Raw genomic sequence first — 72,089 nt, 5'->3', positions numbered from 1 at the left:
CTAGGATGGACCCAGCTAAAGGTTTGCAGAAGAGTTCCTCAGTCTATGCCAGTGGGGCAGGGTGGTGAAACTGGGCCATGAGGCACGTGGGAGCCGTCCCCGTCTCTATTTCCCATACAGCAGGAAGGGCTGAGCAGCCCGTGACTGGTTCTTGAAGTTGTGTGGCACTGTGTGGCACTGTGTGGCACTGATATCTAATTTCATGACTTTTATCCGTCCGGACTTGGGTGCTTCAGCTTATTGGGTTAGTCTGTGTTAGTCTTAGTGGGAAGTCTGTGTTAAACACAAGAGAGAACTTGCTTGTGTTGGGAGATTTCTGAGGTGATGTTCATCTGAGTACAGTCAGGCTCCAAGATGAAGCGAGGGAAAGTATCGCAGGAGGAAAGCACTGGGGTCAGAAGTGTGTGTGTGTGTGTGTGTGCGTACGTGCGTGTGTGTGTGTGTGTGTGTGTGTGTGTGACTATGCACAGGCATATTTTGTTATATCCTATATGAAGTTTTGTGTTTAAAAGTAGATGCTTGATTCTGTCATAATAAAAAAAAACCTGTATGATTCTGAGTATGTGCATGTGTTAGCACAAACATGTATGTGTGTCTGTGAGGTGTGTATGTATGGATTCCTGGAAGGTGCCATTTGTGTAGAGAATTCTAAGGGGGTGTGTTAGTATACGTGTCTATATGTGTATTTCATTTTTATTTTTCCTTGCATGTCATTTTCCTGGATTTCTGTCTTCCCTGTTTGTGGGTCTGAGAGTCTGTTACTGTCCGTGTGAATGGATGTTTTCATCGTGCGGGAAGGATGGTTTAGGTAAGGATTTGAAAGTGCACATTCAGAATTTTAGCGCATCAATACATTTTGGTGAATGTGCACATTTTAGAATGGTTAGATGTCTTTATATGTGTGGGGTGAAGGGGAATTCTATATGTTGGTGTGTATGTACATTTGTCTGTGTGTCTGTCCACAGTATGTTTTTTGAGTGTATGTTTAAAGTTAAGGTGACTATATAATTTATCATCCATATGGGGCATGTTTGAGAATTAAATGTGATTGTATTTGTGTGTGCGTGTCTGGCTGTCTGTCTGTATTTGATAATTATGCCTGGCCACCAAGGGAAATCCATGAGTGGCCCAGGCAATCCAGGATATACTGACATTTTTGTGTGTGAGAAATTATGTCTCTGAATGAATGTTTGTATTTAATTGTATGTGTGATATGGATGTCCAGAATTTATAAGAAGAACAGTAGAAATTATTAAATTATTAGGTCTTTCTGAGGTTGTAGGCTTATAACAGAGGCATGGATAGAATTAACAGGTAAGAAGAGGCAAGCCCCAAAGATAGATAGATAGATAGATAGATAGATATTTTTTTTTTCCCCCAAGCCAGATCAATGAACAGAGAAGAGAGGCCATACATATCTAGTGGTGACAAAAATGCACACGGTTAAAAAAAAAATCAGCACAGTCAGTAAGGACAAGACATGTGAACTGTATTGTGCTAGAAAGTGTCTTTCATGTACAACATCTGCTTTGCTGTGTCCTCTTTATGCCTCCTGCCTTGTTCCCCATGAGTAACTGCAGCTTGTGATGGCCAAGATAGCGGAGACCTTTTATCCTCTTACCTCGACAGTTTGGAAAAATAGCTCAGTGTGACCTCCCTCATGTAAGAGATAGAAAGCGGCTGGAGAGAGTCCACTGCTCCATTTCAGGTGATTCAGAAAAGAAATCCCAGGGATGCTCCTGGCATTCTCGCTGACTTTCAGAGCGTGCTGCCCCAGAGTCCTCGGTTTATGCGTGCACCCCCTGGGGCTGGGAATTCCACTTGCTTAGTTCTCACTGGCTCTGCGGGGTATAGTGGAGTGGTTGGAGGAGTGCTTTGCCTTCCACTTGACCACACTGGTGCAGTAGTTTCTCAGCAGCTCCTCCCCCCCCCCCACCCCCCATGCCCCTGTCATCCCTTTCCATACTCTCCTAACAGTGGAGTACCTGCTCTTGGTGCCTAATGTTAAAATAGCACCAGGAGCTTTAGGTGCGTGGTAGATTAAAGATGGCTGCAAATTCTTTGTCATCCTCCCATTGAAAGGTGGAGTTTAACTGCCTCTCTACGAATCTGGGCTGGCCTTAGTGACTTATCTGACCAAGAGAATATGTCAGAAGTGATTTCCTGCAACCTCTGAGTCTGTTTCCTAAGAGCCTTAGGACCTCTAGCTCAGCTCTCTTTCCTCTCTGGGAAACAAGTGGCAAGTCTACAAAAGGCCCAAGTCACTGGACAGACCACTCTGGTCTATCTGGTCTTTGTAGGCGTTCTGGTCAGTAGCCCAAGCTTAATGTCCATCTGACAGCTAGCCTCCCTTCCCTGTGCGGATGGCATCTCAGCCCAGATACCAGACGAGTAAGTGAAGAAGCCATTCTAGAGGTGAGTGTTCCAGTCAGTGCCACGTGGGTCAGAGACTCACCCAGCTGAGCTCTTCATGGAACCCTGACACACAAAGTATACTGGCTGACAGCACTACGCTTGGGAGTAGTTTCTGCAGCAACAATAGATGATCGGAGGATCAGTGCTAGGAGTAGCTGCCGGATATTGAGCCGGGGCTGTCTGGTCAGAGCATGTTCCTAGGAATTTGTGTACATGATTTCTTGGTATCTTCACCATGATCAGATGAGCTTAGAGATTTTATTATTCCCATTATGCGTATGAAGAAGTTGAGATCAGGAAACTGCCCTAGATCACACAGCTACTGTTTGGTGGAGAGGCATTCAGTCTAGGACTTTTTCTTAACCACCGCCCTCCTCCACACTGATGTTAATGTATAAGAAGGCGTTCCTGGTTTTGCTTGGAATTATCTTCCGGATCACCCCACTTCAACTGACAAATTTCTTCTGATCCTTCATGGCCTAGCTCTGTAATTGTAACCGTTTTGCACCCAAATCCATGTAGATTTCCCACAGCGGGTACATAGGCACTAAACTACCTTGCATTAACAGCATGAAAACAAACAAGATACTCAACTTCCCTGAGGCTCCTTTTTTCTCATGTGTAAAATTGGTTACAAGGACTTTCTTATAGGTTTGTTGTAAAGATTAAATGTTGTGAGAGAGATTAAATGTGTCATACACAGAAGAACGGGATACACACACTAAACTTTGATAACTGACCGCTATCAAAGCTGAGCTACAGCCCTAAAGGATGAGCCTGTAGTCAATCACCTCTTACGTATGTGTCTGGGTATAGAGGGTTGCATAGGGCACCTCCTCATGGAGGTCATATTTCAAGAGGACCAAAGACAAGTAAAAGAACCAATATGTTAATGAGATTGATGTCAGGATAGAGGGGGCCAAAGAGCATTAGAACCTCAGAAAGGGGTTCTTAATCTCTTCTGGATGGCATGTCATGAAAGATATCTTAGAGGCAAAACGAGCCCTCTATGATGAGAAGGAATCAGTGAGGTTAAGAGAGAGGAGAAGTAGGCATTTCAGGTAAGAATAAGCTTGAGCAAAGATTTGAAGGAATCCAAGAGGATTATGTATGGGGGACCCTTTGGGAGCTTGGTAACCTTGGATCCAGGTGAAGGTGGCTTGGGGTAGAGACTCATGAAAGATGGAGAGATCTTTGAATTCCAAACTGAAGACTTTATGCCAAGGTCAGTGGGAAGCTAGCAAGGGGTTGATTGAAGACAATGAACGCAGATGAATCAGTCTGCATTTTAGAACAGCTACCTTGGGGACCATTTTGGAAGGTGCAAGACTGGAAATAGAGAGGCTGACATTGAGGATGGGGTCATGTCCTGATAAACCCACCATAAGTTGAAAATCCCGTAAGTCAACAATGCATTTTGGTATACCTAACCTACCAAATGTCCTAGCTCAGCCTAGCCTACCTTACATGTGCTCAGAACACTTACCTTAGCTTGCAGTTGGGCAAAATCATCTAACACAGAGCCTATTTCATAAAAAGCATTGAATATCTTGTGTATTTATTCAATATTGTACTGAAAGTGAAAAACAGAACATCTCTCTGGGTACAGAATGGGTGTGAGTATAGCAGTTGTTTGCTCTTATGATTGCGTGATTGACTAGGAGCTATAGCTCGATGCCACTGCCCAGCATCATGAGAGAGTGTAACTCTCTCACTAGCCTGAGAAAAGATCAAAATTCAAAATTCAGAATATGGTTTCTACAGACTATGGATTGCTTCTGCACTATCGTACGATCTAAAAATTGTAAGTGAGAACACTGTCAGTTGGGGACTGTCTTTACTCTGAAAAAGGTGGTGGTGGTGTGATCCAGGGGCATGGCAGTGGGCATTGGAGGGATGCCAAAGCAAAGCAAAGAAGGAAGCCTGGCGAGTGATTGTTTAAGAGGGATAAAGTTGGGGAAGGAACCTGAATAGTACCCTGGTTTCTGACTTGGGTGACTTAGTTCATGGCGGGCACACAGTAATCAAACAGAAGGAAAATAATGCGGTAGGAGGAATAGTCTCTTTCCACCCCCTCGGGGCGTGACTGCTTGGTGGAGAGGACAATGGGTCCCCTGGTTCCCTCTGCAGGAGTCAAAGGCCCACAGGAGCACGGATCCAAGCAGGTCATTATAGCACATCAACGTCCATGATGAAAACGGAACTCTAATTGTGCCAGCTCCACTCTGGCATAATAAGTGTGGTTTTTAACATAATGCACTGCTGGAGTGAAGTTGTCAGAAAAGCGGGGGATGGAGGATATAATCTGTGAGACTTCAAAGAAAAGAAGATTGAAGCCATTTTATGGGGCTGGAAATGAGTCATTTGTCAGCGATGCCAACCTGCTGTCAGCCCCACAGGGAGAGATGGCTGGGCACCCTGGGGGGAGGGCTGGTGCCGGCGTCAGCCTCCAGTCACCAGAGGCCATGTGTGGGGGACGGAGTGTCATTCACATCACATCCCTGTCCTGACCTGGGTCAGAGGGAAACCAAGGTCATGTCACAACATTTAGCATCGTAACCGAGGAACCTTTTAACCTGCCTCTGTCAGGAAAAGCTGATGTGCTCAGCATTATCCAAGACAGTTCAGAGCTTGAATTTCCCAGGAGATGTGCACTTTAAAAGAACAGTGAGAGGGCAACACTTTCAGGAAAAAGAAGCAAAGAGGTAAAACTGGACTGGTGGCACCAGAAAGAAGAGGCTTGTGAGCAAGGACCTGCCCAAGGTCACTGAAAGAATACCAGGTAGATGTGCACTCTTGGTCTCTGTCCAGTCCTCAGGGCTTGGTGAGGGGCAGGGCTCTGGGAGTCCAAGCGGCCTGGAAGTCATTGCAGTGAATGAAGACCTGCTCTCAGTGCAGGAGTCCTGCCTTTGAAGCCGGTCCATTACCTCTTAGCCCCTCCCCCGCGTTATGCCATTCATCTGTCACTGGGGCTGTTAAGCTAGTGCCCCAGGCCCTCCAAGGTGCTTTTCCTATTTCCATGACTTTGTTCTAATCCACTTTCCTCCCTGCAACCTCAGTGATCACTTTAGAACTTAAACTGAATCTCCTCTGTGTTCACCGTGTCTTCCCAGGCTGGATGCTCTGGTCTCTACCACGTCTACAGTGTCCATCTCAAGCCAGACATCTTCTCCCTGGTTCTCTGCACTCCAGCTGCAAATGCCTTGTATAGTTCCTTGAACAGACAGAGGTCTGGCCTCTCTCAAGATCTTTGCACTGGCTAGTCTCTCTTCTTGGGTAATGTCTATCTATCCTTCAGTTCAGCTTAAATATAGCTTCTTCAGAGAGATACTGACTCTCAAATTAAGTCACCCCTCAAACCCAACACAGACAGGTTTTCTGTCTCATAATATTTTATTTTGGAATGTTTATGATTATTTTACAGTTGTTATTGGTTATATTCTGAGATCCCAATTTGACTCTGAATTCCAAAAGAGCAGGGGTAGTGCTTGTCTTTTTTTGCCACCACATCTACGTGCTATCTGGGACAGTGCCTAATAGAAATGTTTGACATTTCTATTTGTAGGATGAATGAATGAGTGGGTGAATGAATCAACAACTCTTCGGTAATTCTGGCCAGCCGAAAATTCTGGGACCCCATGCACCAGGCAGTATCAAGTGACTATGCAGGCAAAAAGATAAGCAAAAACTCAAGGAACCTCATCAGTCACTTTCCTGACACTTTACGCTCTGCCTCCCATCCGCACTTTCTGGGTCAGGATGATTTTGAGGAGCTGAATTTACAGAACACTTTCTGTCAGACCAGTGGTTCTCAAAATTTCCCAGAAAAGTTTATTACAACAGAGTACTAGTCCCCACCCACAGTGTTTCTGACTCAGTAGGTCTAGTGTGGGATCTGAGAGTATTTATTCCTGAAAAGTTCTCAGGTGATATTGATGCCGCTGGCCCAGGAAAAGCACTTTTTAGAAAGAGTGCATTAGCCCACAAACTCTAAGGGGCAAGGGCTCTACTTTTCACATCTACTATCATTACCTACAGATGCTGTGATACAAATATATATATTTATCATTGTATATACTCACAAAGACTCATTGAGTAAGTAAAATACACTGGGTGGTCACCTGTTTGCATCATGGGGCTCTATCCCCTGGGCCACTCCTCTCCTCTTACCCACCTCTATCCCATGTCACATGATCAACACTCCCACTGCTGCCCACTCCCAGCAACCATCTGACTTTCTCAAGGTAGCTTTTATGGTCTACCCATCCTCCCAGAGAAACACCACCTACTTCTGCATTTTTACTTTCTGTTAAGGCCTCAGTGACACTTGATAAGCCTTTCAAGTTACAATGCAACAAGTAATGTCAGACCAACTTATTACTTCGCTAAAGAGAACTTTCATTCTAGTATCTGATAGAACATTTGTATCCAAAGAACACTGATTAATGGTGGTGATCAGTCTGTGCAAACATAACCTGCAGCTTGAAATAAGCCTTCACACACACACACACACACACACACACACACACACACACACACAATTTTAAAATGGTTTATTTAGCATTTTCTAATGCTAAATCTTAAATGTTAAAATTTTTTTAAATACAGCATTACAAAGATTGTGAGGTAGGCAATGATAAGACAGCTTAATAGCAGAAATTCCTTCTTTGTACTTTAGAAACATCCACATGTATGATGTTAAATGGTATGCTAGTAATAATAGTATCTTATTCATCCTACAAGGATCTTTATTGAGAAAAGATTTAGATACGGGAGGTAGAATTACCACTTGTTTCTAAAAGAAATAAATGGAGACTTATATAGGTGTGGATAAAAGCAAAGATGTATATGTTTTTTGTCACAAAATCCTAAAATTCCAATCTTCCTTATCTCACCCCACTGACTTCATGTGAGTTAAGCTTTACTCTATGAAATGGAACCTATTACAACTTGCATTATCTGTTCTCGTACATATTAGATTGTGCCTCTTGTCTTACACTCATTAAATGAGTATTTAGTAACATTTCTGAAAAATGACTTCTGCCAGATCCAGCTAGAAGCCACTGGGGACTTAAAAGTCATTTTTTTTTTTTTTTAATGGCAAAGCATCATCATCCCTGAGCAATTTACCAGGTTGACTTAATTTTGAGTCACTTCCATGCCTTCCTGTAGCTCTACCCTAAGTCTCTAGCTGAACAGAGTTGGAAATTGATGAAATGATCTACCCGGTGTCACATATACACACAAAGTTCAATTTTAGCACTGATACTCTCATCTGCAGGCTTGGTTCTACTTGAGGAAAATCAAATATTTTCTTTCCTCTTGAGTCAGATAGGTACTTCTGACAGTAAGAAATGAGGAAGAAAACAAATGCACTGAGCACATGGTACGTATCAGGTGGTCTGTGTATGTCAGTAATGATCCTCACACCAACCCCGGGAGAGAGATACCATTATTCCTTCTAGGCAGATTAAGCAAAGTGCAGGGAAAAAGTAAAAGGTATGCCTAGGAGTAAGGTCATATATCTGAGGTCACACATTAAGCAAATGGTAGAGAAGAGATTCACAGAGAGATTCATTTGTCACTAAAGGCCATGTCCGGCGTTTGAGCAGAGTCGCCCACTCCAGTGGAACCTCTTATGGTGGCTTAACGTCAGCTTTGACAATAACAACCAAGAAACAAGAGAGAAGAGTCAGAAATAGTCTTTTATTGGTTTCACTCAAATGAGACCATGTAGTATCTTTTTTCCCCATTAAATTTCAAGGTAAGGATACTATACCACTTTTCTGAGACTTCTTTGAGAATTTTTTTTTAAATCCTCATCTCCATCTTTCTTGTATCTAACTTGGAGAATCAAATTCATTCCCTCTAACTCACACGTCCTCTGATTCTGCCCCTAGATGTAACTTTCTTCATCAATTATTCTGGAATCCTGTGCTCTTCATCCAGCACTTAACATTTTGCAGCTTCACTTATACCTGTTTGAGGTCCAGGGTTGAGGGGAGAGATGCTGAAATTCTCGATTGAATCAGTGACATAAGTGCATCCAATCTGTGATTTACTTCCCAAGATGAGCGTGTGAGAGAAAGAGAGACAGAGACAGAGAGAGATGAGAGTTGGGGGGGGGACTTAATTGGAATTTTCAACTAATTCTCTCTGGAGCTCAAACTCTCCTCTGTTAAATGGGAATAAAACTAACTACCTCCCATGCCTCACAAGGTTAATATGAGGATCCGATGAGATAATATAAGGGAGAATGTTTTTTAAAAATGCTATTGCTGGTATTACTGTTAGGACAAGAACAAAATCTGCAACACAATTTCATGGATCCATAGACTCTGCAGAAAACAAACAAACAAAAAACAAAAAGACAAACAAACAAAAACACCTGTCCTTAGGCTGAAACTCTTAGAAAGACTGCCCACAATTATAATATACACTTTACTTGTTATGCTTATTCCTAAAGTCTTAGTAAAGTCCAATTTATTTATACATCTTAGCATTTTAGAATCAGTAGAGATTTTAACAAGGGTCAGACTATTTTATATGTGGAATATAATAAGTTTTCTAGGCAGGAAAGATTTGAAAACAAAGTTACCAGTGGGGACAGGAAAAAGATAGTTTAAACTATCCAGGAAATCAGACGTTATTCAAGAGTTAGATAAAATCTATTTAGCTTGTATCCAACGGCTTGCCAAGAATACACAAATCATTCTTGTTTATATTCAGTTCTTCAATCTCCGTAAATCTGCATGTACTGAAATGGCATTTAAAAATGAACACAGTCTAAATCCCTGTTTTTCTAACATAGGGAATCTGAAAGCATCAGCAGACTAGTAGTTCTTAGTTTTCCCATCTGTACAATTAGCAAGCTGGACTAGATGGGGAAGAGAGAGACATGGCAAGGTGGCCCAACACTGTCTAACTCTTTGACCATGGCGGACATCACTAGTGGATGACAACACCTTCTTGTGGGGCCAGGAAGTAGCCTCAGGATCCATCTCTCCTTACTGATCCCTGAAGCTGCTATCAACCAATTGGAAATACGCTGTTGTAGGATTAGATGCTTTCTAAGATTTTATTTTTTAACTCTGACATTTTCAGTATATACAAATGCAATGAGTTTGTCTCACTACTAAAATTCATTTTGTTAAAAAAAAATAATCTGTTCCTATTCTCTGGAAGGTGATGACAACTTTCAGTTGGTATTTCTCATTCAGTTGTCTGTTTTCTCTGTTCCCCATTCTGTGAATGGTACCGGTGTCTCTCAGCAGGGGGTGCCAAGTAAATGAAACCGCCCAGCGGGAAACCCTGTTTGGCAATTCTAACAAGGCTTGAAGAATTGGTTTCCTCATTAGAAACAACAAAAGTTTCCTATCTGGTGAACATGCAAGTTCTGGGCATGATCTCATGGGTGCTCTACCTGAACGAAATATTGAAGCAAAAAGAATATAAATGAAAAGCAAATACTTGGTAATGATGGGATCTGTCATTCACCTTGACTACAGGAGATAAAAATTCCATTTTCTTGCAATGCATTTTCTGGATTTAACAGACTTTAGCCCTAGGAGTGGAAAGACTTCACCTTCTGCATGGGGATTACCACCTGATGAGCTCCCACCACGTTCCTAGGTCCCTCGTGTTTATCATTCCATTTAAATCACCGTAATGCTAGTTAACATGTCTTAAACTTCCCCTATGTGTCAGGGACTGTTCTAAGCACTTTACTTGAACCAACTTACTTAGTAGCTTTAAGAGCTCTATAGGGTAGGTACTACTAGCGTCTTTAAAAGAGGAAACAGGCACCTGGGTGGCTCAGTTGTTGGGTGTCTGCCTTCAGCCTGGGTCATGATCCCAGGGTTCTGGGATCGAGCCCTCCATCGGGCTCCCCACTTGGCAGAAAGCCTGCTTCTCCCTCTCCTACTCCTCCTGCTTATGTTCCCTCTCTCTCTCTCTGTCAAATAAATAAAATCTTAAAAAAAAAAATAATAAAGGGAGGCTAAGTAACTTGCCCAAAGTCATACAATAGTAAGTTGTATAGCTTGTAACTGAATCTGTAAAGTATGGCTACAGAGTCTGAGCTTGGAATATGGCATTACCACACCCAATGATGTTCCCAACAGCTGGCTGTTATGTTAAGAGAGTAGAGGAAACTTGAGCTCCTGCGGGCTCTCAGCCAGAAAGTGGCATAGCAGAGCCAGCACTTTTCTTTGGTTGTCTCATTTAGCCCTTGATATCACTCCACCATGTAGATGCTAGCATTTCCCCCATTAAGCAGATGAGGAAATAGGGGTTCTTACGGGATTGTAACTTGACTGAGATCACACAGCTAGTGAATGCTAGAGCCAGGCTTTGAACAAGGCAGCCTAACTCAAGGAGTACCTGATTTCAGTTCTAGAGGAGCTTACAATCAGCTCGAAAAGAAGGAAGAGCATACAGATGAAAAGAAGTCTCCCAGGCCTGGTGGACCAGAGACCACATGGGACAATGGGAATAGAGCTCAAGAGGCTCAGAGAAAGAACAGAGTTGAGGGGGCAGTTTCAAGAATGAGGAAGAACAGCTGACTATTTAAGAATAAGTGGAGGGGCCAAGTACCTGGGTGGCTCAGTCAGACCTTCCACCCAGGTCATGGTCTCAGGGTCCTGGGGTCAAGCCCCGCATCGAGTTCCCCGCTCAGCGGAGAGTCTGCTTCTCCCTCTCCTTCTGCTCCTCCCCGCTGTTCATGTGCTCTCCCTCCTTCCCTCTCTCTCTCTCTCAAACAAATAAATAAATAATCTTAAATAAAAAAGAGTAAGTAGAGGGTAGATTAAGGGGTTTCAAAATAAGACAATTGACAATATCTGCTGGGTGGTGCTATCATGCATAGGAGTCATAGTTGAGGGTGGGTAGTATGGAAATGGGCACCTACTAGTCCATCTAAGCGATGCTAATAAGTGATTAATAAAAGAAAGGAAAGTTGATTAAAGATCTGTTTGTTCAATAGCTGCTTAATAACTACTTCAATAAATGCAATGAAAATGTTTCTGAGCCTTACTTGAGAGCTCAGACAGAGCCTCGAATTCACTCTCCCCTAACTAACTCATTCTCCTTCCCACCTCTCTGCCTCTCTGCCTCACTTTAGTACCTCAGCGTACCCTTGGAACTACTTCCCAGCCCTTAACAGAATTCTGTTGTTTAAGCAGGGCTTTTAGAGATTGAGATCCCTAGTTTATTTTCATTCCATTTCAGCCTTTTGACTTCTTGGTAGTAAATTGCTCCTAAGTTCATTGCTGCCATGTCTCCCAACCTCATTTTGCCATAATTGGATTTATGCTTCTCCTCCGCTTTGAGAGATATATATGTATACATCCATACCCACACATAGAATGTGTACATATATAGGTTACATACACACAGTTACCGCTTGCTCACAGTTTTGGGGTCTGGGGGTTGTTGGGTTTTGTTTCCCAATCATAAACAATGTTTCTATTCTACTTCCCATCCTCTAGAGAAGACCGATAAAATTTGACTCATGAAAAAAGAGAGAGGAAAAAAAAATCCAGGAGGCGAAAGTAATATGGGGAGAAAATGAAAGAGATTTAGTGCAGCTATCAACCGACCGTTGTGCTGTCTTTAAGAGTCTGTTGAAACAACATAATAAAAGGTAATAAAGTTTGGATTTATAGCCTACCTGGCGGAAATGGCTGCCTGTTTGTATCTTGCCCACTCACAGCCCACCGTGGGTCTTTGTCATGGGGTCTTTTCCCCAGGAGGGTCATCTTCCCCACCTTGGACTTAAGAGGCATAAGGCAACCCTGAGAACATCCAAATCAGATTGACAGGTGAGTTAAACATTTTTCTGGCTTCTTTCTTGCCCTTCCTCTCCCTGAGATTTAATGACCCAGCTTTGTTTCTTTTAAAAACTGTATTTGGCTTGGTTTGCCTAGAAATACCCTCAATGATTCACTAAAATAGGTAACGGGAACTTTGAACTTGAAAATGGTTATGTCAGCTCCCAAAGGATGGAGGGTTTATTGCTTCCCTTTCAAGTTCAAATCAATTTCCATAAACTTCTAAATCAGCACTAATCAGTCTCTTGAGAGGAAAGTGGTACATATTCCCCAGGTGGTTTGGGAAAATCAAAGATCAGGAGGACAAGAAAAAGGATGATGTCTGCCCACAAGGTGCTGGGACCACATGCCAGGAGGCAAATGGAACAGAGGATGGCTCCCTGATACTTAGCTCTCTGATACTTAGCAGGTGATCAGAAGATGAAGTTCATTTGTTCATCCATCCATCCATTCATTCATTCATCCAACATTTGTCCACAAACATCATCCTACTTTGTTCCAGCCCTTACACCAATGACAGGGATACACACATGAGCAAGACCAGAGCTCTATCCCAAAGATTCCAGTCTGGAGAAAGAGATAACCCCTTAGAGGCAAAACTATAAATGCTTTGTTAAAGTCCATAATGTTGGTATATATGTTCAGGGTCCAGCAGGTTCAAAAGGGAGGTGGGGAACCAAGCTAACCCTAATTGCCTTGGAAGGTTTCAGGACAGAGCTGACCCTTGATACTTGATTCAAGTTATTTGCTTGAATGGATAAAAACATTAATAAATTGAAAGAACAGGGTGGAAAGAGGAGCCAGAAGTTATAAGTTCCAGATCTAAAGGCCATTTTCTATGAGATGTTGGGCATGTCTCTCCCAACCCTTGACTTCAGTCGACTTCAGTCTCCCCATCTATGCACTGAGATTCTTGTCTGTCTCATAAGTTCTGTTCCACCTCTGAGATCCTACATTACATCAAGCAAGGTAAAGGAATACAAATATTTTTCTAAATACGGGCTCTTGTAGCAGGCACAATATGTCCCTCCTGTCTCTCTAGAAAATAAGCCTCATTTTTCTTCACGCTGTACGTTTTGTCAATGCTTGTTTCTAACGTGGTCTAGCTGGGTGTCTGAGTCTGATTCTTTGCAGAAGAGCAGTTACAGACACCACTGTCTGTTCCCCATCCATGGTGGTAACTGAAGCCAAGAAGGAAGCTAGGAAACTCTGGGAGGAAAATGGAAATGGGGCCACTGTGAGAAGCAAGGAGGAGAGACGCCAGCAACAAAGCACTGAGCCCCTGGAACAGAGACCTCATTACTAAAGTATGAGTCACGGTAATAGTCTGAATAAATCCCCATAAAGTCAGGGCTAATGGTGTCTGCTGGAGCCCTCATCATGCCATAAACACCGAGCCACGGCTGTGCTAATTGTCAGACCCAACAAGAGGGGCTGGGGAGCATGAAATGAAGGATTAGTTCAGCGGGGTGAACCCCAGCTTCTCTGGGGACCCTGGCTCTGCCTCCTGGCTGGCTAGATAGAGCTCCTGTGTGGGAGAAGCCTCACCTCTTTCCCTTCTTCTTCTTCCTGTTTCTTCTGTTTTCTCCCTTTTCCCCCCTCCCTACTTCTCCTTTCTCCTTTTCCTTCCTTTATCCAAGCTTTTCAGCAAGTAACCTGGGGTTTGCTGGACCCGATGACTGAGCCCCCTGCCTCATCATCACCTTCAAAACACTTTTCCGATTTGATTCTCATGATAACTTTCTGATGAAAATATTTTTGAGGAAATTAAATTTCAAAACAGCTACACGATGGGCCAAGGTTACACAGCTACTAAGTAGAAGATTTGGGATTGCATCCTAAATTTGTTTGAAGTCAGGTTTCCCACACAAGATTTGGAATTGGGGTGTGGGCGTCAAGCACACCAATCATGGCTCACTGACAATGTTACAGGGTCCTGTATGCTCCCGAGATGAGGGGAAAAGGTCTAACAGCAAGCTGGTCTGCCCCCTTCCTCCCTCCCCAGCACTCATTCATTCAGCAAGCACTGAATGATCATCATATGTAGGCATCACCCTTTGTGCTGAGGGTATAGGACCAAATGGCTCTTCGCACGGAACTACATTCACACGGGGGTGATAGTCGGTAAACAAGTAACGGACTACATATATGATACAACGGGCTCTGATGCTGGTGTCAGTGGTGATGGGAATGTATCAGGGAAACAACAGGAAGTCGTGACCATTTTGGTTTTCATCACATCTTCATAAAGGTCTCTCTCTCTCTGGGCTTCAGTCTGAACTTGATTGTTGCCAGACTTTCTCAGTATAGGGTATACCATTAACCCACAAAAATCTCCTAAAATTATCATGCCAAATATCCTCTGAGCCCACTTTGGTTACTCAGAGACTCAAGAGGCTATGGTTGGAGGCAATGGGCTGTCACTGCCATCACACCCTGCCTTTCTTGGAGAATTTCAGCCTCCCTGAGTCTCCCAAATTGAGATTTTTTTGTTTTGTCTTCTTCCATTCAGCTCCGTCTTCTTTGTCTTCTTAGAGCTGGGCTGTGTCACAGGCTCAGTTGCCTGTGTAATGGGCAGTAGCATCAGGGGACCTTACCATCTGGCTCAGACTGCCAGCTTTTAGTCTCAAGAACTTTCCAACGCCTAGGGCTCCTGTTGAATGTTAGGGGAGGATAAGTATCCACGCTCCCTTGTTTGGTACAGAAGATGGCTCGAGAAAGTGAAAGGAGTGCGTGACAGCTGCCTCTGTTAACTTTAATTGTATTTTATTCTGTATCTTAGATGCCTTTTTTTTTTTTTTTAGATGACTTTTATCTCCATGTGCAAACTTCTCCCCTCCTTCTGAGTCCATAACGAATGGCATCTTCACCATGGAGACAGGCTTCTTTAATAACAATGATCTACCCTTCTTCTGAGGTCCCGTAGCAAAATCTGCCAGAGCCGTATAGGTCTGGATTCATATTCCTGCTTCCTCTATATACCAGCCATGCAACTCAAACCTTAAGTATTTGTCACAGTGATATCTGGATCCCACACCCTCTTTGGCAGTATGACCTTGCCATTTTCCCATCGCAAACTAGAGTCTAATTTCTAAATTAATGCACACTCGCCTTGTAGAGACTTAGAATAAGGCAGAAGGGACATCGCAAGAGTCTGATGCTAAGTGAGTGGGACCCAGCTGCCACCAGGGGCCTAACACATGGAAAGGACACATGTAGGTGTCTCTGATAGACAGTCCCAGCTGCACCCAACCATGGCTCACCCCAGCTCAGACATCTCTTGATGATTCCAGCCTCTAGCGATTTGAGTCTTCTCCATGGCCTCGACACCTTAGAGGAGAGGCAAGGTACCCCTGCTGTACCCTGTCCTAACGTCTGGCCCACAGAATCATGAGCAGAATAAAATGGCTTTACGTCCTGTGACTGGCGTGGTTTCTTCGGCAGCAAGAGACACCTGCAACAGTGTTTCCATTTGTAAATCAGTGAGATGGGGAGAGACTGCCAACTGTAGAATACAGTGGAAAACACAAATGAAATAATATACAAGAAGTACTGTCAATGCTGACATTTAGAGGACATTTAATAAATATAATCCCCCCACTTCCCTTTTAACTATAGCATTTTCAAATGTCCATGTGTTTTATCAGAATGTCTGCTTCTCTTCAACAGGGGTTGAATCACATTCAAATTGTAAGCTCCCATATTCCCTGTTATGTATCGTGTGTTTAAAATTTTTAAGAAAAAATGTTGACTTCACAGATGAATAAGGAAAAAGGAAGAACACTGGATGGGGAGTTAGAAAGGTTAGTTATCAGCTGTGTGAGGATTATTTTCCTTACGTGTAAAATTAAAACACTGTGGTCAGCGGAGGAACACCTGGCAATTTCAACTGTCATGGAGCTGCTGTGGGGAACAAGAGCAGATTTCCCGGACTCTCAAGTGCTTTAGTCAGGACCCTGAATAGAACACATAGGGGCGAGATAATAAAGAACTATGTAAGGGCTCAGAAATGCTCAAAGGTTGAAGACCTCTTGTGAGCCAGTGAATACCTTGGCCCTAGAGGTGTTAATGTGGAAACAGAATGTTTTCTTATGGCTCTGCTTGGAAGAAGGGAAGTGCAGGATTGGGTGGATTCTATCCCCTCTATTGCTATTTGTAATGCCACTGACTTCTTCCAGCTCCAAAGGTGCCCACATTGGCGAAGGTTTTTTGGACTTTCTAGTCCTTTCTGTAATTCCTAGGTCGGTGGGTCTGGGCTGGTTTAGATGGGGACCTGGCTGGTACAGCAGCCTAGAGTCTGGGTCACCTGGGGATATTCTGGCTTATTTATTTCAGTGATTCAGGGGAAGGGAGTAGGAGTGGAGAAGTCGGGGGAGGAATATTGATCAGGGACTGAATGTTAAGTGCACTTCCTGAGATGATTACAGGCCATGATTAATGGTCTGCAGGAGCTCACCGGGGGAGCCCTAAGTGTGGAGTACTAGAAAAACCTCTGGGAAGTGTGGGTTCAGACACTGTTCTAGGGGGGCCACAGAGACCAGACATTAGGTTTGCTCTTCTTCATAGGAGCATCTACATTTATTTGGTGATAATAGGTTAGGCTGCATTAATAGCCAATTTCCAAAGGTTTTAGAATTCATGCCACTAAAATTTAACTCTCATTTACATAAAGTCCATCCCTCTTGTGAGGGCAGTAGCTCAGCTCTCCAGGCAGCTCTGGTTTTGTGACTCTGTTTTCTCAACAGGAAGTCTCAATGTGGGAAAGGGGAGCAAGAGATTTCGGCAGGGGAAGGGGTTGCTGAAGGCACTCGCACCAGCAATTATAAGCTTTATGACCCCAAACAACAGCTCATTGGTGAGAATTATTCACATGGCTCCTCCTAACTATAAAAAAACCAGGAAGGGTGGTCCTTCCATAGATCCAGAAGGAGACAAGGACCACGTATGTGTGAGCACTAATAGTTTCTAATAAAGGAGGAGAGAGAATGAGAACGAGAGGATACCTGAAAAGTATCTGAGGGAATGGGACCAAAGAAAAGAAAGTAATCTCACTGAATTTCAGTTTCCTCAAAGAAAAATGATCACACCCGCCACACGAAGGGTATTGTGAAGAGGAAATGAGAAAATGCAGAAAATCTTAGCCCTAGTCCTCCTTCAATGACAAGACATTTAAAGAAATGGAATATTGTTTTTATAATTGGTGATTGTACTAGTATGAAGCCATAAAGTGCCTGAATTTATGGGGATGTGAAAGACTATCTGATAGGGCTTTCTCTCCAGTGCAAGAGTTTCCAGCAAAGTAGAAAATCCTAAATGCAACTACCAGAATCGGCTGGAAAGCTACAAACATGCATAGCCTAATTCAGTAGGACTGAGGCAGGAACCCCTGTCCCTGTTTTGGGGTTCTGAAAGCTTTTACACGAGGCTAAAAGAATGTACCTGATAAGAAATTGGCAGGATGACTGGACATTTTCAAAACACACAGGCTAATTGCAATAAATCTGATGCTACTTTTCGGAAACCGCATGCTAAAAATAGTCATGGTTTTCCCGGATGTGGCATTATTTTGATGTTGGTCTTTGTGACCTATCTGTTTTTGCGTCTCTGCTGTGTTCCAGTCTTTTTTTTTTTTTTTTTAAGATTTTATTTATTTATTTGACAGAGAGAGACACAGTGAGAGAGGGAACACAGGCAGGGGAGTGGGAGAGGGAGAAGCAGGCTTCCCACTCAGCAGGAAGCCTGATGCGGGACTCCATACCAGGACCTGGTGATCATGACCTGAGCTGAAGGCAGTCGACCAAGGACTGAGCCACCCAGGCACCCCCCTCCCTTTTTTTTTTTTTTAAACCTTCTTGCACCATCTATGTCTGCAGCATTCAGAGCTGTATCAGAAAAACTCATGCTGTCTTTCATTGATGCTTTAATTCTTGTATCCCTTTATTTATTCATCTGTTTATTCTTTTCTTTCTTTTCAAGAAGCCATCCAGTATTTTGGCTAGAAAACAAACATTTATCAAGCACCTGGTTTTCTCTGGGCACTGTTGGGCACCAGAGACTCTAAGAAAAAGAATTATAGTAGGGATAGAGAAAATAAGTACATAATTAGATAAAAATACATGATGGGAGTACAGGGTTGAGAATCTCAACCAGCCTGAGAACGTAGGTGATTGAAAACTTCTTAGAGGAGATAGCAGTGGACATATTTCTTTAAGAAGATTTAGGTCAATGGGGAAGATGAGAAGAGCATTCTAGGTACACATGATAAAGAAGACAAGAGCAGGAGAGCCTGGCATGTTTGCAGACCTGCAGGTATCCTAGGAGGCTCTTGTTGAATGAATGCTTAATGCATTGAAGCAACTGACCTAACCCAGTGACTAGAAAGTATTTTATTTCAACCTCACAGATTTACTGTAAAAGTTAAATTTGCTCATTTAAACATAAATGAGCCCATCAGAGTACCAGACACACAATAGGTGCTAGAAAAATATTTATTAACTCTCATTTCCTCACCATTGCATTGTTGGCCTTAATCCCAGGGTGCCTAGCATAAAGTAGCTGTTCAATAGTTTCCTTAAATTTATACACAGACACACACACATACACACACATATGTGTATATATATATACTTTTTAAAATTTTTTCTCACCATAGTACATACCCTACCCAATGTCCATCACCCAGCCACCCCACCCATATATATATATATATATATATATTTTTTAAGATTTTATTTATTTATTTGACAGAGATCACAAGTAGGCAGAGAGGCAGGCAGAGAGAGGGGAAGGGAAGCAGGCTCCCTGCTGAGCAGAGAGCCTGATGCAGGGCTCAATCTCAGGACCCTGGGATCATGACCTGAGCCGAAGGCAGAGGCTTTAACCCACTGAGCCACCCAGGCGCACCATCCCATCCATATATTTTTAAAAGATTTAATCACCTATTTGAGAGACAGAGAGAGCATGAGGTGGGGGTACAGAGAATGAAGCAGGCTCCCCTTTCAGCAAGGAGACTGAGGTAAGGCGAGGCAGGGCTTGATTCTAGGACCCTGAGATTATGACCTGAGCCCGACACAGATGCTTAACCAACTGAGCCATGCAGGCCTCCCCACCCCACTTTTTTTTTTTTTTTTTTTTTTTTTAGATTTTAATAGCTTTCTTAAATTTAATTCAACAGCTTGGGACCCAGTCTAAGTTTTAACTTCCTGGGTTTTTTTTTTTTTTCTGCAGACACTGAGGGGCACAAACAGAGCAGCCTCTTCCCAAAGCTTCCTTATTCCTGCACTTTCGTCAGTGCAGTCTGTCTCTCTGCCTCCGTAGAAATCTCAGCTCACATAAATCCTGTAATTAGAGGCTCCCACCCCCTTCGCTGGAAATGCATCTGTTGCCCTAGATTTGCACCCATTTGATTGTGGAGAGATAATCACAGGGGCTGCTACAGTCTACAGCTTGGCAAAGACAGAAAGAAACTGAATAAATTTTTGGTTTCAGGAGTAGGGATCTCCCTCTTACATCATACCCCTGCTTCCCGTTTGCCTGTACACTTGAGTTTAAGGCACAAAATCTTGCTTCTTCATTTGTTTTTCAAAAGCTGTGTAAATCAGGCAAGCAGTAGAATTTTTTTTTTTTCTTTTGATTGATGAAGACTATGCAGCTCAGAAAGATAAGATATTTGACTCTGGTCGTGGTTTTACTGCCTCCATGGGGGAAAATAAGAGAAAGTGGGAAAAAAAAAAAAGATTTTTCTTTTAAGATTATCTGCTTTCAGTGTATGTGTGTAAACCTATATATTATTAATTCAAATGAACTTTTACAAATATTAGGAACATATACATATTGTAAGGCATCTATGAAACACAGGGAAGCATAAGGAAGAACCTGAAGTCATGCCTTATATCACAATTTAGGGATATTTTTGGTTGATATATAATGTGTGTATGCATCTACATAAAACTTTCACAAAATCAGGATTATACTTCATGCCCATACAGTTCTTGTTTCACTGAACTTGATACCATAAGCATTTCTCCATGTAATTAAATAGTCTTCAAAAACACAACTTGGTGTGATTCCAGTAATGTCTGAATGTGTAACAACAGATCATCTGCTATTCCATTTGAGGGGAAAAAAGGAAACAAAAAACAACTGGGTAAAAAACAAGCTCTGTGTTCTACCCCCAATTCTGCAACTTCATGAGCCTGTCCCTCACGCGTCTCCATTTGCCTCTCTGTAAAATGAGGATGACAGTGCCCTTTTTACTAATCACCCAGCCTCGTTTGGAGGCTCCCATGGAGCCACAGTGATGGGTTTGCCCAGGATCACAGAATTTCCTGGTGCTGCCTTGACTGTTGTGTTGGTGAAGATTCCTGTTACTGTTCTCCATGGGTCCATGCACAGGCCCCCCACGGGAAGCAGTTTTTTTAAAATCATTTCTGCAAGCAGAGTGCTTGCATGGGCGGTACAGTTCACAGGAAGCAACTCTGCTCTGACTGTCCTCCTGTATTGTCTGTCTTGATGAAAAATGACCAGTTATTATTTCCTACCTTTGGGTCTGGGAGGCCTGAAAGAAATCAGTAGCCACATAAAATAGCTGCTGTTATTGTAACAGCCTTTTCATTGACAGATTTAAGTGTAAGGTGTTTGGTATCGATTGCTAGCTTCTGTCCTAAGGAGGCTGCGCTGTGGGGAAAGCAATGATAATGGTGGGAATGGCACCAAGGGCTACTGAAGGCTGAGTGGTTTCCCTAAAGCTTGAAGAGGGAGAGTATATTTGGCTCTCTCATGACAGGCTCATGAAGTTGCAGAGGAGGGCTATGGAGGTATCTTGCTTTGCAGGGTAAGTGTACACCCACAAAAGGTGTTTTCAGAGGCATAACCCTGTAAAGCAAGTACTGGTTCCTTACTGGAGTACTATCTGATTTCAGAGGATTGAAATTGTCATTCCCAATTTGATTTTCAGTTGGCTCCTTTTACTTATGTTTTAATATTTTTGGTCTTTCTTCTCTGCAATCAGCACTGAAATGGAAAAAGTGAAGCAATGTGAAGCACATTTTATGTCTTAAATGATTCTTGTAACATAATAAAACATTTAAATATTTATCTCCCCTTCTTCACTTTATTTCTGTCTTTCATATTTCCTTCCATCCCCTTCCATGCTTGAATTTTCCCCTTTACCACATTGTTGACCTTCAAAAGACAAAGAGTGTCTACCACATGTATAAAGATGAGACATTAAGCCTTGTGAGAAACTAAAAGTTGATTATGACATAGTCTTTGCCATCAGAGAAACTCACTGAACATGTATATGTTCTCATAAGCAAGGGTCTTGGTCCAGAGTGGGGGTGAAGGTAACAGAGTAGAGGGGATATATTTAGAGAACAAAATAAAAGAAGATGACTAGATATGAAAAGTTGAGCAGATGGAAGAGTCTGAGATGACTGAGAAGTAAGACTTAAAGTTATATTTGACCACTGATGGAAAGAAAGAGAGTGGTTTCCATCGCAAGAGAAAATCAATTCTGTCACCAGAGTAGAAATGGCTGGTCAAACATTAGAGCTCTGGTGCTCACAACTGGAACAGAGGTAGGAATTTAGGAGTCACTGGCAGACAAATCAAACTGGAATTGTAGACTAGGTAGGTTCTCCACAGTAGGACAGAAAAAGAAGTGTGTCCTGCTTCATCAAAAGCTTCTGCACAGCAAAGGAAATAGTCAACAAAACAAAGAGGCAACCCACGGAATGGGAGAAGATATTTGCAAATGACAGTACAGACAAAAGGTTGATATCCAGGATCTATAAAGAACTTCTCAAACTCAACACACACAATACAGATAATCATATCAAAAAATGGGCAGAAGATATGAACAGACACTTCTCCCATGAAGACATATAAATGGCTATCAGACACATGAAAAAATGTTTCTCATCACTAGCCATCAGGGAGATTCAAATTAAAACCACATTGAGATACCACCTTACACCAGTTAGAATGACCAAAATTAGCAGGACAGGAAACAACATGTGTTGGAGGGGATGTGGGGAAAGGGGAACCCTCTTCCAATGTTGGTGGGAATGCAAGTGGGTGCGGCCACTTTGGAGAACAGTGTGGAGATTCCTCAAGAAATTAACAATAGAGCTTCCCTATGACCCTGCAATTGCAGTACTGGATATTTACCCCAAAGATACAGATGTAGTGAAAAGAAGGGCCATCTGTACCCCAATGTTTATAGCAGCAATGGCCACGGTCGCCAAACTGTGTAAAGAACCAAGATGCCCTTCAACAGACAAATGGATAAGGAAGATGTGGCCCATATACACTATGGAGTATCATGCCTCCATCAGAAAGGACGAATACCCAACTTTTGTAGCAACATGGACGGGACTGGAAGAGATTGTGCTGAGTGAAATAAGTCAAGCAGAGAGAGTCAATTATCATACGGTTTCACTTATTTGTGGAGCATAACAAATAGCATGGAGGACATGGGGAAATGGAGAGAAGGGAGCTGAGGGAAATTGGGAGGGGAGGTGAACTATGAGAGACTATGGACTCTAAAAAACCACCTGAGGGTTCTGAAGGGGTGGGGGGTGGGAGGTTGGGGGAGCCAGGTGGTGTGTATTGGAGAGGGCACGGTTTGCATGAAGCACTGGGTGTGATGCAAAAACAATGAATACTGTTACGCTGAAAAGAAAAAAAAAAAAAAAAGGAGTGTGTCCTGATTGTCATTTCATGTTCTTGCCTGAAACACCACTGCAACCCCTCAGAATAGGCAGACCTGGCTGGTTGTGCTCTCCGCTGAGGGAGGGAAGAACAATGGTAGGAAGTCAGGGAAGGTAGTGAGTAATCGACAGAGTATCAGAACCTCAATGTGTTACAATTTCAAGAGGTCCCACAACACCATAAGGTGAGTTCCCCTCATCTTAAAAATGGAGAAACTTGAGCCCAGGGAAGCAAAGAGTCTGGTCCAAGGTTTCCATGTGACTGGGTCTATTGTTGATTCACATTCTTCAGGTTTTTGAATCTGAAAGAACCAGCTCTAAACGCTGGATCTGCTACTTACTGGCCATCCACATAGCTAACTTCCTTGAATCTCAGTTTTCTGATCCATAAATTAACACCTTGCCAACTAATTGTGAGCATTATGATGAAATCAGGGATATGATGTGTCCGATATAGTAGTGTTCAGTACACAACCTTCAGTGATACCCCCAAGCCAGCATTCTCTTTTGGAAATTCATGGGGTCTACTGTAAATCATGTGCCCTCCGTTTAATAGTGTACATCCTCCCTCCTGTCAACCCAGATGGATGGAGATACACTTTGGTTAGGTTGTTTGGGTGTTTGTCTCAAATGCTAATGATAGTTCACTTTGGCAGGAAAACAAACTCAGTCCAGTGAGGTTCTTGGGACATTAGTCCAATCTGTTAACAAGAGAATCTATCTGTCAGGACCTCCTGAGCAGGCATCTCACACACAGAGCTCCAGAGGCACAGAGGAGACAACCACTGCCCTCTCATGGGGAGCCTGAGAACCGTAACTCCCTTCTCTGATCTAGAAGATAGCCCAGTGTCTTCTAATACTTATTACCCACCCTGCCTCAACCTCACCAAGCATATATTTTTAAAACATGCAGCTCAGAAACAGAGAATGACTCTTGTTCAATATCACACAGCAAGATGATGATGAAGACTATAGAAGAAATCTAACTTCCTAGAGCACAGTACAAGAAATTTGCCCCTGAGTTAGAGGGACTTTGTGTGGAAAGAACTAACCAACCCAGGTGTTGGGTAAGGCTGACCACCTTCTTGTCAAATTTTCTTACAATGGTGAGGAACATCTGATGTGTTTCTCCATTCATTTTACCAATGAGTGGGTCATAGTGTGCAACAAAATTGGAGCCAGTCAAATAAATCTGGTTCTAGGAACTCAGGAATTCAGAGATTTGGGATATAGACTAAGGCATGGAGAACTCCATCAGAAATTGAAATTGAGAGGAAAAAAGTGAAGATAAGGATGTTGAAACAAAGATATGGGTCTTAAGACACATGTGACACAGAAAGATGGTGAGGAAGCAGAGCCAGACACTTAGATGACATAAGAGGAAAACATAATGAGAGTAGGAAGAACCAGCACAGATGATGTGGACAGAAGGGAAACCAAGAGTGGGAAGGGGATTAAGAGACGCAAACTTTCAGAACAGAGAATGTAGTCAATACCATGTCAGTATGGTGACAGATTAGACTTACTGTGGTGACCATTTCATAATGTATATAAATACTGAAGCATTAGGTTATACACCTGAAACTAATATTGTATGCCAACTATACTTCAATAAAAAATTAAAAAAATAAAATATGTATTTTTTTTTTTAAAAAAAAGGAGAGGCAAACAACCGGGAAATGTGTGGTTCGTGCAGCTACCAACTGGCAGCCAGCAGCAGGGGGCATCAGAACTCCACGGATATTAAAAGGTAATTGAGAGAGGAAAAGAATATCAGAAGAAATTGTGTGTGAGAGAAATAAGACATAGAGAAAAAGGGTGAGACCTCCTTCCTGTAACTTGAAACTAGGAAGAACAGTGAATAGTTCTCTCTCTGGGGACCTGCATTCAATGGTATGGATAGCTCCCCAAGCATCTTTCTGTTCCACATAAACACTGGAAGTGTGGACGTAGTTGTTTTAAATGATATCAAAGATTTATATGAAGACAAAGAGTCCAAGGGACAGAGCCTGTTCTTGGCCATCTAGTGCACACGTTGGCAGAACTCACTCAGTTACCCATCGTGTATCTAAAGGCAAAAATCTTATTCTAACATCTTCCCCCATTTTACCTCCCCAGATAAGGTACCGATGGAAAAGTGAGCCTTAGAAAATAAACAACAACGGACTGATGTTGGAACACCATTTTTTTCGGTTTTGTCTTTCTCTTCTCACCCCTGCTGAGTAGGTCTTATTCTCCCAGCCTCTACACAGACCCCATTTCCTCTGAGGTCTCTCTATCAGTCTCTTACCAGAGAGAAAGATGTGTGTGGGGGTAGGGGAGCGGTATGCATCCCGTTTCAGTTTTTGAGGTTTCTGATGGGCTCAGCTTGGCTCAGGTATCCACCTGCCTTAGGCCAACCACATTCACCAGGACAGTGACATATTCTGACTGGCTCAGCCTGAATGACATGCCCACTCCTGTGTAGGCAGAGATGTGGATGGATGAAAACTTGGGGGTATCTACAGGCAGAATGAGGGGTTGAGTCGTGATCCCTGAAGTCACAGCAAGTTAGGTCTACAAAGTACATCTTAAAGGAAGTTGACTGTTACTTTGAGCTCCTTTCCTCATCTCTCCAGTGGCATCAGTTACACCTGCCTTGACCCCCTCCAGGAGTTATGGTGGTCTGCAAGGAACTCGGAGCAAATCGCACTTTCTACTAACAGTTATACAGATGAGCAGCAAGAAACAGATGGAATATGAGTGCGGAGTCTTGGATGTTAGTTTTGACTTAGACATAAATATATCCAGCAATAAAAATTTTGAGTAAGTTCCTTATCTTGCTAGATTTAAGTATCCTTCACTATAAAATACACATGTAATATATAGAGGATTACTAGGTCAGTATATTTTTCAAGCTTTTTGTGGTTGTTAGATCCCCTCCGAGTGTCTGAGGAAAGATAGATGCCTTTACTGTCCCCCTCAAAGTCAAGAAATTCATGAATCCTCTACAAGTCTCTCTATAGACCCCAAGATAAGAACTTCTGGATTACATTGCCCTTGAGGTGATATCTGACTCCATCCAATGGGTTGAAAAGAGGGGCTGCATTCTTAGGGGAAAAGACCATTGTGAATCAAGCAAACATACATCTCTCCTTGGTTTAAATCCTCTTCCTTGAAATATCACACATGTTTCTCATTATCTCCTTCCTCTGGACTCTTGCTTCTCTACTCTTCCTTATTCTCCCTCCATCACCTCATCACTCCTCCCTTCCAGGTGGTCAAGTGTGGGCATGATTGAAGTTTCTTTTCCATCTGTGTTAGCGGCAGGAAGTATTGTTTTCAGGGAAATGGATGGGACATGTATCATCTCTTATCTGCATCTCCAAGAACTTAAACAGTTTCTTACCTCCAACCAAAATAAATCAAAGGAGAGGAATTTTAATTGTAGTCACCAGGTGGTGAATTCAATACATCCACATCCACATGAGTTTCTGGGCTGGCAGTGTTGTCAGAGGAGCTTGTCTCTCCAGGCAGGAAGATAATGGGACTGCAAGCCTGGAGATGGGGAGGAGGGGGAAGAGAGGACTCTGGGGATTATAACAGTGGCTCCCTGGTGAGAAGGAAACAGTCAAGCAAGGCCTATTAAATATAAAGGCCAGAGAAACATTCCCTCATGTCAGGGTTTTCTCCACTCATGCTCCGTAGTCAACAGTTTCTCCAAGGGACTCATGGGGATTGCTCACACCGGCATGGCTCGCACGGTCCATGATGGGTCACACATATCCATAATTTTCCACTGATCAGTCAGTTTGGGGCCATGGATATGAAAGACCCCTGCCCTGGAGAGTCCCCTCCCTTAAGAGATAAATAGGATGGCTTTAGATGTCCTGACAGCAGCCCAGGGTGGCACATGTGCAATTATCAAGACAGAATGTTGTGTGTACATCCCAGACTATCACAGGACTAATAAAGGATATGAATGCCCAGATTAAGGCTCTACAAGGTCTCTCTCTCTCTCAGTGAATGGTTAAGTTCCTGGTTTGAAGGAGGACTATGGCCAAATCTCCTTCTCGGGCTTCTTATTCTTATTGCCTTATTAACCTTAATATGTTACTTTGTTCCATGTTTCTCTACTTGGTGCCGAGACTCCATTGCTACAATGACTACACCACAACAGACGATCCTTATCGCACGCGAGGACGCCTCTTCACTGTCAGCGCTGGACTCAGCTGCCTCCGCCTTTCGTAACTCCCCTATACATTCCTCCACTGATCAATGTTGACCTGAGTAGGTAGGGACAGCTCTACGCCCCTATTCAGCAGGAAGAAGTTACAGAAGATGAGACCTTCCACCTTCAACCACCTTAAAGATTTAAGGGTCAAAATTGTTCAGGGGGGAATGATGAGGGAGCAGGAGGATGGCTGAGGACAAAGCAAAAGCTGGCGCCTTGTACCCCCCCCCTTTCATCCGCTCCCCTCCATATGTGTAGCATTCCACAGGCACCCCTGACTGCCATAAAATGATAAATAGTTAACTTGCAGAGATCACAGTCCTGCAAGGCAGGAGTCTCTCTTGGTTTACAAATGTCCTTGAGATTTACAACAAAGAAGTTACCTTATCAATAGCCCAATTTCCAGGGACACAGAACTCAATTCCTCAAGCCCTAATGTCACCCTCCGCTCCATAAAACACCGAAGGGGGCGGAGGTAGAAGGAAAAGTAAATAAAGTTGAATTTCTTCTAAACCTAAATCTCATTAACAAGGATGCTTGATGGCAGGAGTGTGACATTCCACCAGGAGACTCCCAATTGTCTTTACTTGATAAGTAACCAGGCCTTCAATAACCGGCCAGTTCTGCTTCTGTAAGGTTGCTTTGTCTGCTTTTCACCCGGGTCCCCTGACCCAATCCACTGACGCCAAGTATGCCTGTTCAAACTATCAATCAATCAGCGCCGTCCCCCCCCAAACTTGTTTGTACCTGTCTATATAAACCCCGCTTTCCCCTCGGTCGGCGTGCTCGGTTAGCTGGAGCTGCCGACCACCCGCCGGTACCTGCGCCCCAATAAACCTCTTGCTGTTTGCATCCAGTGGCAGTGTTGGATTCTTGGGTAAGGGGATCCGCGGGTCTTACAGATAGAGCCCTAACTTGGGTTTCAAACAGATTGGAACATGTATCTACTCTCAATATTAATTGTTGGTGCTTTCAATTAATAAATATTGAGTATCTACTGCCTGCCAGACACTGGTTCTAGACAGTAGAGAAATATCATCAAAAATAGAGAGTAAGTGTCAAGTTAAACATATACTTAGCCTGTTATCTAGCAATCCCACTCCTACATGTTTAGCTAAGATAATATTTTCATAAAAAGTGCTCCTAGCCACTTCATTCATATTATAGCCCAAAAACCAGCATCAAGCTAAACCGCCATCATTAGGTCAACAGATAAACAGTCATATACTCATTTCAGTGGAATACTACTTAGTAATAAAAGAAACTATTGATACTCAGAAGAATATAAATGAATTGAAAGCATTGAAAAGCATTATGTTGAAAGAATTGAAAATATTATGTTAGTAGAAGTAGCCAGATATGAAAGGGCACATACTATGTGATTCTATTTGAATGGGTTCCAGAAGAGGAAGACTAATCTATAGTTCTAGAAATCAAATCAGTTTGCTGCATAGGATGGGGAGGGGATCTTTTTTGGAGTAACAAAAATGTTCTGTATCTGATTATAGTATTACTTGTCAAAACTCATCACACTATACATTAAAACAAATACATTTATTTTCACATAAAGTGTAATGTAATAAAGTGGGGGGAAAGAGAGGGATTTATTGTGGGCCACATAAAGCTTTGTTCTAGTGTGGAAATTCAGGCATTAAGCGTCTGCTTTCAGCTCAGGTCATGATTCCAGGGTCCTGGGATGGAGCCCCGCTTCGGGATCCCTGCTCTGTGGGAAGCCTGCTTCTCCTTCTCCCACTCCCCATTGCTTGTGTTCCCTCTGTTGCTGTGCCTCTCTCTGTGTCAAATAAATAAACAAAAATCTTTAAAAAAAAATGAATGAATGAATGAATGAATGAATGAATGAATGTACTTAATAGAATAGCAGGGGGCAATAGGTATTAAGATGTAAAAGGAGGCCTTAGCAAGTGGGAGGAGAGAGAGAGTTGTTTTTTTATGTGGTGTGAGCACAGACAGCCACTCTGTAAGCTGATACTTGAGAAGACCTGAAGTAAAAAAGTGAGCTGTGTAAAGAAAGGCATTCCAGACCAAGGGAAGAGCAAAATCCTTGAAATAGTGCAGGAGAGACACAGAGGTGAGGCTTGAATGGCTGAGCAGAATGGACAAAGTAGGGAATGGTGGGGCCTGGCTTAGGTTTTTGAGGAAGAAAAAAAGATTCAGACACATCAGGCCTTTGAGACCGTCGCTTGGACTTCGGGTTTTGTTCTGTGATCAAAAACCATGAGGATGTTTTGACTTGAGGACTGATACAGGTTGACTAAGTTTTCAAAAGTTTATTGAGGAGAAGATACTAGATGTGGGTCGAGAAAACACATGGAAAGCTTTTGTAATGATCTAGGGAAGATAGGACGGATTTAAAGGGAAGTGATGGGACACAGTCAGATTCTGGGTGTATTTTGAAGGCAGAATGAATTTACAGACCATAATATGGGGGATGAGAAAAACGAGTCATCAGGGATGTCTCCCATGTTGGCCCGAACAAGTGGAAGGATGGAGTACCACAGTCTGGCATTCAGCAAGGCACTTAGCTTTTTCTAATTTTTAATTTTTTTAAATCTCTGTTATAAAGGTGCTAAATTTTGCTTTACGGAGTTCCATTATGGGGTCAGAGATACTGTAGGTGGGAGTGTTTAAGACAGGAAAAATTCAGTATCTTAATATATATTTGTTTCTCATTAGTGAATTAGAAATAATCTCTTTTGTAGAGGACTTCCAATTATATTGTCTCAGGGATTACTATTCCCAGCTATCTGAGAACATCATTGCACCCATTTTGCAGGACTGGTACTTGAAGAAGTGAAGTAAATTGCCCAATGTCCAATATTGTTGCAAATGCTAGAACCCAATCCAAGTCTCTTAATGTCATATAATGTAAACCCTGGTGTCTTAACTCCAAACCTTCCTCTCCGTATTTCCAAGGTCTTCTCCAGATGTTTAGTTCAGTATAAAGATTTTACTTATTTGTTAGAGAGAGAGAGAGAGAAAGAGAAGGAGAGTGCACAAGCAGGGGTAACTGCAGGCAGAGGGAGAAGCAGACTCCCTGCTGAGGAAGGCGCCCAATATGGGACTCGATTCCAGGATTCTGGGATCATGAGCTGAGCTGAAGGCAGAGACTTAATAGACTGAGCCACCCAGGTATCCTTATTTAGCTCACTTTAAGTAAATATTCCCCAAATATCAACTTTCTCAAGTAACAATACTAAGGAGAAGATAAATAAGCTACAGTTATTGCAGCCCAAGGTATCTCTCTGAGTACTCTTCTTTGGAGGAAAATCATATTGATAGTAACTAAAAATAAGTATCTCTTGACTAAAATAGTCGAATGCCTCACTTTTTTTTTCTGGCATATCATTCAATATTAATAGCTTCCCTATAAAGTAGGTTTTATTATTCCTGTTTTATAAATGAGGCAAGGTTTTGAAAATTTATATAAAGTTCAGACATCTAGGTATCACAAAGTTCTGTAGCTTGGTCTGACAAGAAGACTGTTGCGTATCACACAATATGGTTTCTATCCACCGTGATACCCTTTCGTAGTCCATTCGGGAGAGAGTCAGCAGGCTGTCCATGGCATTAGTAGGTGCAATGCCAGCCTGAAAGTGATGGAAGACACATGATGGAGAACCCAGTGGCCTTGAGCGTCTGAGTCCAAGTTCTCAGGTTTGTAGCTGACTGCAACCAGGTCAAGATTTGGAGAAACAGGATATCCAAAGAGTGCTGAGCCTCTAACACAGAGGCCAGGAAAGTTCCTTCAGCTGGCCCAAAGTGAGAAGTTGCTCAGCTCAGATTTGGAGCTTTGTGCTGCCTTTGTGGTGACACCATTAGGCAAATGAGCTGGTCTGAGGGAGGCTGATAAGGCTCAGGGAGGGAATGTGCGAGTCTTTCCAGAGGGGGGTCCTTTGAAGCGGCCACAGAACAATAAAGCTGCTGGCCTGAGATAGGAAAGGCCTTGAAAAATAACCAAATGAGGGCCTCTTCCTTAATTCCTTGGAGCTGAATTTTATCAGGAAGGCCACTTGTGCTTACAGAAAGCTCTAATCGCTCACAGTGGGACACAGATTCTCAGTGAGACTGCAGTTGCTGATCAGGTCTAAATGTTCAGGATTCTGTCTAAAGACATGTTTCTCACTGCGCAGTCTGCCTGTTCTGTTCTCGCAGCTTCTTTAGAGTTTTCTAAGCATCTGGACCATCTGAAAATCATGGTTGTCAAAGACTATCCTTTTCTCCCAGAAGAATTAAGCTTTAAGTGATCCCTGGGGAGGACAACACCTGTCTCCATCATGCCAGCCTCAACAAGGATGCATCAAGGGCCCAGCACTCCCTACCCATCTTCTCCCTCAAGACGGATGGTTGGAAACATTGGTGTCAAGAGCATCAACTCATCAAAACTGTCTTCTGTCTCTGAGCTCTTCTCTTGGTCATTGGAAAGAACAATGGCTTTGGAACCAGAATACCCAAGTTCCGATTGGCTCTTTTATCTAAACCTTGCATAAGTAATGCCTTTTTCTTGGATTCCACTTTCTTATTCCCGAAACAGAGATTATGGCTTTAGTTCACAGGGCTGTAGAAGGGTCAATTACAATACTAATTTTAAGGTGCCTCAAATTGTTTCTGGTACCAATATGACTGGTAACCCTAGTCATATTGGATTTCTTTTAATTCTCAGATTTGCCAGGCTCTCTTGGCATCTAAGACTTTCCTTACTTCTATATTGCTGCTTTCTGCTTCTCACTGTCCACCACATTTCTTCAGCTGACTCTCATTTATTCAACTTGCCCATGTAAGTTTATGCATCATTTCCTCTGGGAGATCTTGCTTGATCATTTCCTTAAATCTAGACGGGAGATCCCTCTCTACACTCTCACAGCAATCTGTTCTTCCCTGTTACAGAGATTATTAAAATCACAATTTTATTGGCCATTTCCTGCACTAGGTATTAATCCATGAGAGAAAGGACCATATCTGTCTTAGATCTGTGTCAAAGTTGTGTGTTTTCCTAGTTTACAGAACTCTTCCATGCTTTGTCAACCTTTGACTCTCCTAATTAAATCAACAACCCTATGAGGTAAGCTGTATCAATCAGTTCATACAAATAAAGAATTAATATTTAAAGAGGTTAAGAAATTTACTCAAATGATACTAGCTATTAGATAATGCCTATAATTTGATTCCAGTTATCAGTTCCTGGTAACAAAAGTAAGCATTCATTAAGTACTCTTTAACTGCCACAAAGATGTATTAAGGGTTTATACCACAACTATACTATTTGGATATTTTTATAATACATATTTTACAAACACATCACCATGGTCTAAGAGAGGCTAAAGAACTCAAATAAAGACACACAAAGAGTATACAGTAAAGCCTAGATTCAACTTGGTTCTCTCGGGTCCTGGAATCCATATTCCTCATCAGCAACTTGTCTCATGTACTTTTGCAAAGGTTCAGTAAGTTCCTTTGCACCAAACAATTATTTCTTTACCCAATTATTTCTTTACTCTACCCAATTATTTCTTTACTCTACCCATTGCTGTTTAAATTTAAAGATGAACTCATCTGATCTCATTCCATTCTCCACAGATATTTTTTTTTCCCTGTTAGGTATTCTTATTAAAAAAAGCTATGACTCTCAAATGTGGCTGCCAAAAAATTTGAAAGTTTTCCTAAGAATTCCATAAAGTAGGAACTTTCTGGGTAATGAGTGAAGCACAGAGAATGGACCTACCATCTCTGTCCAAAAGTTAATTCTCAAGTTTTAATACAAACCTATATTCAGAGAAGAAGTGACAAAGAAAAAAAGAAAAAAAGAGTCCTTCTGCTCATTCACTGAGGACATTTTAGGGGAGTTCAGGATCATTAACTCAGGGAAGAGACTGGCTTTGTGTACGTGTGTGTATGTGCATGCACACACATTCTTACATAAGGCTTTGTGAGTTTTTGGCAGAAGTTAGTCCTGATGGCAGTCTTCGAATATCAGAGACTGATAAGTGGGAGATAGAAGAACAGAGGTCTTGTCTTTTCTTAATATAAGAACATAGTTTATAAATCAGTTATGGCATATAAATAATAAAAAGGCATAGAAATAATCTTGTGTGAATAGTAGACATACCAGATGATCTAGGGTCTTTTTATGTATACACTTAGTGATTTTTCAGTTTCCTTTCAATTCTAAGAATCCATTATTATGTGAAATTAAGTTAGCAACTTCTAATGATACTGTGGATAATGAGTTTTGAACAGCTGGCTAGAAATAAATAAAATAGGAGCTATTCTTAAGAGCTTTAAATATATATTTTCTTGAACTAATCTGTTGGTAAGTTGGTTGGAGGGTGTCTAATGGCCACCCTCATCTGTCTGGCAGCTCTTTGTAGTTGTTGACATAGCCACCTTGATTCTCTTCCATGAAACACCCCACAAGGCTAGTTCAGGCTTCCTCATATGGTGCTTGGGTTACAAGGGATTGTGAAAGGAAGCTCCAAGCCTTCTTGAGACCTCCTTCAGAAACTGTACAACAGCTAGGTCCAAGCCGGTTACAAGCTAGCTCACATTTAGAAGCTTAACATCTCACATGGGTAGAAAAAGTCCTAATGAGAGGATGAGAAATGCCACATTGCAGAGGCACATGCACAAAGGGAAGGGAGGAATTTGTGATCATATTTTATAACCAATCACACACTTTAGAAGAGTTATTTCTTTAGCATCTTACCTAAACTCATGCTGACCTTGTACCAATCAAAATAATTATCACTTATGCTATACTAATAGCATATTTTTCAAGTTTCCAGAATTCTTTAATATTTACTTTCTCTTTCCTTGATTCCCATAGCAATATCTCCTACTAAATGACTGACTTAAGGTGCATCGTTTCAGAATTTTAGCTTTTGATTCCTCATCCCAAAAATGGAAAATGTTTTTACTCTTGATATGTTTTAGGATTACTTAAAATCCAGTGGGATAATCTAAGAATGGCTAACAGTATGAGATTAACAATATCATGAGATTTTAATGGTTAGCAATATTATGAGATTTTGGTGACTTCTTGCATTAAGAAAGGAAACTCTAGTGGATCCTATCTCCTGAATGCCAAATTCTAAAAAAAAAAAAAAAAAAAAAAAAAAAAGAACTACATCAATGTAGGAGTCCTGGGTACAGTTTAGATTTTAAAATACTGGATTTTCCAGGATATTGTATTGGTTTGTTAGACAAAAGAATGGATAAATGACATTAAGATTGTCCACAAAATCTAGTTGGTTTAATTCCATACTGTGGTAGAAAGAAAGCTTCCATTTAATTCTGCATCAACCAAAATCAAATGGGTTGAGAACATAGAGATACTGTTTAAATCTCAAAACATGTCTTTATGATTTGTCTACTCACCTGCTTTCTGTTCCGTATACCAAAATTCTTTAAAAAATTTTTAAATACAGTAGGGAACTAATTTCAAGAACAGCAAGGAGTAGCAGGGGAGAATTATATCCTACCTCTCCTCTCTCTCCAACACCCTGTATATGACGGATCACTACATCTTCTTAGTTATGGATGGGCGTTCCTAGGCTTGTCACCACTTGCTCCAAGACTCAGCTAGTTGGTGTCAGATCACAGGGTCAAATTTGGATCTCCTAACAAGAAAGCCCTATATTAATGTACATTCTGAGAATACCACTTCTCAGACAAATATAAAACTGCAAGATAGAAGAAATTCTTGTAGGAAAGAAATTCAAAAGATTTGAGCATATTGTGGTCACTGTGACCAGAAATAAATCAGACAAAACTTTGGGATCTATGGGAAGGACAGAGGGAGTACCTAGAGATATAGGGTATACTACAGAAGCTGGGTTAAGAGCAGGAAAGATAATAATAAAAGGTCCTGTAATTCTTTGTAGTGGCCCCTCATTAATAATCTCATGAGCACACATTATCTGCCACATTCTCTTTCTTCTCTCTGCATCTTAGGGAAACAGAGAGAAAGATAGTTTTGAGCAGAGAGCTCCCCCAGTTCTACCGGCCATATACATAATTCACTTCTTAAAAGCTGCCGACAAATGGCAAGATTCGTTTTAGCGCCAGTCTACCATAAATTTATTTGCTTGTTAATGCAGCTTCCCCAGTTCATGTTTTTGCTAACTAGGAGCATTGAAATGTCAATCTGTCCTGAGGGGTGTATCAACCTCATGATCTGAACTCAGTAACAAGACTAGAGTATGAACTGCTCAAGAGCACATGCTACCTCAAGAATTAAGGCGTGCTAGAATCCTGATATCAAAGAATCTTACAATAATAGAACAAGACTTGTAGAATCATAGACTAATATTCTCTCAGAAGTGGATGGAACCTTAGGGCTCATCCTGTCTTGTGTTGTTTTTGTCTTTCTGTCACTCCCCCCAGCTCCATAATCTTAGTTTCCTTCTATATGGTATTGATATTTAGGGATGGATGAATTAAAAATCTGGCATTATCTTAATGGCATCCCATTGGAAGACAGAAAGAGAAGAAGAGATGGATAAAGTAGCATAATTCAATTTCACTGAGAGGCACTTGCTACTAAAAACAAAGTCATAAATAGGACATGATTCATCGTAATCACTGTAGCAGGTTGTTGCTTGTTTAAGGTTGTCTTTGTCTGTATTTCCTTATTTTGAAAGAAGGCCTTTGCTTTTCCGTTTGAGATTCATCTCTCCTCAACACTCTGATACTGTTTAAGAAGGTTGATCAAAACCCCTGGCCCCAGCCTGACAATTGGCTTATTTCATCTTCCCAGTCATAGTTCATGAATAAGCATGGTACCCCAGTTAATCAAATGAGAGTGAACACTGGACTTTGCTAAAACATGTAGAAAAGAAGTACTATCTTTTCCCTTGAGTTGCTGATCTAATGAAACGCTAGCCTGACATAGTAATAACCTTCTGGCCATCTTATAATAAAAGCCTGACTGAGAATGATGTTACCAGGGAGAAAAGCAAAACCAAGATGCTGAAAGACAAAAGCCTGGGGAGGCAGAGATAGGGATACTCCATAGTCCTCACCTCCCATAGTAAGGCAGGGCTCACTATGTGTGGCAAGGTCAGGTCAATGCTCTCTTGAGTAGAAGTGATGTACCCTCTGAGGGTACAGATCTAAAAAGGAGGTAGTTAAGGTTCACCTGTGTGGCTTAGTTGGTTAAGGTCAGACTCTTGATCTTGGTTTAGGCCATGATCTCAGGATGGTGAGATCAAACTCAATGTCGGGTTCCATGTTGGGAGTGGAGCCCATTTGGGAGTCTTTCTTTCCCACTCCCTTTGCCCCTCTCCATTTACACATGCACTCTCTAAGATAGATAAATCCTAAAAAAAAAAAAAAAAAAAAAAAAAAGTAGCTAAAAGTTAAATATACAACTACCATGTGACCCAGTCATTCTAATCCCAGGTATTACCCATGAGAAATGAAGACATAGGTCCATACAACGACTTGGATCCAAATATTCATAGCACCTTTATTCATAATAGCCCCAAACCAATCCAAATGTTTATCAATAAATAAGTGACTTAAAAATATTGTAATGTGTTTTTAAGATGGAATATTACCTAGCAATTTAAAGGAAAAATGTTATTAAGACATACAACGGTGATGAATCTCAAAATAATATGTTGAGTTAAAGAAGGCAGACAAAAAAGGCAAGAGGAATAATTCCATTTGTGAAAACTTCTAGAAAATGCAAAATGATCAATAGTAACAAGAAAGTAGGTCAACAGTTGCTTTAGGACAGAGGTGAAGGACATGGATTGAGTTAGGAGGGATTATAGATGGGTATGATTAGGCTTTTGGGGGTTTGTTTTCTTGATTGTGGTAATGGTGACTGTGGTGATGCATGGTTAAAATGTATCAAGTTGTACAATTTATATATATGTAGTTTATTGTAAGTTGATTTGCTGCAGGAAAACTGAGAAAAACAAGAAAAATAAAGCCTATATTGGCCTGAGTCCCCTAGCAGGGCAGAAGACCTCTTCCAGCAGTAACTAACCCGTATTAGAAAGAAGTTTTGCTGCAATAATTCTGTATATAATAAATCATTCCAAAATTCAGTGCTTTAGGCATTGACCAGTTACTGTCACATTCACAGGTCTGTGTATTGATTGCAGCTTGGATGGGGTAGCCTACACTTCAGCATCCTGGCTGAAGGTTGGGTTCATGTCTGTTCCATGTATATTTTACTCTACTTATAGCAATAGCTGTACAGGCCAGTATGTCTGCTCTATGTGTCCCAGTCTGGGGCCAGATGGATTGATAATAGCTACCTAAACCATATTATTTTCATGGTAGGTCACATGGGTATGGGAGCCCAAGCCAAAATGGATAACCCTATGTATGACCTCTGCTCATGTGACGTCTGCCAATGTTTCACTGGCCAAAGCAAGTCATGGTCAAGTCCAACTTCTGTGGGGTAGAAAACAGACTCAGTCACAACGGGAGAGGAAAAAAAGTCAAGATTTATTTAACAATAACTTACATGATCACATAGATGTACCATACACCAACAAACAAACCTTTGAATGTTAAGCTACTCACGTATCTGGAGGTTCTTTTTTTTTACACATGAACTTGTGCCCATGCTAAGAACTTCAGATGTGCACTTGGATCCAATGGTAACTGTAAGTTTCTGTTTTGACAGCCAACACATTTTATTTACTCAGCCCTATCTGAGTTAGAGTTCTCTCACATGAGCCAAAAGTATCCTTACTATTAAAAATCATGCAGAACAGGGGTGCCTGGGTGGCTCAATGGGTTAAGGCCTCTGCCTTCAGCTCAGGTCATGATCCTGGAGTCCTGGGATCGAGCCCCACATCGGGCTCTACTTGGCAGGGAGCCTGCTTTCTCCTCTCTCTCTCTCTGCCTGTCTCTCTGCCTACTTGTGATCTCTGTCAAATAAGTGGATAAAATCTTAAAAAAAAAAAATCATGCAGAACAATGACTAGCAAAGAGCAGAGTTCAGTAAAACAAATCATATCTATCATTAGTTGAGCACTGACTGTGTGCCGGTTGCTTCACATTAATTATTTCACTTAAGCCTTAATCATATTCAGTAAGGTTGGTATTATACACTAGGCTTGCAATGAAAACAAAACAAAACCAAAAACAAAAAACAAGATTCATTGTCTCGTGAAAAAGACAGACGTAAGAAGCAAACCTAGGTCCTTCCAAACCAGGACCTATACTTTTTCCCAATTTCTCATGTTTTTGCTCATGAGAAAATCAACAAAACATGGCACCAAAGGCATTTACAATATTTCTCTGTCTCCAGACAAAGCTGAAATTCATTTCTTTCTGAGATCCAACATCTATTGCTTGTTTTAACTCTCTCCTACATCCTCCTTCAATTTCAAGTGTTGTCAGTCTTTATCCTTAGTCCTAAGAAAAATTCTTTCTCAGTATGAGCAATGTGGTGTTCATTGAGAAAGTAGTAGATATGCTATTGGGCAACATGACTTTGAATCCCTAATCTCCCATTTCGTGGTTGTGAGACCTCTGGAAAACTACTTAAACATTCTTCCTTTATAAAATGAGAAAAAAAGAATATTTCCTGCTTACCTGATTTGATAGTTAAATATGATAAAGTAAAAGAAAATTATAAACCATAAAGTACTTCAAGTATTATATAGGATCTGTATTTTCATCATAATTAAAGTTACTAATGATTCAGGGGAAATAATCTCTATTGGTAGAATTTTAGCTGTCATAACAGGTGGTGCTGGGGTGGGGATTTGCAGCTAGAGGAGGATGTTCCTGCCAAATGACACTTAATTTAGACCACATAGACAGACACTGTATCTGTCTCCATATAAGACAGTAACCTTTGCTACATGTGGTAGATTCAATACCACTTCTGGCTGTAAGGTCTCTAATTACCCAGGGCTTTCTTTAGCCATCTCCAGCCTACTCCATGACCATCAAAAGATTCCCCCAACACTGGCTGTGATGCTTTTTCTTTTCTCTAAGAGGTCTTTATTAACTCCTCTGCCTCTGCTGGGTCCTGGAGGCAATGTAGGTGATTAATGGCTCCTGAATTATGATCCAACCAGAAAGACTGTTGGTGGAAATTTATACTCAGAGCAGTAAGCTAGAATTCTTTCAACCCAGGTACTTGACATTCATTGCACAATTTAATTGTAAAGAGTAGTAGTTAATGAGAGCACAGGGGAAGAGAGTGAAATAGGAGCTGAGGTCTGGGCTGAAGGCCAGTGTTCTCAGCAGGGAAGTGACACCAGGGGTGGGGGGTGGGGATGAAGCACAGAGTAGACAAATTGCAGCATTGGAATGGGATTTTCATCATCATCATATTTGTCAATAAGAAAGCAGGGGCTTTCTGGGTGGCTGGGTGGCTCAGTGGGTTGAGCCTCTGCCTTTGGCTCAGTGGGTTGAGCCTCTGCCTTTGGCTCAGGTCATGATCTTGGGGTCCTGGGATCGAGTCCCTCGTTGGGCTCTCTGTTCAGCGGGGAGCCTGTTTCCCACCCCACCCCCACCCCCACCTGCCTCTCTGTCTACTTACGATCTCTGTCAAATAAATAGATAAAATCTTAAAAAGAAAAAAAAAAGAAAGAAAGAAAGAAAGGGAAAGCACAGAGACTAATAAGATAATAGCAGCAAAAACAACAACTGCCTTTTTGTTTTAGTACTTTCTATGAACCAACCCCTAGGTAGAAAACTATACAAGCACTAAAGTTAATCTCAAAAGCAATATGGTAAAGTTAGGTTTTATCACCTTTATTTTACACATGAGAAATTTGGGACTCAGGGAGATTAAGTGACTTGTCCAAAATCATGTAGCAAGGTCTTGGCTCTGAGATTATAAATAGGGACTGTATGGACTTTGCAATCTCTGCTCCTTCCAGTGCTTCTGTGACATGGCTTCCATTGTGATTCTTGACTGCTATCACCAATGTAGAGTTTACTATATGCCAGGCACTGTGTCTGTGTCTTATCACTACTGTTCTCATTTTATCAATGAGGAAATTCGCACTTAGTGTGGGTAAGTTATGTGCCCCAAGCCTCATCCTGAGCAAGTGGCAGGACTGGAACTCAAGACCAGTTCTGCCTGACTCTTTGGATGATTATCTTACCCACTGCTATACCCAGTTACAGCTGCCACTAAAAACCAACACTGTGACCATATCCAAACCCCATCTTTTAAGATATGCATGTCTATTGTTACACTACCTACAGATTGGGATGAAATAAATTGGGGGCAACAAGGCAGAATGTATAAAAGGACATGCTGCCTCTGTTACCACAGCACCAACATAGTCCATCCAGTGGCATGAATGAGACCCTATTTTGGTAGTTGACCATGAAATTTATCAAGTCCACGGAATCCACAAGGATCCTGAGTCCAAAGTTAAAGAGCCAACACGTCTTATACGGGAAGAACCCTGCTGCTTAATGAAACTATGCTGTCTTCTAGCTGATTGAAAAATTGAATGAAACAGGCTGCCAAGACGCCTGCAAACCTCTGAGTCGAGCTAAGCTTCCCTGTATAAATAAATTGCAAAAATAAAGTATCTTTTTTACTTGCATATAAAAACAAGCAAATGAATGTCTTTTGCATAATTGCTACAAAGGGCCCTAACCAGCCATTTCCATTTGCAATTTCATATTTCAATAAAGTTTTATTTATTTTCATTTGCAAATGTATTTGCTGCTTGTGAAGAGAAGCCTCATCACTCTGGTGCCAGATTGTTGGGAGGAACTTCCATGCCTGAAAATGGCCTTTTCGTTGACCAGGAGACCTCTAAGCTTGTCTCCTTGCCTTCCCTTTTCCCACCTGTCCCTGCCTATTATTGTATTTATAAATTTCTTCCTCTCCAATTACCCAATTGCCCTCTTTCCTGGAGGCTGGAAATGTGCAAGCATCTATCTGTTCAATAATGGAATACTATTATAGAGCTCTTCTAAATACTAGAGATAGAACAGTAACAAAACAGACATGAAAACTTACATTCATGGAATGAAAGATCCAGACAAAAATGTATGTTTGTTTAGGGTAGGTGTTTGAGGCAAGGCATGAACAGTGTTACAGCATTCCATGATAGTGGGCAAAGCATGTGTGTAGGTCCTAATAGGGAAAAATTCTTGTTGTCCTACCTGACCGACCTGGACCTGAAATTGGGAGACGTATGTGGCTGGAATGGGGTGGGCAAGGGAAGAGTGGTGGGAAAGGAGTCTAAAAAGGAAGCAGGAGCCAGAGACCATGGGGGAATCTTGCAAACTAGCAGGTGTGTGAGAAATAGCATGTTGCAGTGGAAACAAACAAACTAAAAACTAAAGATCCATGAAGCAATTCTTTGGCAGGACAGAATAAATTCCTTTGGAAAGGTATTTGCACACCAACTGGATGTCTAAGTTCTTATCAATAACACTTCTTATTCTTCAGTGACTATAAATTGTGGTAGGAGTTGGTAGCAGCTGATGTGACTGAGAATCCTTGAATGCTCAAATCCAGTCTTGACCCAGCCAATGCCCATGGGAGCTCCAAGGAAAAGGTGTTTCCCCAGAGAAGAGAGAGGGAGGAAAGTGCACTCCTGATTTTCTTTATTCAAAACCCCAAGGGGTTCCAGGTTGGGCTAAGCTGGGCCACAGAGGTGACTACTTTAGTCCGTGCCAAGGTTATCACTACTATGATGAGAAAAGGCAAGTCCAAGGAGAAAATCAAGAAACAATATATCATAGTTAAAATATATTCTTCTTAAGGCTGAGAGCTTAGCTGATCTAGTTTGTCAGCATATGGGATTTCCTTGGTTCTGTCTACTTTCTGGGTGAGAGTTGGGCAATTTTAAACTTTACCTTTTTATGGAAGGAAGGTAGAAAAAAAAGGGAAGAGGGAAGAAATAGGGTAGATAAGAGAAAGAAAACATTTGCTCCCCAGATCACAGAGAACAATGCTCATCTCAGGCCTCCCAGGATGAGGTTAATAACCAATAGCCCCTTAGAAGCAGCCCTAGAGCCATCTCATATCTTGGTCTAACTTTCCCTTTGGAAATACTTGGGCCTTGTAGTTTTCATCAAATCAGAGGATGAAGGAAAACTCAAGAGGCAAATACTAGAATTCATGCTATAAAGGCAGATGAGAGCTTATATAAATAATTAGGAAAATTAAAGATAAGTTTGTAGATGAACCCATTACAACAAAAGAACTTGTCCAGTTTTAGTATCTCCAAAGATAAGAACAAGTAAAATTTATTTAAATTGTTAATTATTATTACTAGTTGAATATATTACTAAATGCTAAAATGGCATAAGAAAGACTTTCAACCAGCATTGGGGCCCCAGATTTATGGGAATGCTAGAAAGAACATCAAGAGGCAATTTCATTGAGTCCCTGCCTCCATTTTGCAGGTGAATACATTTGTGATTATGTTAGAACAGAATTAGAACCCAGCTGCTTCAGATTCCCTGGCCAGGGTTGTCTCAACAGTACCATATCCCTCCTTCCAAGAAATGCTAGGACATAAGGCATGAGGCATGGTGTTTGGAGTTTTTCCAAATGGTTGGAAGCTTGGCCCAAGCTACCTCAATATGGAGCTTCTTACCTGGTGATGAATGCTGTGTCCATGGCCCTTACCATCCAGTGCTTATGCAACAGGACAGTAATTTATGGCTGTTGCTTGTCTGGATTGGACAGAGGAAGAAGGCCAAATACAAGGCCTGAAGATTTGGCTTTCTTTGACTTTAGCTAATAGTAATTATCTCTCTTTTCTATAACCACAATTAGATCTCCCACTAACTCATTTCTACTCTTCACACATTGCTTTCCTCAATCTCTCTGTCTCTCTGTTCTCTGATTAACTTCCAAAGATCCCTGCTAACCAACCTACCTGGACCTCAAAGATAAGGGAATAGAAGGGAGGGTGACATTATTTAGGTAACTTTAATATACTAGGCACTGGGCCAAATACTTGTCTTTCCATTTAAGCTGCACAATAACGCTGTTAGGGGGAGTTTACCCTCATAGGCAAACGAGGAAATTTGTCCAGAGTTGAAGAAGTTGGTACATAATAAGACTAGAATTCAAACTCAGCCCCATCGGACTCCCCAAGTGTGCTCTTTCCATGTATCATCATTTACATTACCACTCTTCTTCTTCTGTCCAATAGATCACCTTGCCCCTTGTCCTGGGTATACATGACAACATATTTATGTAATAAACACTGAGATTCTATTATGTGTTAAAATTTAAAAAATCAAAAATATATGGAATGGAGCATCTACTCTCAAGCAGCTCACAGTTAGTATACATATATATGTATGCTTGGGGCTTTGGACAGATAAAGAATGTATTACTAAGTACATCTTAAGACAGAATGTTTATTCATTCATTTTTTCTTTCTTTCAGCAAATGTTTATTAAATAACTATTTTATGCCAGGCTTTATTCTGTGCCAGTGTCTATCAATCCTGGCTGCATTTTAGAATAACCTAATGCACTTAAGGGGGGCCTGACTGGCTTAGTCAGTTGAACGTCCCGCTCTTGGTTTCAGCTCCGGTCATGACCTCAGGGTTGTGAGAGCGAGCCCCATGTTATTAGGATGCACACTTGGGGGGAGTCTGCTTGAGATTCTCTCCCTCTACCTCTGCCCATCCCTCCACTCATGTGGCCTCTCTAATAAATAAATAAATCTTTAAAAAAATAAGAATAACCAAGAGGACTTAAGAAAAAAAATAAATCCCTGGATCATCTAACAAATTCTATTTAACTGACCTGGGATAGGACCCCAGAATCACTACATTTTAAAAACGTCCTGGGGTTTTGTACTATGTAGCCAGCGGTGAAAAACACTCTTCCAGACTCCAGAGATATAAGAGCAAACAAAGGGGAGAAAAAGCACTCAAGGATTTCATAAGACATACATCCTTGTTGTTGAGGTGAAAAAAGTGGTAGATAACCCAGGAAAGAGGAGGATGAGGCTGGAATGGCCAGATTGCACAATAAATCATCTTGGGCCTTAAATTCAAAGGATTTGAGAGAGAGCGAGGACATAAAAACTGGGCTACCTTCACATTCTACATTTCTGCGATCTGGGCTGAGTTAGAGGGATTCATTGTCCTGAGAGTTTTAATCAGATTGACTGAGGCACGGTTAGACTTGCTTTTCTGAGACTAGGGGTCATTCATTTATTTCACATCAGTTCACCTTCAGGGGACTGGGTCAAAAGAGGATGGGAAGGAGAGTTGAGAATTTTCTCCATAATCTTATTAAGAAGTTGGCTTTCACACTAGATCAAACCAACACAGAGGACCAAGCGAGCATCTTTAAATGTCTTCCAGTTTTGCACTCTTTCATACCATGACTTTCATTGTGTTGATGCTAGTCAAGGCTTTGGAATCAGACAGATCTGGGTTTGAGCTGCAGTTTAGGTTTGACTAACTGGGTGACCTTGAGCAAATGATGTCATCTTTCAGTGCTTCAGCTTCCCCATTTGTAATGTGGGGATTAAAATACTATCCACTTTCTGAAGTTCCCATCAAGGTCAAAGAGGACAATGTACTTACTTTTCTGGCTTAGAATAAGTACCCCCTTAATATTAGCTGTCAGTCTTATTACCTCATTTTTTTTGTTATTAGTGCATAGCTTTGTATATAAGTAAATGTGTTCAAATAAGGAATGTTACTAGTGACTATGTGGGTGCAAGTAAATGAGATATATGCATTTAATATACTATAATAACATTATATGGGAAGCACTTTTCCACATTTTTATAAATATTAACTTCTCATAAATTCTGTGAGGGTACTGTATATTTTTACACTTTATTATAGAAAATTTTTTTAGAGAATATTTGTTATTTATAAGGAATGTCCACATACCTGTCTCCCATCCTCAGCAATTATCAACATTTGGCCAATCTTAATTTATCTATGGAATTATCTTATTTTATCAATTATCAACATTTGGCCAATCTTATTTTATCTATGGAATTTTATTTATTTTTCTGTAATATTTTAAGCTGAATTTTAAGACATCGTGCCATTTTAACTATAAATATTTTAGTATCATTCTCTAATGGCGGAGAGTCTCTCTCTATCCATCTACCTTGTCCTGTTGTGGATATCTAACATCTATCTATCTACTGCAATGCTATTATTACACTGAATGAAATCAACAATAATTCCTTAGTATCAAGGACTTGATCATATTAAAATTTCCTCAATTGCCTCAAAGATATCTTTTTTACAGCCTTTCTGTTTGAATCAGGCCAAAATCCACACAATGAATTGGCTCATATCTCTTAAGTTTCTCTTTTCCTGCAATAGTCTGAAAGAGTATAATTCTCACTTCATATAACAGATAAGGAAGTTAAGGTACAGAGAAGTCAAGTCAGGTGCTGAAGGGCACACAGCTAGATGAATGGATATCACTACCTGTAACAGGAGAACATGTTTTGGATATATATAGAGTTTCTCAGAGGGAGATGCTCAATGTCCCCACCTTCAACCCTTCTGCCTATCTCCAATGCCTGAAAGACTAGGTGGGGGTGCCTTGGTGGCTCAGTGGGTTAAGCCTCTGCCTTTGGCTCAGGTCAGGATCCCAGGGTCCTGGGATTGAGCCCCACATCGGGCTCTCTGCTCAGCGGGGAGCCTGCTTCCTCCTCTCTCTCTGCCTGCCTCTCTGCCTACTTCTGATCTCTGTCAAATAAATAAATAAGATCTAAAAAAAAAAAAAAAGACTAGGTGGTATGAATTTTATCTTCAATCTGTCTCTAACTTCTTACAAACTATGCCATAAGACAAACGACATAAGACATAAGACATACTAAGACATACGACATAAGACAACTATGCCATAAGACATTCTTTGGTCAAATATCTGGGTCCAGCTCCCTCCAAAACGTGAGGGAGAAGAGGATCTAAAATCTGTCCTCAGATTTTTGTAGATGTAGTGGGGAGTGTGAAGTTTAGAAAAACAAATGCCGCTAGCTCTAATCTTCTCATTCATTCATTTATTCATTCTAGGCATTTTTCCAGGCTCACTGTGGACTTTGCACTAGGAGCTCTGGATACAAAAGGGGACAAGAAAGTTTCTGTCCTCAAAGCAATCCTAGTTTAGTGTGTATGATGGGGTTGAGGAGAGAGGGGTTAGAAAGAGACAGTTCTAGTTCAGTAAAAAGTACCAAGTTAAAGGGGGAAAAGAGTGCTATCAAAACATCTGCTCTTATAAGGAGGTACTTCTAAAAGTGAGCCTCTACAAGTGAATGGTGATTACAGAGGAAAAGAAATGGGAAAAGAAACATATAGGCAGAGGGAACAGCAAGATGCAGGGGTAGAAGAAACTTGGGCTGATCCAGTTTCTTGAAGTGATGTGGTCTAGCTCAAGCACAAATGTGAAAAGGGAGAGATGTTGAGGTTTGTGGTTATCGAGGGTAGTAGGGGATGATGAGCATCAAAGGCCATGTCCAAGAGCCTTTTGCTTTGAAGGCAATCTCTTGAAGGGATATATGGAAGAAGAGACATGGCCAGATTTGCACCTGAAATTTCCTCTGGATAATGATGGTTGTTGGAAGAGTTTGGAAACTAGGAGGCTAGGCGATAGCAGTGAGAGAGGTGATGAGGAAATGAAAACCTTATCAATTAGAATATGGAGATGAAAGGGTAGTCTTGGAGAGGTCCCTGCATTCTAACTGGCTTCTCAGTTTCTTGGCTCCAGAAACTCTACCTTACCTCTACCCCAAAAGGTTATGGGGTTCTTAAAGAAACATGATGTAAGGAATGAAAGTAAAACAAAGGGGCAGATGATATGGACTTTTGCCCTGCCTTCACCACTTTCAGACTGTGTCCTGTGGACATGTTGCTTTACCTTGCAAACATGTTGTGTCCTTGACTATAGAGTGGGACCGTGACAGCTACATTCATTTCCTCAGAGTTCATGGGAGAGTTGAATCAGTCACACCATAGTGAAGCAATCTGTAAACTTTAAAGGTCTTTATAATTAGGCATTGTATTCTGGATTCTTTGAACCACTCTCAAACCACAAGTACTATCTGTATGGACAAACAGAGGGTTGGGGCTCCAGCAGATTCCATTTCTGGGAGAGGCTTTAAAATCCCTTCTATGAGCTTATAACGTGCTAGCAAATCCAATCTTGAACTATCCTCATAGGCCACATATTTGTCTTTCTCCAATTTTGCTGTCACATCAGCTTCTGATCAGAGTTACAATTTGAGTGGTGAAGCGACTTTGGAAGACAAGTGAGTGCAGTCAGGGGAGGAGGGAGGAGGTTGAGGGAGAGAAAAGGAGCTGCTGTAACTCACCTTTGTTCTGGTTGGGAGTCTGAATATGAAAAGTAAGCAGAAACTCAATTAGTAACCCCTGAACTTGCCCCACGTTATCTCTGAGAACACACACCCTCTTCTATCCTCTGCCCCCACAGGAGAACAGGCTTCCTGTCAAGCTAGGGCAAGGAAGGATGCAAACCCAGAGGAAACAGAGAATAAAGGAACTCATGACTGTTCCCGCATTCTCCGGCATCTCCAATTCTGGGCTTTCTGGAAGGATTAGGTGGTTTCTACCTCTGAGAGTTTAAAAGGGGGTAATTACTCCTAATACATTCAGAGTTTCCTTTCATTAGGTGCCTACTATGTGCTATTCAGTCATTCCTTTCAAAGTTTTATTAGGTTTTGGTATTGCTGTCCCTATTTTACAAATAAGAAACTCAAGTTCAGAAAGGCAAAATAGCCAACAAGCTACCAAACAAAGTATCAAGGACAGCTCATACCTTCCATTCATTCAATTCTCAAACTACTATGATTTTTTTCCCCTGTGATTTGCATTACTGTTCTTCCCTGTTTCCCTCCTTTCAGTGCCTCTCCCAGTCAGAGGATCAGGCCTTGTGTTCACTGAAAGCAGACTTAGCAATGTGGCAGGTGAGTGGGACTGACAGGTGTCACTGAGAAGCAGAAGCTTTAAGAATCTGTCTGCTCTGTCATATCATATCTTTTTCTTTACCATTAGACCAACAAAGTCCCAGATCTAGATGACCAGTCAACCTGGGCCTCAAAGTAAAGACAATACAGTGGGGAGTCAGAGCCATCTGCTGACATATTAGAAAAGAACCCTGAGATTTAGGGATGACTTGTTACACAGTGTAACCTAGCCTAAACCAACTAATGTACCATTTAAAGGAAATGAACACTGGTCAGCAGTTCAGTGTCCTACATTAATTTGTCATGGTCATTTCCTATTTCACAATCTAAATTGTGTGTTGATGGGATTCCAAACCCTCTCACAAGAATTGGAACGTAGTCTATGGAAAGAACCTAGATGTCCATCAACAGATGAATGGATCAAGAAGATGTGGTATATATACACAATGGAATACTATGCAGCCATCAAAAGAAATGAAATCTTGCCATTTGTGATGACGTGGATGGAACTAGAGGGTATCATGCTCAGCAAAATAAGTCAATCAGAGAAAGACAACTATCATATGACCTCCCTGATATGAGGAAGTAGAGATGCGACATGGGGGGTTAAGGGGATAGGAGAAGAATAAATGAAACAAGATGGGATTGGGAGGGAGACAAACCATAAGTGACTCTTAATCTCACAAAAAAAACTGAGGGTTGCTGGGGGGAGGGGGGTTGGGAGAAGGGGGTTGGGGTTATGGACATTGGGGAGGGTATGTGCTATGGTGAGTACTGTGGGGTATGTAAACCTGGCGATTCACAGACCTGTACCCCTGGGGATAAAAATATATTATATGTTTATAAAAAAATAATTTAAAAATAAATTAAACAAACAAACAAAGAATTGGAACGTAGCTAGATGGAGCCTACACAGGTTGCCATGTAATAATTATTTCGCTTGGTTATTATAAGCTACTGCAGACAGCTTTCACTTTTTTCTACTTGTAGAATAAAAGTTGTTTTGTTCTGAAAGAAAAAAAAAGAAAGAAAGAAAGGGTGGGGGGATGAGGTTAAGAGGTTAAGTAGGTGCCCAACTACTGAGTAGTAAAGCCAAAACTTGAGGTCAGCTGTGTCTTACTATACATTGTGTGACCTTGACCCTGTATTACTCCTCCTCTGTAGTTCGGGGTCCATACAACTTTCCTATATTTTATAGTGACTGCTTTAAAACAACAGCAGCTAATTTTAACACATTGAAGAGCGGCAAGTTCCTCAGGAAGGGAAGTGGGTTGGTTAGGGCAGGGATGTGTAATTTCAGTGAACATACAATTCATCTGGGAAATTTTGTTAAAATGAAAATACTAATCTAGTACATCAAGGGTAGGAACTGAGATTCTGCATTTCTTTCCTCCTCCGTCCCCCACCTTTTTTTTTTTTTTTTTAAAGATTTTATTTATTTGTCAGAGAGAGAGAGCACAAGCAGGGGGAGAGAGAGGCAGAGGGAGAACCAGGCTCCCTGCTGAGCAAGGAGCCTGATGCAGGGCTTGATCCCAAGACTCTTGGATCATGACCTGAGCTGAAGGCAGAGGCTTAACCCACTGAGCCACCCAGGAGTCCCTGAGATTCTGCACTTCAAACAAGGTTCCAGATGAAGCTCCTGTTGCTGGTGCTTGGACCACTCTTTGAGCAGCAAGCTCAGGGGATGCCCCTTAGCTCCCCATGGTGATGACAGAAAGGTGAAATCAAGTAGTACTGCACGGCAGTTCAGAATATATAGAGAGCACTGGGGCTGGGGTCAGGTGAGCAAGGCAGTAGGGACCTAAAATTTAAGAAGGCAAAACAGAGCAAGTGCTGATCTTGTGCACCAAGAACCCCGAGAGTGAGAGCCTCCTAGTTTAATCTGCTATAATTTGTTTCTAGATTGATTTTAACTCAGTTTGAAAACTGAGCTAAGACAGAGCCCAAGAGTGTCCTCGTATTTTAACTTCACATCAGTTCTAATGTCACTGACCACCATCAGGCTATTCCAAGGTAGATGTTCTTAACAACAGTACAAATACGTATTCTTTTCCAATCAGAAGAAAAAAAAAATTCAAAATCATGCCATGCTTCAATTAGCTTTACATTTGAAATAGATTATTATTAATTTTGGTTTAGGTGTTTATTTCCAGAATTTCTAATTATATTTATCTTTTGTTCTATCCTTTTATTATATCTTCAAGTTTTTCCAAGCTTGTAGTTATGCAGTAGTGTCTATCAAATCAAGCCCACCATAAATATCCTGTTTTCCAAACTGAGCTTTAGTCTGTAAGTGACTTATTTCTTATCATCTGTAAATTGTATCTAAGTCTGAAAGCTTCAGTTAAAATACCCTAAGTCACTTATAGTCTAAAGAGAAACCTTAAAGTCACCAACTTTGGGGCCAGTGTTGTCCAACGACCACTAAGGCTTTCCAAGAAGCAACAACCAATGCCCTTATCACAGAGACCAGCATCTCTCTTCCTTATTCCATAGCTTACATGAGAAGAGGACGATGGTAGTAAAAGTGATGGGGGTAATCAGAGTTATCTGGGTTATTGCTGGTCTTGTGAAAAATATTATTTTCTTGATACATAGTTTTTCCTTACCAAGGAAAAGGAAAACCTTAAGAAGGAAAGACAAAGGAAATTCTCAGTATTCCCCAGACAGATAGACAGACTGACTGAATGACTGACTAAATAAATAAATATTTGGAATGCCTACAAGAGAAGACTGGCCTATTCCTTCCCCAATAGATAAAGGACACAGAACCTGTATGAACACCTGGTCATAAGAGATTTGGAGAGGGATTCATATCTGTGTCCTACTGGGCAGGACAGTTCTTTCTTCAGTGAAAGTGTCCTCCGTACATCTATGCACATCCTAGCTTGTGGCTCAGTTTGTCTCAGTGAACAGTCCCATCTGATCCTGAACAGTGTTTAAATTCTCTTAGCCATCATGCCCTTCTTATTTTTTCTTCCCTCTCTTTCTTCCTTATCTTTGCTTAGGTTTTCTGCATTTAAACACTCTCTTTTATTATAACAGAGATCTTTGGAGGAAGGTGATATGTCTCCTCCATAATTAATGTGTTGAAACCCTAACCTCCAGTAAGATGATTTTTGGAGGTGGGACCTTTGAGAGATAATTAGGGTTAGATTAGGTCATTGAAGGTAGGGCACTCATGTTAGCATTACTGTCCTTATGGAAAGGAGAGTCAATCCTGTGCCTTCCTTAATGCACTTGATGTTATGAGCACTGGGTATTATATAAGACTTATGAGTCACTGACCTCTGCCTTTGAAACTAATAATACATTATATGCTCAAAAAAAAGAAAGAAAGAAAGAAAAAGAAGTAAGAGGAGATACAGGATCTTCCTGTGTGTACACACCAAGGAAAGGTCACATGAACACGTAACTAGAAAGGGGTCCCTCACTGAGAACCCAACTGTGCTTGATTTCAGCTTTCCAATCTCCAGAACTTTGAGAAATAAATCTTTGTTGTGGAAGCCCCCCAGGCGATGGTAATTTGTTACTGCAGCCCAAACTGGCTGAGACAGAAGGGGAAGTTGATACGTGATTTCTGCCCCCTATTTTGAATGGCAGGTCTCTCCCATAATATTGGGTTGTGCTTCTATCAATCGATGTATATTCTTTACATAAGAGACAGAATGATCAGAAGGAAGAGAATGGGCTTAAAAATTTTACAGAACTGGTTTAAATCTTGGCTCTGTTGCTTATATAATCTCGGGAAAATTTAAGTTTTCCTTTTCTGGATATGTTGATAATAATAGCATTAATAATGGTAACAACACAAAGTCAATAACAATGCTAGCACTGGTTTTGTCATGAATAGATATTAGATATTTTAAAAACCTACTTTGGTCATTAATTCACTTAATGAGTGTTTATTAAGTATCCACTATGTGCCTGGCATTGGGATGGGCAGTAAAGATCCTGCAATGATCTGGAGAAATATTGTCTGTACCCTCATAGAGCTGTTGGTCTGGTGTAGGCATTGGTAAACTTACTACCCAGCCTCTGACCTAAATCCTGCTTGACCTTTTTTATAGTCTTGGAGCAAAGATGGTGTTAACATTTTTTTAAAAAGTGAATGTGACAAAGATTTGTATGTAGCTCACAGAGCCTAAAATATTTACTACCTGGCTTTTTTGCAAGAGTTTACCTGTCCCTGGTCTAATGGAACATGTAGACATAGAAAGCCTTCAATAAATGCTTTTCACATACTTATTCTTAGTCTGAAGTTCCTTGCATGAGTTTTGGATTAATTCTGTATTCCTTCAATTCCCCACAGGCTTAATGTTGCCCTTGTACTAAAAAATCAAAATTTTCAGATGGTTATAGGCTTTACATGGGTGACCCACGTAACTCTTTAGCCTCTCCTAATTACACCCTTTTGTACCCCTGCCACACTGGATTTCTTTCCGTTCAGCAAATATTGCACACATGCCTTAGCCCAGAGTATTATTACTCTTCACTCCCCCTGGTCAGCTAACTTGCTTCTAGTTTTCCTCAAAATTCCTCAAAATTTCCTCAAAAACCCCTGTAGGGTCACTTCCTCTTTTTTTTTTTTTTAATATTTTATTTATTTATTTGACACACAGAGAGAGACACACACAGCAAGAGAGTGAGCACAAACAGGGTGAGTGGGAGAGGAAAAAGCAGGCTTCCCGCTGAGCAGAGAGCCAGAGGCTCAATCCCAGGACCATGGGATCATGACCTGAGCCAAAGGCTGCTGCAGCTTAACAACTGAGCCACCTAAGTGCCCCTAGACACTTGAGAAATTTCCGTGACCGCTCCTTGCTAGTTCAGTACCCTCCTCTACCTTTTTATTTGTTCTCATGGCCCCTGATACTTAAGGTAATTTTATATTGTCACTTGTGATTATTGTTGGCTCCACAAGTTAGTTTTGTGACGGCAGGGGCTATAGGTCTTTTGTTTATTATTTTATCTCCAGGATCTGGCATCCTTGCCTACTACTCAGTAAGTGGTACATAAATGAAAGAATGAATGAGTGAGTCAATGTCATGGTTGTTGAAAAGAAATAGATCAGAAAGCATATAGGATTCTTGCAACATGGGAGTGCTTTCCTCTCCCAGGCAAATATGCCCCCAAATGGAATTTCTGTGGCTCCATTTAAATAACCCCTCATTCTCTTTGTATAATTAATGGAGGCCCAGTGAGCTGTTTATGCTGATACATCATCTGCACCACAAGCAAATTCATTTGTTACAGAGTTATCTGGGCCAAAGCTAATGGAACATTTGCAAATGTCCTGATTTACAAAGAGAAAATTGGTTCACCTGAATGACAAGGTTTGTATGTGAAGGAATGTTCTTCTTTGCAATTTTCTAGCTGTGTTCTGAGAGGTCTAAAATTCCTAAGGAAATACACATCAGCAGTCCTCTCAAGAAGGCAAAGACCAGGGATCAGCTTGGAGGAGGATGAAGGTTCTGAGATCAACATTACTACAATGGTATCCTCATGTGAGCTTTACGATGCCTGAGAACACTCAGAAATTGCACAGTATTGTATGTTTGCATACTATTCTAGGAAAAAAATTAAAGATCAGATTCTCACTGAAGTCTGTATCACCCCAAAAGTTGAAAGCTAGAAATCTAAGGAAATCTAGGATTTTCCCATCTTTGCACTTTTTTTTTCTTTTTAATTAAGTAGTCTCCACACCCAACATGGGACTTGAACTCACAGCCCTGGGATCAAGGATCCCATGCTCTACCCACTAAGCCAGCAGGACACTCCTGAATTTGTTAACTTTTATAAAAGAAGATATGAGGGGCACCTGGGTAGCTCAGTGAGCAGGGAGCCTGTTTGCCCAACTCTCTCTCTCTGCATGCCTCTCTGCTTGCCTCTCTGCCTACTTGTGATCTCTGTCAAAGAAAGAAAGAAAGAAAGAAAGAAAGAAAGAAAGAAAGAAAGAAAGAAGAAAAAGAAGAAGAAGAAGAAGAAGATATGGAATAGGAACAGAGATGTGTTTAAGTCCTAAAGGGACTTCTCATATTTCTACTCCCAACCTTCCTAATCCACTATCTAAATGAGATTCAGACCAAATTGGTGAGATGCCTTGCCTGGGGCTTTACGACACATGAGACATAAACTCAGGACAAATCTTCTGCCAGCCTGGTGTCCCTTCCTACACAACCTCCTGTCCACTAATAAGATAATCATTTCTTTGTTTCATCTGTTTCCTCATTCACTTAGCTGATCATTCACGTATTGTTTCTCACTGTCCCACACTATCATTTCTTCAACATGAAATTTCACAACTATTTACCAGTTGTGAACAGATCATTCCTAAGAAGAAGTCTGGCTTCCATAAATAACTGACCAGCAAGGCTGATGAATTAGAAAATGAAACACAATAGTGGAATCCATTTATCTTCTCCTTCCCAAATGGATCTCTCAAGTGGCTCGTCAAGGAATAAAAAAGTCATATGAATCCATAAGAACCAAGAGAATTGAAGAAGAGGAGATTCAGCACTCCATGAGAGACTTCAACAAGTTTCAGAAATTGAAAATGGAAGAGTCAACAAAGAACAGAACCTACAAAATAAGTGCCTGCAGAGGGAGACAGTGATGAAAAACAAACCAATTAGTTCTACGAAGTCAATAGATAAAGGCTACAGATATCACAGAGGATGGGGAAGATTGGGAGGCTGATTGAATGTCTGTGTACAAAGGAGCTGAACATCACTCTGTGCCCCGAGATTTCATCAATCAGCGGTTGTGAACACAGACTAAGGACAGGAGATTGGAGGGAAGCTGAGTGATTCTAGAGAAAGGAATTTCAAATACGGTTTTTGTGATCAATCAATAAAATTAGGACCCCCCCACCCCTTCAATCTGATCTAAAGCTCAATGATAAGCCTCTCCCATGTATACAAAGCTTCTATATGTTTTATGTGTCTAGAAGAATAACAGGGAGTAAAGGATCAACTGACAGTTCAGAGAAGCTTCTAAAACAAGGGAGAAAACCTGAAATAAGCAAACAGGAAGGGGGAGAGCTGGGAGAAAAGACACAAGGCAGGGAGGAGAGTAAAACTTCAGGACCCAAACTCATTATTAATATAAACTGCATGTTGTATCTATAAAAAGGAAAACAGTATAATAAAAAATAATAGTGGATAACAAGTCTTATAAATTATAGACATATATATCCAATAAAAGTTATAAGATAAGGTTGAAAAAATATTTGGAGAACAGAAAAAGACAAAAAATAAAGTGTCTAGGCCTGCCCTGCAAAAAGACACTGTCAAGAAAATGTAAAAAAAATAAAATAAAATAAAATAAAATAAAATAAAAAATAAAGCACAGAGTGAGAGAAAATATTTACAAAACACTTATCTTTTAAAAACTGTTATCCAAAGTACACAAAGAACTCTTATAACTCATCAATAAGTAAACAACGAAGCTGATGAAAAAATGATTCAAAGATCTTAACACAAACTTTACCAAAGAAGATAGAGAAATGGCAAATAAGTTTATAAAAAGATGCTCCACATCATATGTCACTGGGGAAATGCAAATTAAAACAACAAGAAGATACTATTACACAGCTATTAGAAAGGCCCAATCCAGACCACTGGCAACACCAAACGCTGATGGGCATTTGGAGCAACAGAAACTCTCATTTATTTCTGGCTGAAATGCAAAATGGTACAGCCACATTAAAAGACAATTTGGCTGTTTCAAAACAAAGCACATTCTTACCATCATACAAACCAACAACCACATCACTTGGTATTTATCCAAAGGTGTTGAAAACTTATGTCCATGCAAAACCTGCACACAGATGTTTATAGTGGCTTTATTCACAATGACCAAAAACTGAGTAGATGGCCTTCAGTTGGTGAATGGATAAATAGACTTTCATGTTCTAGTTTGCTCCCACCCAAGGCTCCTGTAGGCAGTTTCTGCCAAACCCAGTGTTTGTAGAGTCTGGTAGCCAAAAGAACTCAGTGGTCAGCAGTACATCAAACCTCCCCGAGGATCCTCTTATGTGGTTTTATGATGTGTTCTCCTCCAACCCCCTACCATAGAGCTTCTCCTGGTGCTCCAGAGGACAGACTGAAATGAGTCCTGCTGATGAAGAACTTCAGTGAATGTCCCTATTATCCACTGAGCAATGGCACATCCCCTCCAATAAGACCTACCGTTCACCCTGGGGCTACAGGAGGGACTCTTCCTTGGCCTGCTGTCATATCACTAGGGATAGTGGGCCCTACTTGTATCTGCTATCCCTATATTTTTTTTAAAGTTGTCTTTACCCTTTTCTGGTCAGTTCCCCATTTTTTTTTCCAGGTTTATTTATTTGACAGAGAGAGCGGACAGAAGAGCACAAGCAGAGGGAGCAGAGGGTGGGAGGAGGGGAAGGGAAGAAGACACCCTGCTGAGCAGGGAGCTGAGCAGGGAGCTGAGCAGGGAGCTGAGCAGGGAGCCTGATGTGGTGCTGGAGAGCAGGACCCTGAAATCATGACCTGAACAGAAGGCAGACACTTAAACAACTGAACCCCGTAGGTGCCCCCAAGTCCCCATTATTACAATAATATGCTGTAATTAATAACTTTTATATTAAACGTTTTATGTTAAAAGTACTGTGTGATTCTGGTCTCTTAACTGGACCTAATGGTTATGGTAGGAGATAAAAGGTAAGAGCATTAAAAAAACAATTTAGAAAGAACGATATACAGATAATAGAAATTCTACTTTTTTAAAAGAAAATTCCTTAAATTAAAAGATAAAATTTTGAAAGTTCCCAGTAAGTGACCAGATTAAAAACAAACAAACAAACAAAAAAACAACCCTCCAATAAACCACATAATCATAAACTCTCATGACTTGAACATTATCAGTAGCAAATAGAAGATTCTAAAATCTTCCACTATGAGTGGGAAAGATCATCTATAAAAAGCAAAAAGAATTAGAATGCATCAATGTAACAGTGATGTTAAGTTTATAGAATATTATGAAAGTAAAGATAGGTGATTACTAACTCTAGTAAAAATATACCCCAAAAATATGCAAGAAAGGAAAAACAAATTTCATGTTCATTTATATAAATATGATAATATTAACACAGATTTTTTTTCAAATTAAAATTATTATAATTATGTTTGCTTATGGAAAGGCATAAGTACAGGAAAAATAATGTGTAAAGCTGAAAACCCAAACAACATTACTGAGAACATAACCTTTAGAAATACAGTGCTCCATACTAGCAAGGAACATCAGTGTTAATTCTGAGGAAAGGTTTCTTTATTTACAAAGAAAGTAATTTATTTACAAATGAAGTTTCTTTATTTGTTTACAAAAACAAAGAATCAGGGATGATACTGCTGAGATTTATTACAAAACCTTCTGATCATTTTCTTCAAAACCTAGGCATGTATACATTTTGATTAAACTGTAAAATAAAAAACCAAAAATAAAACTTCCATTGTGGAGATAAATGAGATAAAGAATGGAAGAAATCAGTGAAGTATTGAGCAGATAATTATCATTCAGTGAGAGGTAGTTTTGGTATAATAATAGTTGCAGAAATAAGTTTAGGAAAAAGTCTGTGATTTACCATTAAATTTGGACTGTAACTTTAAGGTGTTAAAGAACAGGTAAAACTTGGCTCAATGCAGATGAGCATACCCATTCTTGAGATAACACAAACTTCTTCTTGTATTCAATTTTAGATAGTTACCATGTGGACAGTTCAAAGGGGTCAATGAACAGTACTTTAAATGACGACTTAGAAATGGTTTTGGCTGGGAAAAAAATCAATATTTTTAAGAGTATTTCTTTTTTTATATGCGTGCCTTGCAACTACCAAACAAACCAGCAAATATTCCACCTTACATCCACATAACAACAACACAGGTAATGGTGTTGAAATTTTTAAAAAATGCATTTAAAAAAAAAAAACACTGTAAAAGACTATGTCAGTTTATGTGGCTGGGGTCTAAATTAACAAGATTCTGATATTCTGATTGATAAAAGATTCAAACAATATTTGGAAGAATGGATCAATAATAAGCTTTTCAACTAGCTTACTTCCAGGACCGAGGTCAGTTCGAAGTACTTTGACATCATTTGCTATCAAGTAATTGGCTTCTTTACAACAGAGGTCAAGCATGGGCTGACCATGCACTACAAGGATGCCCAGAAATTCAGAGATTGCAATGCCCAGAAACAAGTGACTCGCTACACCTTTAAAATACATTGCTGCAACTAGTGTCATCCTCTTACACTTCAAAGACAGCATCATACCTAAGTCAATCTGATACAGTGTGATCAAGTTGCATCAGCCAGTTTCAATTTAAGGCTGACAGGTTACATTTTAGCAATGAAAGAAAGCCTCATTACCAAATGGCATTTGCATAGGAACCTCCCCAGGAGACTCTGATCAGCACCCCCAAATATACTTCTTGATCTAATTTTCTGAGTAAGAGTAATAGATATAGTACACACACATACATACACAGAGAGAGAGAGAGAGAGAAAGGGAGAGAAAGAGAGAGAGAGATATTAAACCCCTATATAGCTCAGCACCGTTGAAGGATGGAATGAACTCTATCCCCACCTTGCTGGACAGAGAACAGTAGGATGTTATGATAGGCTTCATATGGCCAGTTAAGTTTAGGACTGAACACTTAAATATGTGATCTGGTAATGAGGCCTTAGGATAAATGTGGTGAGAATTCAGACCTAAATATCAGAGAGTTTAATTTCTCTCTCAGCTTTACCCACAATTCACTTGACCAACCCCAGCCACATCCCCCTTTTCTGATTTTAGTTTTCTCACCAGGTGGAATCATAAAACAACAGTAAACTATCTTAAAATATTGTTCTAAGACTCCCACAAGATGACATACACAAAATGGTTTGAAATGGAACAAAATTCTGTTTAGACTTTGAGTAATAGAATGCTGTATCAAAAGTCTGTATAAAAAATTTAAATTCTGAGCAAAAATTAGAGTTTTTGTCTCATGTAACTGGGGAAACCCAAAGGTACAAATGACCTCAGGGAGTACTAGGTACTTAAAAATTATCCAGAATCTGTTTTTCCTTTACTCTATTACCTGTGTTACCCTATGGTTTGACTTCTTTTTTCTTATACCTGAAAGAGTTTTTCCACTCAGTGGGTAGAGGGAAGGTGGCAAATAGCATCAAATCTTGGCTTACATTGTCAATAGTCATGCATAGGAAAGAGAAATCTTCTATCAGCTTCTGCTAATAAATTCTAGGGAACAATTCTAATTGGATCACACCCATATCGAAGTCAATTACTATGGCCAAGGAGAGGGGTTTGTAGATCTGGTCACATGAATGCCATGAACTGCACAGAATGATCAATACTCAGCTCATCAAAGTAAGAGAGTGTTGTTACCAAAGGGGCAAAGAAACTCTGGGATACTGACAAAGACAAATATCAAATGTCTACCATCTCTGTGCTTCCAAAAGCTCAGGATACATCTCTCTATCACAGTGCTGATTATATTAGAATGGAATTGTTTCCTTACTCTTCCAGATTGCATTCATGTGTCTGATGCATTTGTGTAGTACCAGTGTGTATCATAGGTAACATAGATCTGTTGCTCAATAAACACAAGTTGAAGGAATGGATATGCAAATTTCTTAAACTGTGGAGGACTCTGCTCTCCAGTTTTTATGTACATGGAAGATCCACTCTCAAACTCTCCCAGGCTCAAGAGTGCTACTTAGGAACTTTTTCTCTATCTAATCTATCAAATATTTACTTGGCACCAATTATGAGCAATGCTGTATGGAAAGTCCTTCAGACAATCCAGAAGAGTGGATTCAGAATGACTTCTTGCCTTCTTAAATGATGAATGAGAAGCTCTACCTAGAGAACCTTACAGCCAGATTGCCAAACCATGGCATCGGATGCAAAATGGATCATCTTTAGAACCACGTATCAAATGTTTAAATAATCCATTCATGGGATGTATGATATTGCAGGTCAGAGAAAAGGTAAATGGACACCATGAGAAAACAGTGGAGAAGCTAGATGACCAGAAGGGAATGCCGTGCTCTGGTGAATGCAAGCCAGCAGAAACAAGCCCTGAGCCAGACATGATGCATCTGACAACCACTGTCTTACAGCTCTCACAGCACTGGGAGGTGGGCTTTTTTTTTTTTTTAATAAGGGTTTTATTTATTTATTTGTATGAGAGAAAGAGGAGGACACAAGCAGCAGGAGTGGCAGGCAGAGGGAGATGCAAGCTCCCTGCTGAGCAAGGAGCCGAATGCAGGACTCTATCTTAGGGCACTGAGATCATGATGGGCGGAAGGCAGATGCTTAACCCACTGAGCCACCGGGGTGTCCTGGGAGGTGGGCAGTTTTATCTTTACTTGGCAAGGTACAAAACTGAGGTTCAAAGAGATTAGTAAATTAGTAAGACAAAGCAAGCAATGAATGCAAGATTTATAAGCATTCATTGGCATTTTCAATGTCCATGTCGTTTCCCCTATGGTGTAATTAATCTTACAGACATCACATTAGTCAGAGTATCTGCATACAGATGACCAATCAGGAAGGATAATAGACAGATCAGTTATTGATACATTGGCTCAGATAATTATAAAAGTGTTAAGAGGTATGAGGACTGATCATAGATGATAGAATATAAACATGAATGGGAAATGAAGATATGTGAATATATAATTGCTTTCAATTGATAGATATGTTCATATATATTCCTATAGGGATGCTACCGACTCCATTTTGTGAAAAGTCAGTTTGGCCAGATATACTGTGCTTTGGTGTGAGGATAATTTGACAATTATGGGGAAGCCATGATCTGCTCCTACCTCTTCTATCTACCACTTCTCTGGCCCCATGTCCTTGCCTGTTTTCATTGTCAGTTTCGTCATCTGTGAAATGAGAGTCAGAAATAGCACCTAGCCTACTCTCACGGGGTAGTGTTGAGAATTCTACAAGATAATTGTTGGGGAAGCACCTTGGCCACTCTATCCTCCTCTGGTGCCTGCCCCTGCCCCCCAGGTTTGATCTGGTTAGTTCTGCAAATCCTTTTTTGAAAAGAAAGTCAGCCTTCTTTCAGGTCAGGAGATGGATTATTTTTTTGAGAGGACGTGTGTGCTTGGCTGCTGCCTGCCTATCACTGGATGCATGTTTTATCAGGTTCCACATTGCTTCTACTTTGCAGCTCAGCTCATATCATCAAAAACCACTCTTGTGCCCTCCATGTCAGCATATGGTCGTTCCTCTGTTGTATCTCTCACGCCATCTCCAAAGCTGAGCTCAGTAACAGACCCTTTTTTGATGCCAGATGATCTGAAAGCAGGATGAAAAGTCAGGAGAATGTTTTCCCACTCAAGATCAATATGCCTTTAACCTTCCTTTCCTCTGTCCTTGGGGAAACGTCTCTTCTTACCTTACTGGCAGCTACTGCCTTCCTACACTCCTGTCTTTCATTCTCCCATCCCCCCAAGCTCCTTCCCTGCTGCCTAGTTAGAATTCAGCATGTCTTCCTTCTGGAGCGCCTGTGTTAATATCCATCATAACGTGTTCTGCTGGATGGCTTTTCCCAGATACAGAATCCCCTATTGCTATGGACTAAAGAAGCCAAGGAATCACTCTCGTTGAGCCAGAAGACACAGATTTGAATCTTGCTCTGTTATCATAAGCACCATGATATCAGAGAACTTATTTCACCTATCTGAGCCTTGGTTTCCTTTTCTGCCAATTAAGAATCCTCCTTCAAGTATGGAGGATTTATGATGGACAGGCTGTAGATGTCTGTATTTGAAAATTTTAGTGTCAAGTGGTTTGATTTTAATTTAAAAAGACATATGGAGTACTTTTTCAATGCTAAAAAGTACTTTAATTTTTAAAATACTATCCTAATAATGTATTCTTACTGATAGCTGGGGGAAGTAGGTATTAGCAATGTCTCCATATTATAGATGAAAAATCAAAGGCAAAAAGGTTAAAATAAACTTGCCCCCAATTACATATTTATTAAGTTATAGCACCAGATTTTGAACCCAGGCAGTTGGGTTCTAGAAACTTGTAATTTTAATCACTGTGTAAGGTTACCCAAGCAATTCAGTGATCCATTGACAGGACATTAGACCCATGTCAGGTTTTCGATGTATATTGTGGGTGCTTGTTCAGTACTAAAAAGCAATATGCTAGGATAAGCTAGGTAATGAGATGGTAATAAATGAACACCAACAGACCTTTACTTTTCACTCCTGCAGAGGGCAGTGAGTATCTAGATGAACTCTCCAGGGCAGCAGTGATCATTTGATGTCCTAGGGAATAAAAACTTGATTCGGATGGACGTTACTAACATTGATCACCATGAGTATTTTCTATCAGTTAAAAATAGTGAAACAGATAAGCACATTACAATAACAAAGACTACTAAAGACTATTAAAGCACCAAAAATGATAAGATGCCTAAGAATAAACCTAACAAAACGGGGGAAAGACCGGTACTCTGGAAACTATAAAACACCAATGAAAGAAATTAAAGATTACATGAAGACATGAAGACATTCCATGCTCAGGGATTGGAAGAACAAATGTTGTTAAAATTTCTATACTACCCAAAGAAATCTACATATCCAATGCAATGCCTATCAAAATAACCAACAACACTTTTCACAGAATTATAAGCAAACCTAACATCTGTATGGAACCACAAAAGACCCTGATTAGCCAAAACAATCTTGAAAAAGAAAAGCAAAGATGGAGGCATCACAATTCCAGACTTCAGGTTATATTACAAAGCTGTAGTAATTAAAACAGTATGGCACTTGCCCCCAAATAGACACAAAGATCAATGGAACAGAGTAGAAAACCCAGAAATGAACCCACATTTACATGGTCAATTAATCTTTGACAGAGCAGGAAAGAGCCCCCTCCCATCACTGGAAGAGTGCGTGTGTGTGGGTGTGTGTGTGGGGGGGTGCGTGGATGGGTGTGTGTGTGTTTCTAGAAGACAGGAATACTCTACTTTTGTTACCTATTAAAGAGTTCCAGGGAGGAGTCAAGATGGCGGAGAAGTAGCAGGCTGAGACTGCTTCAGCTAGCCGGAGATCAGCTAGATAGCTTATCTAAAGATTGCAAACACCTGAAAATCCATCGGCAGATCGAAGAGAAGAACAACAGCAATTCTGGAAACAGAAAAACAACCACTTTCTGAAAGGTAGGACCGGAGGAGAAGTGAATCCAAAGCGACGGGAAGATAGACCCCGGGGGGAGGGGACAGCTCCCGGCAAGCCGCGGAGCAACGGCGCACAAAATCAGGACTTTTAAAAGTCTGTTCCGCTGAGGGACATCGCTCCAGAGGCTAAACCGGGGCGAAGCCCACGCGGGTTCAGCGTGGCCTCAGGTCCCGCAGGGTCACAGAAGGAGCAGGGGTGTCTGAGTGTCGCAGACCTTGCGGGTATTGGAACGGGAAAGCCGGCTACAGAGACAGAGCCGACAGTAAGCTCACAGCTCGGTGTTACCTTGAACTGGTCGCAGGCTCGGAGAGCTCGGAGCGCGGCCGGAGGTCAGGCAGACGGGAGTAACTGGGCGCTGTTCTCTGAGGGCGCACTGAGGAGTGCGGCCCTGGGCTCTCGGCTCCTCCGGGCCGGAGACCAGGAGGCCGCCATTTGTATTCCCGTCCTCCGGAACTCTACGGAAAGCGCTCAGGGAACAAAAGCTCCTGAAAGCAAACCCGAGCGGATTACTCACCCCGGCCCTGGGTAAGGGCGGTGTAATTCCGCCTGGGGCAAAGACACTTGAGAATCACTACAACAGGCCCCTCCCCCAGAAGATCAACAAGAAATCCAGCCGAGACCAAGTTCACCTACCAAGGAGTGCGGTTTCAATACCAAGGAGAGCAGCAGAATTCCAGAGGAGGAGAAAGCCAAGCACGGAACTCATGGCTTTTTCCCTGTGATTTTTTTTTAGTCTTGCAGTTAATTTAATTTTTTTCTTTTTCATTTTTTGTTTTTTTTTTTTTTTTCTCGCCTTCGGGTAAATTTTTTTTTTTTTTTTAACTGTTACCTTTTTCTTTTTTAACGATTTTTTACTAGTTTATCTAATATATATATTTTTTCTTTTTTACATTTTTCTTAGGTGTTTTCCTTTTTTTTTTTTTTAATTCTTTTCTTTTTTCTTTTTTTTTTTTTTTCTTTTTTCTTTTTTTTTTCTTTCTTCCTTTTTGAACCTCTTTTTATCCCCTTTCTCCCCCCTCACGATTTTGGATCTCTTCTAATTTGGTTAAAGCATTTTTTCCTGGGGTTGTTGCCACCCTTTTAGTATTTTACTTGCCCCTTCATATACTCTTATCTGGACAAAATGACAAGACGGAAAAATTCAACACAAAAAAAAGAACAAGAGGCAGTACCGAAGGCTAGGGACCTAATCAATACAGACATTGGTAATATGTCAGATCTAGAGTTCAGAATGACAATTCTCAAGGTTCTAGCCGGGCTCGAAAAAGGCATGGAAGATATTAGAGAAACCCTCTCGAGAGATATAAAAGCCCTTTCTGGAGAAATAAAAGAACTAAAATCTAACCAAGCTGAAATAAAAAAAGCTATTAATGAAGTGCAATCAAAAATGGAGGCTCTCACTGCTAGGATAAATGAGGCAGAAGAAAGAATTAGTGATATAGAAGACCAAATGACAGAGAATAAAGAAGCTGAGCAAAAGAGGGACAAACAGCTACTGGACCACGAGGGGAGAATTCGAGAGATAAGTGACACCATAAGACGAAACAACATTAGAATAATTGGGATTCCAGAAGAAGAAGAAAGAGAGAGGGGAGCAGAAGGTATACTGGAGAGAATTATTGGGGAGAATTTCCCCAATATGGCAAAGGGAACGAGCATCAAAATTCAGGAGGTTCAGAGAACGCCCCTCAAAATCAATAGGAATAGGCCCACACCCCGTCACCTAATAGTAAAATTTACAAGTCTCAGTGACAAAGAGAAAATCCTGAAAGCAGCCCGGGAAAAGAAGTCTGTAACATACAATGGTAAAAATATTAGATTGGCAGCTGACTTATCCACAGAGACCTGGCAGGCCAGAAAGAGCTGGCATGATATTTTCAGAGCACTAAACGAGAAAAACATGCAGCCAAGAATACTATATCCAGCTAGGCTATCATTGAAAATAGAAGGAGAGATTAAAAGCTTCCAGGACAAACAAAAACTGAAAGAATTTGCAAACACCAAACCAGCTCTACAGGAAATATTGAAAGGGGTCCTCTAAGCAAAGAGAGAGCCTACAAGTGGTAGATCAGAAAAGAACAGAGACCATATACAGTAACAGTCAACTTACAGGCAATACAATGGCACTAAATTCATATCTCTCAATAGTTACCCTGAATGTTAATGGGCTAAATGCCCCTGTCAAAAGACACAGGGTATCAGAATGGATAAAAAAACAAAACCCATCTATATGTTGCCTCCAAGAAACTCATTTTAAGCCCGAAGACACCTCCAGATTTAAAGTGAGGGGGTGGAAAAGAATTTACCATGCTAATGGACATCAGAAGAAAGCAGGAGTGGCAATCCTTATATCAGATCAATTAGATTTTAAGCCAAAGACTATAATAAGAGATGAGGAAGGACACTATATCATACTCAAAGGGTCTGTCCAACAAGAAGATTTAACAATTTTAAATACCTATGCCCCCAACGTGGGAGCAGCCAACTATATAAACCAATTAATAACAAAATCAAAGAAACACATCAACAATAATACAATAATAGTAGGGGACTTTAACACTCCCCTCACTGAAATGGACAGATCATCCAAGCAAAAGATCAGCAAGGAAATAAAGGCCTTAAACGACACACTGGACCAGATGGACATCACAGATATATTCAGAATATTTCATCCCAAAGCAACAGAATACACATTCTTCTCTAGTGCACATGGAACATTCTCCAGAATAGATCACATCCTCGGTCCTAAATCAGGACTCAACCGGTATCAAAAGATTGGGATCATTCCCTGCATATTTTCAGACCACAATGCTCTAAAGCTAGAACTCAACCACAAAAGGAAGTTTGGAAAGAACCCAAATACATGGAGACTAAACAGCATCCTTCTAAAGAATGAATGGGTCAACCGGGAAATTAAAGAAGAATTGAAAAAAATCATGGAAACAAATGATAATGAAACTACAACGGTTCAAAATCTGTGGGACACAACAAAGGCAGTCCTGAGAGGAAAATATATAGCGGTACAAGCCTTTCTCAAGAAACAAGAAAGGTCTCAGGTACACAACCTAACCCTACACCTAAAGGAGCTGGAGAAAGAACAAGAAAGAAACCCTAAGCCCAGCAGGAGAAGAGAAATCATAAAGATCAGAGCAGAAATCAATGAAATAGAAACCAAAAAAACAATAGAACAAATCAACGAAACTAGGAGCTGGTTCTTTGAAAGAATTAATAAAATTGATAAACCCCTGGCCCGACTTATCAAAAAGAAAAGAGAAAGGACCCAAATAAATAAAATCATGAATGAAAGAGGAGAGATCACAACTAACACCAAAGAAATACAAACTATTATAAGAACATATTATGAGCAACTCTACGCCAATAAATTTGACAATCTGGAAGAAATGGATGCATTCCTAGAAACATATAAACTACCACAACTGAACCAGGAAGAAATAGAAAGCCTGAACAGACCCATAACCAGTAAGGAGATTGAAACAGTCATTAAAAATCTCCAAACAAACAAAAGCCCAGGGCCAGATGGCTTCCCGGGGGAATTCTACCAAACATTTAAAGAAGAACTAATTCCTATTCTCCTGAAACTGTTCCAAAAAATAGAAATGGAAGGAAAACTTCCAAACTCATTTTATGAGGCCAGCATCACCTTGATCCTAAAACCAGACAAGGATCCCACCAAAAAAGAGAGCTATAGACCGATATCCTTGATGAACACAGATGCGAAAATACTCAACAAAATACTAGCCAATAGGATTCAACAGTACATTAAAAAGATTATTCACCACGACCAAGTGGGATTTATTCCAGGGCTACAAGGTTGGTTCAACATCCGCAAATCAGTCAATGTGATACAACACATCAATAAAAGAAAGAACAAGAACCATATGATACTCTCAATAGATGCTGAAAAAGCATTTGACAAAGTACAGCATCCCTTCCTGATCAAAACTCTTCAAAGTGTAGGGATAGAGGGCACATACCTCAATATCATCAAAGCCATCTATGAAAAACCCACCGCAAATATCATTCTCAATGGAGAAAAACTGAAAGCTTTTCCGCTAAGGTCAGGAACACGGCAGGGATGTCCATTATCACCACTGCTATTCAACATAGTACTAGAGGTCCTAGCCTCAGCAATCAGACAACAAAAGGAAATTAAAGGCATCCAAATCGGCAAAGAAGAAGTCAAATTATCACTCTTCGCAGATGATATGATACTATATGTGGAAAACCCAAAAGACTCCACTCCAAAACTGCTAGAACTTATACAGGAATTCAGTAAAGTGTCAGGATATAAAATCAATGCACAGAAATCAGTTGCATTTCTCTACACCAACAGCAAGACAGAAGAAAGAGAAATTAAGGAGTCAATCCCATTTACAATTGCACCCAAAACCATAAGATACCTAGGAATAAACCTAACCAAAGAGACACAGAATCTATACTCAGAAAACTATAAAGTACTCATGAAAGAAATTGAGGAAGACACAAAGAAATGGAAAAATGTTCCATGCTCCTGGATTGGAAGAATAAATATTGTGAAAATGTCTATGCTACCTAAAGCAATCTACACATTTAATGCAATTCCTATCAAAGTACCATCCATCTTTTTCAAAGAAATGGAACAAATAATGCTAAAATTTGTATGGAACCAGAAAAGACCTCGAATAGCCAAAGGGATATTGAAAAAGAAAGCCAACGTTGGTGGCATCACAATTCCGGACTTCAAGCTCTATTACAAAGCTGTCGTCATCAAGACAGCATGGTACTGGCACAAAAACAGACACATAGATCAATGGAACAGAATAGAGAGCCCAGAAATAGACCCTCAACTCTATGGTCAACTCATCTTCGACAAAGCAGGAAAGAATGTCCAATGGCAAAAAGACAGCCTCTTCAATAAATGGTGCTGGGAAAATTGGACAGCCACATGCAGAAAAATGAAATTGGACCATTTCCTTACACCACACACAAAAATAGACTCAAAATGGATGAAGGACCTCAATGTGCGAAAGGAATCCATCAAAATCCTTGAGGAGAACACAGGCAGCAACCTCTTTGACCTCAACCGCAGCAACATCTTCCTAGGAACAACGCAAAAGGCAAGGGAAGCAAGGGCAAAAATGAACTATTGGGATTTCATCAAGATCAAAAGCTTTTGCACAGCAAAGGAAACGGTTAACAAAATCAAAAGACAACTGACAGAATGGGAGAAGATATTTGCAAATGACATATCAGATAAAGGACTAGTGTCCAGAATCTATAAAGAACTTAGCAAACTCAACACCCAAAGAACAAATAATCCAATCAAGAAATGGGCAGAGGACATGAACAGACATTTCTGCAAAGAAGACATCCAGATGGCCAACAGACACATGAAAAAGTGCTCCATATCACTCGGCATCAGGGAAATACAAATCAAAACCACAATGAGATATCACCTCACACCAGTCAGAATGGCTAAAATCAACAAGTCAGGAAATGACAGATGCTGGCGAGGATGCTGAGAAAGGGGAACCCTCCTACACTGTTGGTGGGAATGCAAGCTGGTGCAGCCACTCTGGAAAACAGCATGGAGGTTCCTCAAAATGTTGAAAATAGAACTGCCCTATGACCCAGCAATTGCACTATTGGGTATTTACCCTAAGGATACAAACATAGTGATCCAAAGGGGCACGTGCACCCGAATGTTTATAGCAGCAATGTCCACAATAGCCAAACTATGGAAAGAACCTAGATGTCCATCAACAGATGAATGGATCAAGAAGATGTGGTATATATACACAATGGAATACTATGCAGCCATCAAAAGAAATGAAATCTTGCCATTTGCGACAACATGGATGGAACTAGAGCGTATCATGCTTAGCGAAATAAGTCAAGCAGAGAAAGACAACTATCATATGATCTCCTTGATATGAGGAAGTGGTGATGCAACATGGGGGCTTAAGTGGGTAGGAGAAGAATAAAGGAAACAAGATGGGATTGGGAGGTAGACAAACCATAAGTGACTTTTAATCTCACAAAACAAACTGAGGGTTGCTGGGGGGAGGGGGTTTGGGAGAAGGGGGTGGGATTATGGACATTGGGGAGGGTATGTGCTTTGGTGAGTGCTATGAAGTGTGTAAACCTGGTGATTCACAGACCTGTACCCCTGGGGATAGAGTATTATGCCTCCATCAGAAAGGATGAATACCCAACTTTTATAGCAACATGGACGGGACTGGAAGAGATTATGCTGAGTGAAATAAGTCAAGCAGAGAGAGTCAATTATCATATGGTTTCACTTATTTGTGGAGCATAACAAATAGCATGGAGGACATGGGGACTTAGAGTGGAGAAGGGAGTTGGGGGAAATTGGAAGGGGAGGTGAACCATGAGAGACTATGGACTCTGAAAAACAATCTGAGGGTTTTGAAGGGACGGTGGGTGGGAGGTTGGGGTACCAGGTGGTGGGTATTATAGAGGGCACGGATTGCATGGAGCACGGGGTGTGGTGCAAAAATAATGAATACTGTTATGCTGGAAATAAAAAAAAAAAAGTTGAAGTTTAAAAAAAAAAAAAAAAAATAGACTCAAAATGGATGAAGGACCTCAATGTGCGAAAGGAATCCATCAAAATCCTTGAGGAGAACACAGTCAGCAACCTCTTTGACCTCAACCGCAGCAACATCTTCCTAGGAACAATGCAAAAGGCAAGGGAAGCAAGGGCAAAAATGAACTATTGGGATTTCATCAAGATCAAAAGCTTTTGCACAGCAAAGGAAACAGTTAACAAAATCAAAAGACAACTGACAGAATGGGAGAAGATATTTGCAAATGACATATCAGATAAAGGACTAGTGTCCAGAATCTATAAAGAACTTAGCAAACTCAACACCCAAAGAACAAATAATCCAATCAAGAAATGGGCAGAGGACATGAACAGACATTTCTGCAAAGAAGACATCCAGATGGCCAACAGACACATGAAAAAGTGCTCCATATCACTCTGCATCAGGGAAATACAAATCAAAACCACAATGAGATATCACCTCACACCAGTCAGAATGGCTAAAATAAACAAGTCAGGAAATGACAGATGCTGGCGAGGATGCGGAGAAAGGGGAACCCTCCTACACTGTTGGTGGGAATGCAAGCTGGTGCAGCCACTCTGGAAAACAGCATGGAGGTTCCTCAAAATGTTGGAAATAGAACTGCCCTATGACCCAGCAATTGCACTATTGGGTATTTACCCTAAGGATACAAACGTAGTGATCCAAAGGGGCACATGCACCCGAATGTTTATAGCAGCAATGTCCACAATAGCCAAACTATGGAAAGAACCTAGATGTCCATCAACAGATGAATGGATCAAGAAGATGTGGTATATATACACAATGGAATACTATGCAGCCATCAAAAGAAATGAAATCTTGCCATTTGCGACAACATGGATGGAACTAGAGCGTATCATGCTTAGCGAAATAAGTCAAGCAGAGAAAGACAACTATCATATGATCTCCTTGATATGAGGAAGTGGTGATGCAACATGGGGGCTTAAGTGGGTAGGAGAAGAATAAATGAAACAAGATGGGATTGGGAGGGAGACAAACCATAAGTGACTTTTAATCTCACAAAACAAACTGAGGGTTGCTGGGGGGAGGGGGTTTGGGAGAAGGGGGTGGGATTATGGACATTGGGGAGGGTATGTGCTTTGGTGAGTGCTGTGAAGTGTGTAAACCTGGTGATTCACAGACCTGTACCCCTGGGGATAGAGTATTATGCCTCCATCAGAAAGGATGAATACCCAACTTTTGTAGCAACATGTACGGGACTGGAAGAGATTATGCTGAGTGAAATAAGTCAAGCAGAGAGAGTCAATTATCATATGGTTTCACTTATTTGTGGAGCATAACAAATAGCATGGAGGACATGGGGACTTAGAGTGGAGAAGGGAGTTGGGGGAAATTGGAAGGGGAGGTGAACCATGAGAGACTATGGACTCTGAAAAACAATCTGAGGGTTTTGAAGGGACGGGGGGTGGGAGGTTGGGGTACCAGGTGGTGGGTATTATAGAGGGCACGGATTGCATGGAGCACGGGGTGTGGTGCAAAAATAATGAATACTGTTATGCTGGAAATAAATTAAAAAATAAAAATAAAAATAAATAAAATAAAAAAAAATAATAATTAAAAAAAAAAAAAAGAGGAAAAAAAAAAAAAAAAGAGTTCCAGGATACCTTGGAGAAGTTAAGACCGACCTTACTACTATGTCTGCCACACTCCGTGTTCCTTCAATACAGGGAACTTTGTCTTTTTTTATACCTCAGAGCTTTGCATAGTGTCTGACACAAAGTAAAATTTCAATAAGTATATGTGAAATCAGTAATTAGATAATGAACATGTATAATAGTCTTTTAAGCTAAAATGGAGAATGAGTATCATTGTTTAAAAAAAAAAACAACTAACAACTTATAGTTAATAGCAACTCAAGTCTTACATTAAACCCATTCTATCCTAGTCCAATTTATCTTAGCACCAGTGACTGGAAAATATTAGACCATCATACAGGTAACAGAAATAACAACCATCATTCCTGATAAAAAGTGCAAGATTCAAGAGTCAGAGAAGAGGAGACAGCAAGCTGGTGGGGAGAGGTTTTGGCCCCTGCCCTCTGCCCAGAAGTTTGCTGTCTGCAAAACTTGTGTGTAGCCTGGCAGTGGGAGCTGCAACCCCCCCCCATACTATCCCTCTTCTCTCTGTGTCTCATAGATGCCTCTG

Source organism: Mustela erminea, chromosome 12 (assembly GCF_009829155.1).
Source record: "Mustela erminea isolate mMusErm1 chromosome 12, mMusErm1.Pri, whole genome shotgun sequence".
In the NCBI taxonomy this organism is placed as follows: domain Eukaryota; kingdom Metazoa; phylum Chordata; class Mammalia; order Carnivora; family Mustelidae; genus Mustela; species Mustela erminea.
This window is presented reverse-complemented; position numbering follows the sequence as displayed.